Here is a 72,089-nt window from a genome sequence, read left to right as displayed (position 1 = left end):
TGTCTGTTAAAGCGACGCAGTCCCGAATCGCAAAAAGTACTCTGGTCTTTAGGCAGCAATATGTTCCGGGGGGTAAGTGGTTAAAATGACATTTTTTAAAAACGAAGTTTTCGTGTGTACGTGGCATCACACTTTGGCTTGATTCCTGCGCCCCCGTACCTCAGGCCAAATGAAGTACTGCAGGCCAATGTTCGGCTTTTCTCGGCTTTGTAAATTCGGAAATTAGTTATTTTGAAAATGTAAAAATTAGTACATTTGAAAATTCGGAAATTCGTTAATTTGAAAATTCATAAATATTGAAAATTCGTAAATTAAAAAATTTGAAAATCCGAAAATTCGAAAGAATAATTAACTAATAATAACTTACTATTATATTATAGGTATTGGAATTTCCTTTCAAATTTGGCTGTTAGTGAACGTAATAAATACGTATGGCACAGTGGCTGAGTTTGATGTGCACAGTGGCTGAGTTTGATGGGCACAGTGGCTGAGTTTGATGGGCACAGTGGCTAAGTTTAATGGGCACAGTGGCTGCGTTTGATGGCACAGTGGCTGAGTTTGATGGGCACAGTGGCTGAGTTTGATGGGCACAGTGGCTGAGTTTGATGGGCACAGTGGCTGAATTTGATGGGCACAGTGGCTGAGTTTGATGGCACAGTGGCTGAGTTTTATGGCACAGTGGCTGAGTTTGATGGTACAGTGGCTGCGTTTAATGGCACAGTGGCTGAGTTTGATGGGCACAGTGGCTGAGTTTGATGGGCACAGTGGCTGAGTTTGATGGGAACAGTGGCTGAGTTTGATGGCACAGTGGCTGAGTTTGATGGCACAGTGGCTAAGTTTAATGGGCACAGTGGCTGCGTTTGATGGGCACAGTGGCTGCGTTTGATGGGCACAGTGGCTGCGTTTGATGGGCACAGTGGCTGAGTTTGATGGGCACAGTGGCTGAGTTTGATGGGCACAGTGGCTGAGTTTGATGGCACAGTGGCCGCAATTGATGGCACAGTGGCTGAGTTTGATGGGCACAGTGGCCGCGTTTGATGGGCACAGTGGCCGCGTTTGATGGGCACAGTGGCCGCGTTTGATGGGCACAGTGGTGGCATTTGATGGGCACAGTGGCTGAGTTTGATGGGTACAGTGGCTGAGTTTGATGGGCACAGTGGCTGCGTTTGATGGCACAGTGGCTGCATTTGATGGGCACAGTAGCTGCGTTTGATGGGCACTGTGGCTGAGTTTGATGGCACAGTGGCCGCGTTTGATGGGCACAGTGGTGGCATTTGATGGGCACAGTGGCTGAGTTTGATGGGTACAGTGGCTGAGTTTGATGAGCACAGTGGCTGCAATTAATGTTTTTTCTTTCAGTTTGTTTGCGCCCCTCCCAAAAAAAAATGAGCACCAGCCGCCACTGTTTGTACCATTATTGCACATAATTTATTTTTTGCAATTTCTCTCCCCCCCCCCCCAATAAATAATTTACGGGGCCGGAATTGTTTTGCAGACGTCACTATTTGAGGAAAATATCTTCTCGTTTTTTAGGACAGATTGTTCTCATCATGGAATCACAGGAACTCTTCCCTTTCTTGCTCAGACTTGCTGTCATGAGACCTCCGCAGTGATCCGGTCTGCGAGGTGTGACCAGGCGGGGAGGGCGACTTGGACTCCAGACAGTAAATCCAAATAAAAAAAAAAGTTATTTTTCCGGACCTCCCACAGACCCGTGTTTCGTCCTCACAGCCGTTGCCTGAGACGTAATTGCTGTTCAGCCTTCTTCCGCACCGTCGGCTGTGCCGCCCTCAGAACCTGCCTGTAAATCCAAAACTATTTTCACCGATTAGATAATCGGCCGAATGATCAGATAGGGAGAACTTGTAACTTCCTTATGTTACTAGGCTTACAGAAGTAGTGACAGCAACATCACTACTCTTGTCAGTACAGGGCTGGGAGCAGTGAGCGGAGGTATGGGTTACGCTAGAGCTGGGCGACTTTGGCCCCCCAAAAAAATCTGTGATTTAAAAAAAGTTTTTTTTCTGATGGACACTGCGCCGGTCCTAAGGAGCTGCAGGCACTCGCCTAAAACATCCTGCATGCAGCTCGCCGCGATCCTGGGAAAAGGCTGCAGACTAGGCCGAAGCAGCGACCTTGCCTAAAAAAATCCTGCCCGCAGCTCGCCGTGTTCCTGGGAAAAGGCCGCGGACTAGGCCGAAGCCACGGCCTCACCTAAAAAATCCTGCCCGCAGCTCGCCGTATTCCTGGGAAAAGGCCACGAACTAGGCCGAAGCCGCGGCCTCGCCTAAAACATCCTGCCCGCAGCTCGCCGTGATCCTGGGAAAAGGCCGCAGACTAGGCCGAAGCCGCGGCCTTGCCTAAAAAAATCCTGCCTGCAGCTCGCTGTGTTCCTGGAAAAAAGGCCACGGACTAGGCCAAAGCCGCGGTCTCGCCAAAAAAAATCCTGCCCGCAGCTCGCCATGATCCTGGGAAAAGGCCGCGGACTAGGCTGAAGCTGCAGCCTCGTGTAAAAAAATCCTGCCCGCAGCTCACCGTGTTCCTAGGAAAAGGCCACGGACTAGGCCGAAGCCGCGGCCTCGCCTAAAAAAATCCTGCCTGCAGCTCGCCATGTTCTTGAGAAAAGGCCACGGACTAGGCCGAAGCCGCGGCCTCGCCTAAAACATCCAGCCCGCAGCTCGCCACGATCCTGGAAAAAGGCTGCGGCTTCGCCCTAGTCCACGGCGTCCGGCCTCGTGGCCTTTTCCCAGGATCGCGGCGAGCTGTGGGCAGGATTTTTAAGGCGAGGCCACGGCTTCGGCCTAGTCCGTGGAGCGCTGGTCCTATGGTAAAAAAAATCGATTTGGTCAAAATCTGAATCGATTTGACCTCCCAACTCGATTCAAGATTCAAATTGTTTTTTTCCCCAAGCCCTAGGTTCTGCCGGTCTGTAGAGGTGAATTGAGGGTCCGATTGGGTAGGGCCGATCGCGTGAAAAGGGCCTAAGACTGCTTTGACACTGATGTGCTGCGGTCTACCCACACGTGCACCTATGTCTATCCTGCAGGTCAGCTGAACTTTGCCATAGACTCCGCCCACTGTGCATGCACAGACCCCATTTGCTTTCACAACGTGCATGCGCGCCGAAGACAGCCAAAGGTCACTTGGCGGGCTTTGACAAAGAGCAAATGTAATTTATTTTTATTTTTTTACGGGCAGCCGCTGTCCCTAACGGACATTTATGGACAGCCTGTAAATAGCCCTACATTTACAAGCTGTCCGTAAATTTACGACCTCCGTAAGGGCCCTTTATCGGTTGAAGTTGCGGAATTGTTTAGGCGCTGCCCCACCGAGCTTCCAAGTCGTTCCTCTACTAGACCTCCATCTCCCTGAGCAGCGCTTAGCGTCGATGAGCCGGTATAATGGAGTCATTAGCGGCGGCGGCGTCCTCCTCCCCTTGTTGTGCTGGATGTCGCCCCCGTCGCTCGTACGCGCCGATCTAGTCCTGAGAGTTGGGAGCTCAGCACTTCTTCCTCCCGCTGTGACCTTTGTAATTGTCTTCTGCTCTTTTAGACCCTCATCAGTCAATTCTTCCAGCAGATCACTCAATCTACAGAGCTCCTCCGGGAGTGACAAATGACCTTCTGGCTGCTAAATAACGAGACCTTTGCTCGCCTCTAATTATACGCGATCTTTACCGCGCCCTTTGGCTCAGGACCGGACTCTCCTTCCGCACGTTTCTTACTTTCTCTCCCTGGGTGGATCACGGCAGTGCCGGGACAAGGTCATCTAGAGACCAAGGTGAACATACAAAATTATGACCCCCCCCCCCCCCCCCCAAAAAAAATGTGTCGGCGAAAATCCCTCTCCCTCAAAATAAAATCAAGCACTAATCTGCATGCTTACCCCCTAAGAAGCAATCCTCTTCCCCCATCCCCTCCTCCCTTTACTATTTTATTTCTATAGCACAAACCCCCCCCCCCCCCCCGAATCACCCCTCCTAGCATGAATACTCGTCCTCCATCTCCCCCTCCCAACACAAATCCCCCCCAAATCACCCCTCCTAGCATGAACACTCGTCCTCCATATCCCCCTCCCAACACAAATCCCCCCCCCAAATCACCCCTAACAAGATACGACTGAATGGGGGCTAGATCCGACTGACGTACGTCTTAGTACGCCGTCGGATCTTAGGTGCATATTTACGCTGGCCGCTAGGTGGAGGTGGAGTATGCAAATTAGCTAGATACGCCGATTCTCAGAACGTACGTCCAGCCGGCGCATTTTTTCACGCTGTTTACGTAAGGCTTTTTTCGGCGTAACGTTACCCCTGGGTCTATGAGGCGTACGCAATGTTAAGTATGGACGTCGGGCCACCGTAGAATTTTCCGTTGTGTACGTCGTTTTCGTAAAACATTCGCGACTAGGGCTTTGCGTAAATTACGTTCACGTCGAAAGCATTGACTATTTGCGACGTGATTTTGAGCATGCGCACTGGGATACCCCCACGGACGGGGCATGCGCCGTTAAAAAAAACGCAATTTACGTGGGGTCAAGTTGAATTAACATAAAACACGCCCACATCTTTGTCATTTGAATTCCGCGCCCTTACGCCGGCACATTTACGCTACGCCGCCGTAACTTTAGACGCAAGTGCTTTGTGAATACAGAACTTGCCTCTCAAAATAGTGGCGGCGTAGCGTAACTAGATCGGCTTAAAATTACGCCGATCTATGTGGATCTGGCCCTATAAATTTTGGGCAAACCAATCAATAAACGCTTATTGTGATTTTTTTTTAACAAAAATATGTAGAAGAATACGTATAAGCCTAAACTGAGGGGAAAAAAAACGTTTTTTTTATATTTTTTGTGGGATATTTTTTTTTTTATCAGAAAAGAGAAAAGAGGGGGATATTTATTATAGCAAAAAGTAAAAAAATATTGAATTTTGTCGCTCTATTTTTGTTTACAGCGCAAAAAAAAATAAAAACCGCAGAGGTGATCAAATACCACCAAAAGAAAGCTCTATTTGTGGGGGGAAAAGGACGCCAATTTTGTTTGGGAGCCACGTCGCACGACCGCGCAATTGTCAGTGAAAGCGACGTAGTGCCGAATCGCAAAAAGGGGCAAGGTCCTTAACCTGCATAATGGACCGGGGCTGAAGTGGTGTTGGTGCAATGCGGCGCCATTCATTTCAAAAGAACGGCACCACCGCACTTAGTTTGAGCTTTACGGTGCGAATGGGCCCCTTAATAAGTGACATGAAACTTCCCCGCGCCTCCCCCGCTCCCTCATCCTCGGTAATGATCTAGAAGTTGAATCCTGATTTCTATCTATTTCAAGGAATCTTTATTATTTCATAATAGCCGTCATCTCGACAAATCTCGTACCTTGGTAACGCCGCGCGTCGTATCTGGAAACTGACAAGTCATTAAGCGCTCATCACGGAGACAAGTGACACCAACAGACGTTCCAATGACAGAGTACAATCTGCTCTTCCCCGGCTGCAGCGCTACAAAGGAAGTTTCTGAGACTCAAACCTCAAAAAAAATAAAAAAATAAAAGAAAGAAATGGATCTCCAAGAGAAAAAGAACAATAAACACGATTACATCAGTTATTTTATCTTTTATTGTAAGTGAGGAAGAGATAAAAGTTTGATGACTGCCAGATAAAATGATAAAATAAAGAGAGATCCGTTTTACGGTAAGGGCGGAATTTTTCGGAGGCGGCGTCCTCCCAGCCGTCATTACTGTCAGTGCGGAGATTTGCCGCCAATCTCTCTTTGATGCGACTCGCATCAGCAAAATAAATAAATGTAAATTTTATAAAATGAAATGTGAATTCTTTATTGATTTATCCTTGTAAAAGAAAAAGAGATGGAATAATGAAACGAGGGTCAGTGCTTGGCCTTTACATGAAAATTATCGACACGCTCCCCACACTTGTGTCATCCACCCCCCTCCCCCGCGCCCGCCAGTGTTTATCACACTTATGGTAAGTGCGCAACAAAGCAGTACTAACGGATAATGTACAAAATTGCCTGAACTCGCCGAGCTGCAAAGGCACTTCAAGTTTATTTCCAGCCAAAACTATTTTAAAACATTTTGGAACAAGCAGGGAAGGGTTGGAACCGCTGTCAGGGTTTCAGGAGGCCAAAAACAGAGGATGCAACTGTCAAAATAGAATAGAAAGAGATAGAGAGATACAAAGTAACATTGTTTATACATAGAAAGAGATGGAGAGATACAAAGTAACATTGTTTATAAACATTGATCAGATGGAAGATAGAGAGATTCAAAGTAAGATTGTTTATAAACATTGGTCAGACAGGAGATCGAGAGATTCAAAGTAACATTGGGGTAGATTCACATACCTACGCCACCGTAATTTGAATTCCGCGCCCGCGTAGCGTTACGCCGATTCACAAAGGCAGTTACTCTGAAAAAATAGGCTTCCTCCACCGACGTAACTTGATTGCGGCGGCATATAATTGTGTGCAATATAACTTTGGCCGCTAGGGGCGCTTCCGTTGTTGTCGGCGTAGAATATGCTAATTTCCTAGATACGCCGATTCACAAGCGTACGTGCGCCCGGCGTTCGTTTTCTACGTCGTTTGCGTTAAGGCTTTTTCGGCGTAAGGCTGCTCCTGCTATTAGGAGGCGCAGCCAATGTTCAGTATGGACGTCGCTCCCGCGCCGAGTTTTGAAAATGTTACATTGTTTGCGTAAGTCGTACGCGAATAGGGCTGGACGTAAGTTACGTTCACGTCGAAACCAACAAGGCTATGCGGCGTAATTTCGAGCATGCGCACTGGGATTCTTTCACGAACGGCGCATGCGCCGTTCACCAAAAAAACGTAAAATACGCGGGGTCAAGTGAAATTTTAATAAAACACGCCCAATGTATCTGAATCCGGCCCAGTGTTTATAAATAGAAAGAGATAGAGAGATACAAAGTAACATTGTTTATAAACATTGATCAGATGGGAGATAGAGAGAGATAAAGTAAATTTTTTGTTTACATTGATCTGACAGGAGATAGAGAGATACAATGTAACATTGTTTATAAACATTGATATGACGGGACATAGAGAGATACAAAATATATACATTTTTTTTATAAACTTCGATTAGACAAGAGATAGAGAGATGCAAAATCTATATTTTTTTATAATCATTGATCAGACGGGAGATAGAGAGATACAAAGTAACATTGTTTACAAACACAAAATAGCGTAAAAAGTGTCCGAAGTGTCCGCCATAATGTCGTAGTCACGATAAAAATCGCTGATCGCCGCCATTACTAGTAAGAAAAACGTAATAAAAATGCCATAAAACTATCTCCCAGAGGAGGATCTAGGCTTTGTGAGGCCTTAAGCAAAACTTAGCAAAAAAAAAAGACACGGGGGCCCACTCATGCCCATAATGGGTAAAAAAAGCAAATATGGGTAAGCAAATAAAAATGGCGGCAGAAAGTTGCACGGATCTAGCACTCAGTGATTGAGCAGAGGCAAATTAGGCAGCCGCGAGGCCCCTGTGAGTGCGAGGCCTTAGGCGACCTCCTATTTTGCCTAATTAAAGAGCCGCCTCTGCTATCCCCTATTTTGTAGACGCTATACCTTTTGCGCAAACCAATCAACAAGTGCTTCTTGCGATTTTTTTTTTTTTTTTACCAAAAATATGTAGAAAAATAAGTTTCGGTCTAAGTTTTTTTTCATATATATTTTTTGTGGATATTTATTATAGCAAAAAGTAAAAAATATTGCTTTTTTTTTTTTCATAATTGTCGCTCTATTTTTGCTTATAGCACAAAAAATAAAAACCGCAGAGGTGATCAAATACCACCAACAGAAAGCTCTATTTGTTGGGAAAAAAGGACACCAATTTTTTTCCTCGACGCCGACAGCCACCAAAGAGTTAAAACAAAGAGCTTTGAATCCCATTGCAGCCGAACTCCATCTTGTTTTTTTTAGCGGAAGGAGAATGAAGAACGCGTACCTACCTTGCTGCGAGCGACATCTGAATTCACATCTACAAAGAACTCTTGGAAGATGACGCCGCTCTATAATGCGACTTTCCCCTTCTGACGGGGCGTTGTCGCAGCCGTAGAAGCGTTGAGAAGAACGGGATATAAAAAAAAAAAAATCACAAAATCATATTTCTAGAACAAAATCGTCATCTTTTTAACGACAGAGCTCTCCCGACGGCACTTGAAATGGGAAATAAAAGAAATAAAAAAAAAAAAGTCACACCGCCCTGAAAGCCTGGAATAAAAAGGTGAATTTTAAGACGTCTTTTTGTGGTCGGCTTTAAAGTTCGCTCTGTGACAGAAGTTACAAGACAATAAAACCCTCTAGCAAGAAAATGCGTTATTCTATTACATCTGAAGACATTTGGGAGGGACGGCTGCCGCCGCCGCGCCACAAATTCACCTATTTAGGGCTGAATTCACAAAAAAAATTATAATTAAAGTGGAATTCCAGCCAAAAATCTGTTTTAAGTGTATCTAATCATTTGTGAGCCATATGTGTCCCATTGGGAAGAATTACTTGGAGTGGGTATGGTTGTTCTGTGCAGAGTGGGTATGGTTGTTCTGTGCAGAGTGGGTATGGTTGTTCTGTGCAGAGTGGGCGTGGTTGTTCCGTGCAGAGTGGGCGTGGTTGTTCCGTGCAGAGTGGGTATAGTTGTTCCGTGCAGAGTGGGTATGGTTGGTCTGTGCAGAGTGGGTATGGTTTTTCTGTGCAGAGTGGGTATAGTTGTTCCGTGCAGAGTGGGTATGGTTGTTCTGTGCAGAGTGGGTATGTTTGTTCTGTGCAGAGTGGGTTTGGTTGTTCCATGCAGAGTGGGTATGGTTGTTCTGTGCAGAGTGGGTATGGTTGTTCTGTGCAGAGTGGGTATGATCAGAGGCGGCTCTTTAATTAGGCGGTCGCCTAAGGCCTCGCACTCACATGGGGCCTCGCGGCCTCCTAACTTAACCAATACATTACCCCAGCGTTAAGAGCCCTGACTCAGGAGCGGGGCGGCCAGCGAATATCGGTGACACCACCCCTTGTGGCGTCAAGGACCCAGCATGCCCTCAGTCAATGACGTCACAAAGGGGATGGGTTCACCAGGTGACAACACCAGGTGGCCCCCGCCCCTTAGTTATTAAACAGCAGGATTTGGGGGCCGCCTTGTTAAAGGGGGCTTCCAGATTTCGATAAGCCCCCTGCCCGCAGACCCACACAACCACCGGCCAGGGTTGTGGGGAAGAGGCTCTTGTCCTTGAATAATTTTTCCCATCATATGTGTGAGTGGGGCCCCATGTCAAGTTTTGCCTAAGGCCTCACAAAGCCTAGAGCCGCCTCTGGGTATGGTTGTTCTGTGCAGAGTGGGTATGGTTGTTCTGTGCAGAGTGGGTATGGTTGTTCTGTACAGAGTGGGTATGGTTGTTCTGTACAGAGTGGGTATGGTTGTTCTGTACAGAGTGGGTATGGTCGTTCTGTGTAGAGTGGCGACAATGGCATGGCACAGTGGCGACAATTGATGGGCACAGTGGCGACAATGGCATGGCACTGTGGCGACAATTGATGGGCACAGTGGCGACAATGGCATGGCACCGTGGCTGCATTTGGCATGGCACAGTGGTGACAATTGATGGCACAGTGGCTGCGTTTGGCATGGCACAGTGGCAACAATTGATGGGCACAGTGGTGACAATGGCATGGCACAGTGGCGACAATGGCATGGCACAATGGCTGCGTTTGCCATGGCACAGTGGCGACAATTGATGGGCACAGTGGCGACAATGGCATGGCACAGTGGCTATGTTTAGCATGACACAGTGGCTGCATTTGGCATGGCACAGTGGTGACAATTGATGGCACAGTGGCTGCGTTTGGCATGGCACAGTGGCAACAATTGATGGGCACAGTGGTGACAATGGCATGGCACAGTGGCGACAATGGCATGGCACAAAGGCTGCGTTTGGCATGGCACAGTGGCGACAATTGATGGGCACAGTGGCGACAATGGCATGGCACAGTGGCTATGTTTAGCATGACACAGTGGCTGCGTTTAACATGGCACAGTGGCGACAATTGAAAAGACAGTGGCTGCGTTTGGCACGGCACAGTGGCGACAATTGATGGGCACAGTGGCGACAATGGCATGGCACAGTGGCGACAATTAATGGGCACAGTGGCTGCGTTTGATGGCATAGCACAGTGGTGACAATTTTATGGCACAGTGGCTGCATTTGATGGGCACAGTGGCAGCAATTGATGGGCACAGTGAGTCTGCAATTGATGTTTTTTTTTTTTCGTTTGTTTGCGCCCCCCCCAAAAAAAATTTGAGCACCAGCCGCCACTGTGTATCGGTGCCAATATGTATCTCTTTTGATTCGGTGATCTGTCCGCAGGTGTCATACCTGCCTGGTTATTCAGTACCATAACAAATGATTGAAACCTGTAATCCTGCCCCCGGGGTGTACGGCGTATACAAGCTAAGCGCCTCTGACATTTGCTCATTAAATGTCCATCTGCTTGTTCCAGCATCACACAGAAAAGCGCGGTTGCTTGGCGCGGTGTGGACGCGCTGTGAACAATGACACGGACCGGCCATAAATCTTTACAGCAACTGCTGTGTGCCGCCATCTTTTATGTATACAGTGACTCTCACAGACCTCTCCCCGACAGAATTTATCTTCAGCCCATCCATCTGCGGTCCAGTCTGTGAAAACTATGTAAATCACGACTTAACGGAGAACTCCGCCTGAAACAGAACATCCAGTAATTGAAATGTAGAAAGAATGGCGATGTACTGGAGTCTGCGTTCCGAGGCATTGTATGGAAATGAAAGGAGGCGATGTGTCATGTCTCGGACAATGGCTCGCTTTTGGCAGTTCTGGGTACCGGCCAGCCATTGCCTATAATGCAGTTCCCATCCCCATTTATAATGCTTTAAGAAACTGATTCTGGAAACACATAGGCAAGCAACTTGGATGCCCCTCGGTGGCTTAAGAAAGAGGTGGACAGGCCTCGAAACACGTAGGCATGCCCCTTTGATGCCCTTCACTGGCTTGAGAAATAGATGGAGCAGCCTCATAACACATAGGCATGCCCCTAGGTGGCTTAATAAAGAGGCAGAGCGGCCTCGAAACACATGGGCATGCCCCTTTGACACCCTTCGGTGGCTTGACAAAGAAGCAGAGTGGCCTCGAAATACGTAGGCACACCCCATGGTGGCTTGAAAAGGAGGCGGAGTGGCCTGGAAACACGTAGGTAAGAAACGTGAATACCCCTTGGTGGCTTTAGAAAGAGGTGGACAGGCCTCGAAACACATAGGCACACCCCTTTAATGCCCCTAAGTAACTTAAGAAAGAGGCAGATCGGCCTCGAAACATGTATGCATGCCCCTTTGACACCCTTCTGTGGCTTGTGAAAGAAGCAGAGTGTCCTCAAAATACGTAGGCACGCCCCTCGGTGGCTTGAGAAAGAACCGGATCGGCCTCGAAACATGTAGGCACATGCCTTTGACACCCCTCAATGGCTTGACAAAGAAGCAGAGTGGCATCGAAATACGTAGGCACACTCCTTTAATGCCCCTAAGTAACTTAAGAATGAGGCAGATCGGCCTCAAACCATGTAGGCATGCCCCTCGGTGGCTTGAGAAAGAACCGGAGCGGCCTCGAAACATGTAGGCACACGCCTTTGACACCCCTCAATGGCTTGACAAAGAAGCAGAGTGGCCTCGAAATACATGGGCACGCCCCTCGGTGGCTTGAGAAAGAACCGGAGCGGCACACCCCTTTGACGCCCCTCAATCTCTTGACAAAGAAGCAGAGTGGCCTCGAAATACGTAGGCACACCCCTTGGTAGCTTGAAAAGGAGGCGGAGTGGCCTGGAAACACGTAGGTAAGCAACGTGGATACCCCTTGGTGGCTTGAGAAAGAGGTGGACAGGCCTCGAAACACGTAGGCATGCCCCTTTGATGCCCCTCACTGGCTTGAGAAAGAGACGGAGCAGCCTTAAAACACGTAGGCACGACCCTTTGACGCCTCTCGGCATCTGACATCCTATTGGACTGTCTTCCATGCTGTCAGATCGGCTTACCAGGCTTTGAGTCTACCCAGGCTGGTGGAGGTCCTTGATCCTCGGACCGGATTCCTGCTGCACCATCATACACATGGCAGCTTTGGTCCACGTAACAGGTTCATATGTTTTTACTACATGTGACTTGCCATTTTTCCTGTCTACCAATAAGTTCATTCGTTTTGCTGCACTTAGGTAGCGCCCTCCGGTGTTTTTTCTTCTTCTTGATCCAATCAGAATGAATCTTTCAAGGGGATAACAGAATAATATTTGGTTTGCTGCAGATTACAGCACTTTACACACACTCACCCCGCCCCTCGTAGAATAATCTTTTCCCTGGATTATTTTTTTTATTTATTTTTTTCCCTTTCATGTAATAGAATTGTTTCCACCGCTTCCAAAAACTATTAATTACCGCGGGCCGCACGCCCACTCTCCACCGCGGCCTTTTGTACTACACACTGACACATCTCCACATCACCTCCAGACGGGGTTATCAACCACGACAAGTGGAGTTAGCGGTGGCACTCCGCCGATCCGTCAGCCCCCGAAGGCTTGCCGACTCGCGCCAGCATGGAGCTGGCAGGGGAATCATTGGAGCGCGGCCAGCCCCGTTCGGAAAGCTGGCAGCGCCCGCTGCCTTCCTTTTGTTTTTGGTGCCCATGCCGGCGCTGTTCAGAAAAGGCAGCAGAACCGGCAGCGAAGCTTTCATCAGAGGCCGCTGCTCCATTTCCACTCTACATCTGGAACTGCGCACCCCCCCCCCCCCCCGAGCCCCCACCACCTCCACCTTCCACAATCCGTGAGCTTGTCTTTATTATTAATGTGCTACTTCTCATTACCATAACAATGAGGCAGCGAGCCAGGCCCCGGCTGATGAGAGGGCTCTGTCAAGGTCAGGCTCTCCTCCGTCCGTGTGAGGAGAATAGCAGGGTCCTGTGGCGCCAAGACGAGGAATATGCAGGACGCCAACCATCCCGGAGACTCGCTGGATGGTTGGGGGGGTCAGCCGCTGTTGTGCGGTGTGAATGGAGGTGGGTTTTGGTCATGTTGCCGAAAAATCGGAGGCCACCTTACAGGACGAGTACAACGTGGTGACACAATAAGTACCAATGTGTAACAAATAAGCATCAAAACCCAACTGGACCTTCCCTTCAAAGAAGCCAAAAACGCATTCCAGGCGAAAGGCGTGCAAAAGTATTATAGTTTCGCTGCCAGAGGCGTGTTTGCGTTTTTTTGCACACATGTAATAAAATAATTTTAGGCCCAAACCACTTAAGACCCGGACCTTTAGGCAGGTAAAGGACCCGGCCAGTTTTTGCGATTCGGCACTGCGTCGCTTTAACAGACAATTGCGCGGTCGTGCGACGCGGCTCCCAAACAAAATTGGCGTCCATTTTTTCCCCACAAATAGAGCTTTCTTTTGGTGGTATTTGATCACCTCTGCGGTTTTTATTTCTTGCGCTATAAACAAAAATAGAGCGACAACTTTGAAAAAAATTCTATATTTTTTACTTTTTTCTATAATAAATATCCCCGAAAAATATATAAAAAAAATGTTTTCCTCAGTTTAGGCCGATACGTATTCTTCTACCTATTTTTGGTAAAAAAAATCGCAATAAGCGTTTAACGATTGGTTTGCGCAAAATTTATAGCGTTTACAAAATAGGGGATAGTTTTATTGCATTTTTATAATTTTTTTTTTTTTTACTACTAATGGCGGGGATCAGCGATTTTTTTCGTGACTGCGACATTACGGCGGACACTTCGGACAATTTTGACACATTTTTGGGACCATTGTCATTTTCACAGCAAAAAATGCATAAAAAATGCATTGTTTACTGTGAAAATGACAATTGCAGTTTGGGAGTTAACCACTAGGGGGCGCTGAAGGGGTTAAGTGTGACCTCATTTGTGTTTCTAACTGTAGGGGGGTGTGGCTGTAGGTGTGATGTCATTGATTGTGTTTCCCTATAAAAGGGAACAGACGATCGATGACGGCGCCACAGTGAAGAATGGGGAAGCTGTGTTTACACTCACCTCTCCCCGTTCTTCAGCTCCGGGGACCGATCGCGGGACTCCAGCGGCGATCGGGTCCTCACAGAGCTTCGGACCGAGTCGCCAGGCGCGCGCCCGCGAACCAAAGGGGTACTTAAAGAGGACGTACAGGTACGTGCTTGTGCCCAGCCGTGCCATTCTGACGACGTTTATGTGCAGGAGGCGGTCCTTAAGTGGTTAAAGGGGTTGTAAAGGTACAATTTTATTTTTTTTCCTAAATATCTTCCTTTACCTTAGTGCCGTCCTCCTTCACTTACCTCATTCTTCCATTTTTGCTTTTAAATGTCCTTATTTCTTCTGAGAAATCCTCACTTCCTGTTTTTTTGTCCGTAACTCCACACAGTAATGCGAGGCTTTCTCCCTGGTGTGGAGTGTCGTGTTCGTCCCCCTCCCTTGGACTACGGGAGAGTCAGGACACCCACTAACACACAGCTCCTTCCTCTATCTGCAACCTATCGCGCATGCTACGCGAGACGCGCGTACGTTGTACGTCCGGCGTAAAGTTATTCCCCATAAAGGAGGTGCAACCCGGCAACAGACATGCACAGGTCAGCACCAGGGAACACAAGCCGGCGTATTGTTGCGTTGGACGCGTGTCTGAACGTTATGTTCACGGCGTACGCGGTGATCCGGCGTAGCTTAGGCAGTTGTGCCGGCGTGGTTGTGAGCAGGCGCAGGGGGGGTGCTGTGCATGCGTCCACGTCACGGCGCATGCGCAGTTCGTGATACGTACCTGTCTGGCTCTCGGCCCATCATTTGCATGGGTTCAGGCCCACTTCCACCTACGCCGGCGTGTGCCTTCGAAACCCACGCTGGCGCAGTGTTGGGAGCACTGGCTTGCTGAATGCAATGCTTGCCTCTCCGCGCTACGTTGGCGTGGCGTACGGTGTTTGCTCTACGGCGGCGTAATGTGCGCCTTGTTCTCTGTGAATCTGGGCCAGTATCTCTACCTGAGGATCGGAGAAAGCTATTGGCTGATCCTTCTCTCCACCAAAGACCCCGTGGGCCGTGAGCAAATACCAAGGGGAGCCGAGCTGGAGCAGCACTTTCCCCAGGAAAGGTAGGTATATTCCAGCTATTCATCGCAGAGGCGTTGCTAGGGGGGTGCGGGGGGTGCGGTCCGCACCGGGTGACACCCTTTTTTTTTTTAGCTGACATGCCCAGCCTGCCCTGTGCAATCCCAGCCTGCCCTGTACCACCCCAGCCTGCCCTGTACCACCCCAGCCTGCCCTGTATCACCCAGCCTGCCCTGTACCACCCCAGCCTGCCCTGTACCACCCCAAACAGCCCTGTACCACCCCAGCCTGCCCTGTACCCCCCAAACAGCCCTGTACCACCCCAGCCTGCCATGTACCACCCCAGCCTGCCCTGTACCACCCAGCCTGCCCTGTGCCACCACAGCCTGCCATTTACCACCCCAGCCTGCCCTGTACCACACCAAACTTTCCCATGCCACCCCAACTTGCCCTGTGCCACCCTAACTCGCCCTGTACCACCCCAATCTGCCCTATGCCACCATAACTTGCCCTATACCACCCCAACCTGCCCAATGCCACCCTAACTTGCCCTGGACCACCCCAATCTGCCCTATGCCACCATAACTTGCCCTATACCACCCCAACCTGCCCAATGCCACCCTAACTTGCCCTGTACCTCCCCAACCTTTCCCATGCCATCCCAACTTTCCCTATGCCACCCTAACTTGCACTATACCACCCCAACCTGCCCTGTACCACCCTAACTTGCCCTATACCACCCCAACCTGCCCTATGCAACCCTAACTTGCCCTATACCACCCTAAACTACCTTATATCACCCCAACATGCCCTATACCACCTTAAAGCGGTTCTCCACCCTAAAGTGGAGTCCCGCTGATCGGAACCCTCCCCCCCTCCGGTGTCACATTTGACACCTTTCAGGGGGGAGGGGGGTGCAGATACCTGTCTAAAGACAGGTATTTGCACCCACTTCCGGCCACACGCTACGGGCAAAAGACGGGCATTCCGTCACATCCCGTCTGTCGCCCGTTGTGTGCTGGGAACACTCGGCTCCCAGCACACAGCGTGTGAGCCAATCGGCGGGCGCAGCGCGACTCGCGCATGCGCCGTAGGGAACCGGGCAGTGAAGCCGCAGCGCTTCACTTCCTGGTTCCCTCACCGTGGATGGCGGGGGAGCAGCAGAGTGACGAACGATCGCTCGTGCTCTGCTGCGATCGGTGCTGGACTCCAGGACAGGTAAGTGTCCTAATATTAAAAGTCAGCAGCTGCAGTATTTGTAGCTGCTGGCTTTTAATATTTTGTTCCCATGGCACATCCGCTTTAACCTGTCCTATACCACCCCACTACACCAACCTGCCACTATACCACTCTATACTACCCTAACCTGCCACTATACTGCCCTATACTATCATTTACAGGGGCTGGTTTGGGGTGCGCCCCGTGCCCGTGCGCTGCCTGCTTGGTGCTGGGCAGCCTAGACAGAGGGGGGGTGACACCATGTTTTACCGCACCGGGTGACACCAACCCTAGTGACGCCACTGATTCATCGTTTATTCATCCCGGAATGACTACTTACATTGCTTTATGTTACCATTTCAGCGGGAGAGGAGCCATTATTATTTCTGGGGCTCTTTGTATTTGACATTTATCGAATAACAATTGAACATGCAAACTTGCAAAGCAATTAAAATGATAAAAAAAAGAAAAAAAAAAAGTATTTATAGTGCGAAGTGATAGGGAAATGTCATAATTGAGAGGATTGTCATTTGGGCAGCTCTGCTCAGGTCGGAATATGCAGACAGGTTTCCTTGGAAATAATTATAAAGCGGTTATCAAAAAATGAAAGAGCTAAAAAAAATCTAACGATAGAACATTGAGAGGACGGGTCCCCGAAAAAATCCCCCCCCCCGGCGACGGTATAACGCATCCCGCCACTAATTGGAGCGGCAAATAGAAAGAACCGCTAATGGGACTTGTAAGGTTCAGCAAAACCGTCCTACAACTTCATACTAATTACATAACTAAGATGCTATTCGCATGCCCCCCCCCCCCCGGCCCCCCCTATCCCAACCACCCACGTTAGGCCTACAATGTAGCCGGAGGGGGCTGTTAACCACTTAAGACCCAGACTTTTTGGCAGCTAAAGGACCCGGCCAGTTTTTGCGATTCGTTACTGCGTCGCTTTAACTGACAATTGCGCGGTCGAGCGACGTGGCTCCCAAACAAAATTGGCGTCCTTTTTTTCCCACAAATAGAGCTTTCTTTTGGTGGTATTTGATCACCTCTGCCTTTTTTATTTTTTGCGCTATAAACAAAAATAGAGCGACAATTTTGAAAAAAATTCAATATTTTTTACTTTTTGCAATAATAAATATCCCCCAAAAATATAAAAAAAAAATAGTTTTCCTCAGTTTAAGCCGATACGTATTCTTCTACCTATTTTTGGTAAAAAAATCGCAATAAGCGTTTATCGGTTGGTTTGCGCAAAATTTATAGCGTTTACAAAATAGGGGATAGTTTAATTGCATTTTTATTAATTCTTTTTTTTTTACTACTAATGGCGGCGATCAGAGATTTTTTCGTGACTGTGACATTATGGCGGACACATCGGACAATTTTGACACATTTTTGGGACCATTGTCATTTTCACAGCAAAAAATGCATTTAAAATGCATTGTTTACTGTGAAAATGACAATTGCAGTTTGGGAGTTAACCACAAGGGGGCGCTGATGGGGTTATGTGTGACCTCATCTGTGTTTCTAACTGTAGGGGGGTGTGGCTGTAGGTGTGACGTCATTGATTGTGATTCCCTATATAAGGGAACACACGATCGATCACGGCGCCACAGTGAAGAACGGGGAAGCTGTGTTTACCCATAGCTCTCCCCGTTCTTCAGCTCCGGGGACCGATCGCGGGACTTCATCGGCGATGGGGTCTGGGAGTCCCGCGGCCGTGGTCATGGAGCTTCGGACCTGGTCGCGTGCACGCGCCCGCGCGACCCCGACGTAAATCGGCGTGAAGGGGTCCTTAAGTGGTTAAAATGCCGCAACCGTTAAGCAAAAAAAAAAAAAAAAAAAAAGCTTTTCAGGATGGATCCATGGTGGATCACTTTTCAAAGAAAAGTGAATTTAGCCTAAAATATACACTCACCGGCCACTTTATTAGGTACACCTGTTTAGTTGCTTGGTAACACAAACAGCTGCCCGTGTGTCCTCTTTTCTGCCAGCATGGTTTGGGTGGAGGGCAGGTAGGGTGACCACGTGTCCCGGATTGCCCGCATTTTGCAGGTCTGTCCCGGGCACATTCATTCCAGGACAATACAGTGTCCCGGTACCGGAATGAAACTGACACAGCCACCCCCCCCCCCTCCTGTGCCAATCTGATGCCCCCAAAAAAGGCCGCCACATCACCGCTTTACTCACTGACAGTACTTGTCCTGGCCGGGAATGCCTGGAAGAGCACAGTCCCCGCCCCTTGCTTGTCATTGGAGAAATCATAAATCCCGCCTCTTGTGTCCAATCACTGTGCTGTGATTCGTTACAGCACACGCTGATTTTTGGGAGGGGGGGGGGGGTGTCCCTGAATGGTAGTTTGGAAATGTGGTCACCCTAAGGGCAGGAGCTGCTCCACTTTTCTAGTGATTCAGCAGGTGATTGGTTGCAAGTTCCAACTGCGTGGGGCGGTCCTAGCAACCAATCACCCGCTTGTTAATAGGAAAAGTTAATAGGAACCTTCCACCTTTTCTGTCATGCTATAAAAAGTGGGACTGGAAAGTAGGTGGCTGATTACAATCATGTAAAGGAGGGGGGCTGCGATGTAAAAGCAGGCTGTGATTTAAAGGCGGAAGGGGGGCTGTGATGGACTGTAGTGGTAAGGGGGGCTATGCTGTAAAAGGGAGGAATGTGATTTTTAAAGGGGATGGTGTGATGTAAAGAGGTGGCCGCTATGTAAAGGAGGGGGCTGTAGTGTAAAGGGGGGTGCAGTAATGTAAATGGGGGGTGTGTGATGTAATGAAGAGGAGGGAACGTGATGTAAAGGGGGGCTGTGATTTAAAGGGAGGCAGCTATGTAAAGAAGGGGGCTGTGATGTAAAAGGAGGGCAGTAATATAAATGGGGGCTGTGATGTAAAGTGGGGGTCTACGATGTAAAGAAGGGATCTGTGACTTAAATGAGGGAAGTGTGATGCGAAGGGGGGCTGGGATGTAAAGGTGGGCTGTGATGTGAAGGGGGGTTGTAATCTAAAGAGGGGACTGTGATATAAAGGGGGGCTTTAATGTAAAGGGAGGGCTGTGATGTAAAGGTGGGCTGTAATGTAAAGGGGGATTGTGATATAAAGGGGGGCTGTAATGTACAGAGGGGATTGTAATATAAAGGGGGGCTGTAATGTAAAGGGGAGATTGTGATATAAAGGGGGGCTGTAATGTAAAGGGGGACTGTAATGTAAAGGGGGGGCTGTGATATAAAGGGGGGACTGTGATATAAAGGGGGGCTGTAATGTAAAGGGGGGGCTGTGATATAAAGGGGGGACTGTGATATAAAGGGGGGCTGTAATGTAAAGGGGGGCTGTAATGTAAAGGGGGGGCTGTGATATAAAGGGGGGACTGTGATATAAAGGGGGACTGTAATGTAAAGAGGGGATTGTGATATAAAGGGGGACTGTGATATAAAGGGGGGCTGTAATATAAAGGTAGTGGCTGTGATATAAAGGGGGGCTGTGATATAAAGGGATGCTGTAATGTAAAGGTAGTGGCTGTGATATAAAGGGGGGCTGTGATATAAAGGGGGGCTGTAATGTAAAGGGGGGCTGTAATGTAAAGGGGGACTGTAATGTAAAGGGGGGCTGTAATGTAAAGGGGGACTGTAATGTAAGGGGGGACTGTGATATAAAGGGGGGCTGTAATGTAAAGGTAGTGGCTGTGATATAAAGGGGGGCTGTGATATAAAGGGGGGCTGTAATGTAAAGGTAGTGGCTGTGATATAAAGGGGGGCTATAATTTCAATCCAAATCCGGATGTAACGTGATGATGTAAAAGATGGAGTTGTCCTTTAAGCAGTCACTGGGGAGTCGGCTCCCGCTGCCATATGAACTGATAATAGACATGACACACGCACCTCCATTCTATTCTCTTACTTCCCCCTTCCTGTATAAACTGCGTGTCGCCGCGAACGCCGCGAACGCCTTCCACCATCCGAGGAACTTGTTACCGAGAAGTCAGAAATAAACAGATTTTCTCTTTCGGTGATTTTTGTTGAGTTTTTCCAAATACAAGCAAAACCCACGGAGCGCAGGAAAGATACAAGATGGTAGATCTCTTCCTACAACTCGCAGTGCGGCTGATGTAGATACAATGTATTCCGTCCTGATAGAAGACGAGATCCTGGGACTTTGAGAAAATAATAAACACCTTAAATTAACCCTTTGCTTACTGGGCACTTAAACCCCCCTCCTGCCCAGACCAATTATCAGCTTTCAGCGCTCTCGCTCTTTGAATGACAATTGCGCGGTCATACAACGCTGTACCCAAATTAAATTGTTATAATTTTTTCGCCCACAAATAGAGATTTCTTTTGGTGGTATTTGATCACCTCTGCGGATTTATTTTTTTGTTAAAAAAATGTAAAAAGACCAAATTTTTTAAAAGAAAATATTTTGCAAACAGGTAATTTTTCTCCTTCATTGACCTGCACTGATTAGCTGCACTGATGAGGCTGCACTGATGGGCACTAATAGGCTGCACTGATTGGCACCGATAAGGCGGCACTGGTGGGCACTGAGAAGGAGCACTAATAGGTGGCACTGATAGCTGGCAGTGATGGGCACTGATAGGTGGCAGTGATGGGCACTGATGGGTGGCAATGATGGGCACTGGTAGGTGACACTGATAGGCAGCACTGCTAGGTGGCACTGATGAGGCACCACTGGTGGGCATTGATAGGTGGCATTCGTGGGCATTGATAGGTGGCAATGTTATGCACTGGTGGGCACTGATTCATGGCACTGTGGGCATTGGCAGGTGGCTTTGGCAGGCGGTACTGGTGGGCACAGATGAGGTGCCTGTGTCTCTTCCTCCTCCTTGTACAAAGTTACAATGTACAGTCTGATCACTGGGGGAGGGGAGACTGAGGAAATGCTTCCTCCTGCCTGCAGCAGACTGATGACATCATCTCAGCCTAGGCAGAGTCCCTAAACTGGAGCTCAGGGATTTTAATTGATAAATGAAGGAGCCTTTCTGAAGAATGATATTGTTGCTGTATATGTACGGATTGTTGTTCTATGCAGTTTTCTCTGCTCTGTGTGTTTGTAGTATTTGCTCGGTGTGGGTGGTGCAGGTCTGGAACAGCTTCACTATAAGGAACTCTTCTTCTATTGGTCTCTTCCCTTCTATTTCTGGTCAATGAATCCTGCATCGTGTACATGTGGGGGGGGGGGGGACATCACCTACCTCCCCATCTACACCTAAGATCCAATCCCGGGAATAACTAACCTGCTTACAGCAAAGCTTCAAAGAATTCCGTCCAGCCCGCCTCCCGGCCTTCCTGCTGTTCTTCGCCGCGGGCAAACACTGGGATTACTTTATACGTGATCCGTCCAACTGCCCCCCCTCCTCTCTGCGCAACTCCAAGCTTCAAAACAGAACCAGAACTTACCCGGGAGTTCTACAGAAACATACAACTTTAATATTGGCGCAATTCAGCTTTTTTATTTTTTATCTTGTTTTTTTTTTTTTTTAATCAGCCTGTGCGGTCATCATACATTTTTATCATTATTTTTACTATTATTTATTATTATTTTTACTATTATTTATCATTATTTTTACTATTATTTATTATTATTTTTACTATTATTTATCATTATTTTTACTATTATTTTTACTATCATTTATTATTACTATTATTTATTATTATTTTTACTATTATTTATTATTATTTTTTCTATTATTTATTATTTATCATTATTTTTACTATTATGCATTATTATTTTTACTATTATTTATTATTATTTTTACTATTATTTATTATTATTTTTACTACTATTTATTGTAATTTTTACTATTATTTATCATTTTTTTTACTATTATTTATTATTTATCATTATTTTTACTACTATTTATTATAATTTTTAATATTATTTACTATTAATTATTATTTTTACTATTATTTATCATTATTTTTATTATTATTTTTACTATTATTTATTATTATGTTTACTATTATTTACCATTATCTTTACTATTATGCATTATTATTTTTACTATTATTTATTATTATTATTTTTTTTATCAAAATGATCGAACTGATCATTTTGATAGCAGCCAATGAGATTGCTCTTTGCTATTTTTACCCTCCAGGGGGAAAAGTGACGGTTTGGGGTGATGAAGTGTGATTGGTGGATGCGGGGGAGGGGTGGACAAAAATAGTGACACCCTGTTAATTGCACAAATTTGTTTTTTTATTTTTATTTTATCAGCGCAGGTAATGAAACAGTTGCAAAAAGTGTTGAAAGTGATCCAAACCGACACCTTTTCTATCTTTTCATTTATTTTTCACATGAACACATAAAAATGATTTTCTCAGCACTTCCAGCAAAACTCTCTCCCTTCATTTTTTTTAACTATTTGTAATCCTTATGCTGCTCACATTAGTAAATAGATAGGAAGGGAGATTATATTTTCTTGTTTTAAACTTTCTTTTTTTAGATTTCTTCAGTTACTTCCTGGTTTCTGACCTAGGCCACAGTGAAATCTTGACCGGGGGACGGAGGTTCACCTTCCAGCAGGACAGCGACCCCAAACATACAGATAGAGCTACAATAGAATGGTTTCGATCAGGGGTCTCCAAACTGCGGCCCGAGGGCCAGATGTGGCCCTTTGCTAGCCTTTACCTGGCCCTTGGGGCACAATTCCTCCCACTGATATGAGACTCTATTCCTCCCACTGACACCAACAACGGGGCACTATATCATCCACCGATACCAATGATGGGACACTATTCCTCCCACTGACACCAATGGTGGGACACTATTCCTCCCACTGACACAAATGATGGGATACTATTCCTCCCACTGACACCAATGATGGGACACTATTCCTCCCACTGACACAAATGATGGGATACTATTCCTCCCACTGACACCAATGATGGGACACTATTCCTCCCACTGACACCAATGGTGGGACACTATTCCTCCCACTGACACCAATGATGGGGCACTATTCCTCCCACTGACACCAAGGATGGGACACTATTCCTTCCACTGCCACCAATGATGGGACACTATTCCTCCCACTGACACCAATGGTGGGACACTATTCCTCCCACTGACACCAATGATGGGATACTATTCCTCCCACTGACACCAATGATGGGATACTATTCCTCCCACTGACATCAATGATGGGACACTATTCCTCCCACTGACACCAATGATGGGGCACTATTCCTCCCACTGACACCAATGATGGGATACTATTCCTCCCACTGACACCAAGGATGGGACACTATTCCTTCCACTGCCACCAATGATGGGACACTATTCCTCCCACTGACACCAATGGTGGGACACTATTCCTCCCACTGACACCAATGATGGGATACTATTCCTCCCACTGACACCAATGATGGGACACTATTCCTCCCACTGACACCAATGGTGGGACACTATTCCTCCCACTGACACCAATGATGGGGCACTATTCCTCCCACTGACACCAAGGATGGGACACTATTCCTTCCACTGCCACCAATGATGGGACACTATTCCTCCCACTGACACCAATGGTGGGACACTATTCCTCCCACTGACACCAATGATGGGATACTATTCCTCCCACTGACACCAATGATGGGATACTATTCCTCCCACTGACATCAATGATGGGACACTATTCCTCCCACTGACACCAATGATGGGGCACTATTCCTCCCACTGACACCAATGATGGGATACTATTCCTCCCACTGACACCAATGGTGGGACACTATTCCTCCCACTGACACCAATGATGGGACACTATTCCTCCCACTGACACCAATGATGGGACACTATTCCTCCCACTGACACCAATGATGGGGCACTATTCCTCCCACTGACACCAATGATGGGATACTATTCCTCCCACTGACACCAATGGTGGGACACTATTCCTCCCACTGACACCAATGATGGGACACTATTCCTCCCACTGACACCAATGATGGGACACTATTCCTCCCACTGACACCAATGATGGGATAATATTCCTCCTACTAATAGGGGGAAACTCCTCCTCCTATTGACCACCAACCCTGAGGCCATATTTGTTCTCACCGATGCCGGGCCCGTGACCTTTTCTTCCCCTGCTGGCCACAATCCGGCCCTCCTAAAGTCTGAAGGGCAATAAAGTGGCCCTTTGTTTGAAAAGTTTGGAGAGCCCCTGGTTTAGATCAAAGCCTATTCATGTGTTAGAATGGCCCAGTCACAGTCCAGACCTAAATCCCATTGAGAATCTGTGGCGAGACTTGAAAATTGCTGATCACAGACGCTCCCCATCCAATCTGACAGAACTTGAGATATTTTACAAAGAAGAAGAATGGGCAGAAATGTCCCTCTCTAGATGTGCAAAGCTGGTAGAGACACCCCCAAAAAGACTTGTAGAGAAAGGGGGTTCTACAAAGTATTGACTCCGGGGGGCGCCATACAAATGCCCCTCCCCTCCCCCCCACACTTTTCACTGATTTATTAAAAATGTTGAAAAACATTTACCATTTTCCTTCCACCTCACAATTATGTGACACTTTGGGCCAGATACCACGTAGCGGATCGTAATTTTCGGCAGGCGTAGCGTATCGTAGTAACGCTACGCCACCGCAACTTTGAGAGGCAAGTGCTGTACTCACAAAGCACTCGCCTCTAAAGCTACGGCGGCGTAGCGTAAATCTGCCGGCGTAAGGGCGCGGAATTCAAATGTTAAAGATGTGGGCGTGTTTTATGTTAATTTAACTTGACCCGACGTAAATGAAGTTTTTTTTTAACGACGCATGCGCCGTCCGTGGGGGTATCCCAGTGCGCATGCTCGAAATTAACCCACAACAAGCCAATGCTTACGACGGTGACGTCATTCTACGCAAAGCCCTATTCGCGAACGACTTACGCAAAACGATGTACAATTTGCAAAATTTGACGCGGGAACGACGGCCATACTTAACATTGAGTACGCCTCATATAGCAGGGGTAACTATACGCCGGAAAAAGCCGAACGCAAACGTTGTAAAAAAATGCGCCGGCCGGACGTACGTTCGTGGATCGCCGTAACTAGCTAATTTGCATACTCGACGCAGAATTCGACGGAAACGCCACCTAGCGGACCGCGGAAAAATGCATCTACGATCCGATGGCGTACTAAGACGTACGCCTGTCGGATCGATCCGAGATGCAGTCGTATCTTTGTTTTGTAGATACAAAACAAAGATACGACGCGGGAAATTTAAAATTACGCGGCGTATCAATAGATACGCCGGCGTAATTCTTTTGTTGATCTGCCCCTTTGTGTTGGTCTATCACAGGGGTCCTCAAACTGCGGCCCTCCAGTTGTTCGGGAACTACAATTCCCATCATGCCTAGTCATGTAAGAGTTTTACAATGGCCTCATGGGACTTGTAGTTCTGCAACAGCTGGAGGGCCGTAGTTTGAAGCTCCCTGGTCTATCACATAAAATCCCAATAAAATACATTTACGTTTTTCGGTTGTAACATGAGAAAATGTGGAAAGTTTCCAGGGGGTATGAATACTTTTTTCAGGGCACTGTATGTATGGTAATCATTGCAATTATAGGTAATCATGCGCCCAGTGAAAGGACACTATAGCTTTCTGTAATTATTCTGTCACTTTGCTCTTAGCCGAGGCTTTTTCTCATACATTAAGTTCATTTCGGACTTATTAGAGATCTAAAGAATAAATGAAGGTCATTAAGACTTATTTCCCCCATTCAGATGGTAGAACTGATGCCATTTATATCTTGTGGCCCTTTCAGCTTTTTTTTTTAGGAATCTTGTAACATTGTTGCCAAAGAAAGATCCTCATCATTGTTGCCGCTTCTTCTCGCTGGTAAGTTCATGGCGATGGGTTTGGACGTGAGCTGCACACTTCCAGTGTGGCTGATAAGACACTTCCCTGAATGGAGGAGCATGTCCGCCAATATGAGGGCCCGGCACATTCCGCCAGGATCCCGCGTGGGCACGCTTGTTTTTGCGCAAACATGGGAAAAGGTGCATTGGCGCACGCATCTAATTTCAGAACGGGCGCCAACGCTCTATTTGAAGGGGATGGAAACCCTTACAAATACTCGGGAGAAGTGACTGGACTCAGGTGATACACAGAGATGAAAAAAATCCTCCTACCTAAGTTGTACCTGTTTCTCTGCAGTCTTCTCCCCTCTACAGCCATTCAAAATCCCCCCAACCTCTGCCCTACTGACGCCATCCACTGCCCTTCTGACACCGTAGACTGCTCTACTGACACCATTCAATGCCCTACTGACACCATCCACTTCTATATTGACACCAACTTCTACCCAAATGACACCATCCACTGCCCTACTGACACCAGCCTCTGCCCTATTGACAATGTCCACTGCCCTACTGACACCGTCCACTGCCCTACTGACACCGTCCACTGCCCTACTGACACCGTCCACTGCCCTACTGACACCGTCCACTGCCCTACTGACACCGTCCACTGCCCTACTGACACCGTCCACTGCCCTACTGACAACGTTCACTGCCCTACTGACACCGTCTACTGCCCTACTGACACCGTCCACTGATCTACTGACACCGTCCACTGCCCTATTGACAAACGTTCACTGCTCTACTGACACCGTCCACTGCCCTACTGACACCGTCCACTACTCTACTGACACCAACCTCTGCTCTATTGACACCGTCCACTGCCCTACTGACATCATCCACTGCTCTACTGACACCATCCTCTGCTCTACTGACACCATCCTCTGCTCTACTGACACCGTCCTCTGATCTACTGACACCGTCCTCTGCCCTACTGACACCGTAGACTGCTCTACTGACACCATTCAATGCCCTACTGACACCATCCACTTCTATATTGACACCAACTTCTACCCAAATGACACCATCCACTGCCCTACTGACACCAGCCTCTGCCCTATTGACAATGTCCACTGCTCTACTGACATGTCCACTGCCCTACTGACACCGTCCACTGCCCTACTGACACCGTCCACTGATCTACTGACACCGTCCACTGCCCTATTGACAACGTTCACTGCTCTACTGACACCGTCCACTGCCCTACTGACACCGTCCACTACTCTACTGACACCAACCTCTGCCCTATTGACACCGTCCACTGCCCTACTGACACCGTCCACTGATCTACTGACACCGTCCACTGCCCTACTGACACCGTCCACTGCCCTACTGACAACGTTCACTGCCCTACTGACACCGTCTACTGCCCTACTGACACCGTCCACTGATCTACTGACACCGTCCACTGCCCTATTGACAAACGTTCACTGCTCTACTGACACCGTCCACTGCCCTACTGACACCGTCCACTACTCTACTGACACCAACCTCTGCTCTATTGACACCGTCCACTGCCCTACTGACATCATCCACTGCTCTACTGACACCATCCTCTGCTCTACTGACACCATCCTCTGCTCTACTGACACCGTCCTCTGATCTACTGACACCGTCCTCTGCCCTACTGACACCGTAGACTGCTCTACTGACACCATTCAATGCCCTACTGACACCATCCACTTCTATATTGACACCAACTTCTACCCAAATGACACCATCCACTGCCCTACTGACACCAGCCTCTGCCCTATTGACAATGTCCACTGCTCTACTGACATGTCCACTGCCCTACTGACACCGTCCACTGCCCTACTGACACCGTCCACTGATCTACTGACACCGTCCACTGCCCTATTGACAACGTTCACTGCTCTACTGACACCGTCCACTGCCCTACTGACACCGTCCACTACTCTACTGACACCAACCTCTGCCCTATTGACACCGTCCACTGCCCTACTGACACCGTCCACTGCCCTACTGACACCGTCCACTGCCCTACTGACACCGTCCACTGCCCTACTGACACCGTCCACTGCCCTACTGACAACGTTCACTGCCCTACTGACACCGTCCACTGCCCTACTGACACCGTCCACTGATCTACTGACACCGTCCACTGCCCTATTGACAACGTTCACTGCTCTACTGACACCGTCCACTGCCCTACTGACACCGTCCACTACTCTACTGACACCAACCTCTGCTCTATTGACACTGTCCACTGCCCTACTGACACCGTCCACTGCCCTACTGACATCATCCACTGCTCTACTGACACCATCCTCTGCTCTACTGACACCGTCCTCTGCTCTACTGACACCGTCCTCTGCCCTACTGACACCGTCCACTGCCCTACTGACACCGTCCACTACTCTACTGACACCCTCCACTGCCCTACTGACACCGTCCACTACTCTACTGACACCAACCTCTGCCCTATTGACAACATCACTGCTCTACTGACACTATCCACTGCCCTACTGACACCGTCCACTGATCTACTGACACTTTCCACTGCTCTACTAACACCATCCACTGCTCTACTGACACCGTCCGCTGCTCTACTGACACCGTCTACTGCCCTACTGACACCACCCACTGCTCTACTGACACCAACCTCTGCCCTATTGACTGCCGTCTACTGCCCTACTGACACCGTCCGCTGCTCTACTGACACCAACCTCTGCCCTATTGACTGCCGTCTACTGCCCTACTGACACCGTCCACTGCTCTACTGACACTATCCACTGCTCTACTGACACTATCCACTGCCCTACTGACACCATCCTCTGCTCTACTGACACCGTCTACTGCCCTACTGACACCACCCACTGCTCTACTGACACCGTCCACTGCTCTACTGACACCGTCCACTACCCTACTGACACCGTCCACTGATCTACTGATACCGTCCACTGCCCTATTGACAACGTTCACTGCTCTACTGACACTGTCCACTGCTCTACTGACACCGTCCTCTACTCTACTGACACCGTCCTCTGCTCTACTGACACCGTCCTCTGCTCTACTGACACCGTCCTCTGCTCTACTGACACCGTCCTCTGCTCTACTGACACCGTCCTCTGCTCTACTGACACCGTCCTCTGCTCTACTGACACCGTCCACTGCCCTACTGACACCGTCCACTGCTCTACTGACACCGTCCACTGCCCTATTGACAACGTTCACTGCTCTACTGTCATCAACCTCAGCCCTACTTACACCGTCCACTACTCTACTGACACCATTCATGTTTTAATATATTTCAAAAACGTTTGTTTACATTGATTTATAAGAGTGTGTTCAGGTAGGAATGAGTGTAGGGTATTGTAACCCTCAGGATCTGTTTGTACCCTTAAAGAACAGCAAAGACCACCCTAATTTTGCCCTCCCTGATGGCCGTCGGCAATGTATTTTTACCAAAATGCTAACATTTCGAAAGAGTCTTTTAATTTCAGACAAATAAAAACTTCCAGCTCCTCTCATCCTTTACTGTTCTCATTACACAGTGATATCAAAAGCTTCTATTACATTGTTTCTTCCATAAGAGATGTAAATGATACATTTATTGGCACCGCAGGCCGGCAATATACCGAATCATAAACAGCCGATATCGCCCACCGGCTGAGGCCTCCCTGCGACTAGATACGTGTCAAGATGTCCATTTCACTCGCCAAATCCGCCATAAACAACGGCTTGCCGAGAGGAAGACCGAGAGATAAAACAGTCCTGTTTAGCCCGCAGTCCTCCCATTGCCGACATCTGACGGGTATCTCCAGGAATTCAAACTCCAATTGCCGGACTGCCAGAGATTACTGGCACGGTGCAGGGACTGTTGGCAGTGCCCGTTGGCACAACGCTGCACATATGAAATCCACTAATTGGCTGAATGGGATCCCAGACAGTAGTTACACTGCGGCCCAAGGCAGCCTCCTCAATGGAAGAGGAAGAGGAGAGCCCTCTGGGCACAGGATAGCCAATTCTATGGGAGAATGAAACAAAGAGACCCTGTCACCAGACTATTCATTTCAACTAAAAACTTTCCTAGAAGATTATACGTGAATGTAACATACCCTATATTGTCAAAAGTATTGGTACACCTGCCTGAACTTTAATGGCACAGACACACTCCTAAACCTTGTGGACGGCCTTCCCTGAAGAGTTGAAGCTGTTATAGCTGCAAAGGGCCAACTCAATATTGAACCCTACAGAGGAAGACTGGGAGGCCATTAAAGTTCATGTGTAAAGGAAGGTGTCCCAATACTTTTGACAATGTAGAGTATCTTAGGCATGTTATTTGACTGTAAAATCCTCCCTGTGCCCCATGAGACTGTGTTGGGTGTCACATCTTGAATCTCAGGGTGAAGTGCTGCTACTAATGCTGCCCAGCTCTGCCCTATTGTTGTGTACAGATGACTCACCTGCAGACCCTGTGTGTACATGTCAATAACCGACATTCATATGTAAATAAAAGCAGCATTCATATGTATATCATGCTCCCTGCAGTGAGGAGATGATGTGCTGTAACCTCTAGCAACCAATCAGTGAGCAGTATTACTGTACAGTAATCTCTAGCAACCAGTCAGTAAGTGGTAATGATACACTGTAACCTCTAGCAACCAGTCAGTAAGGCCCCATACACACGAGAGGATTTATCCGCGGGTACGGTCCACCGGACTGTTTCCGCGGATAAATCCTCTCGAGGATTTTGATCCGATGGAGTGTACTCACCATCGGATCGAAATCCGCGCCGAAATCCCATCGCGATGACGTGTCGCGCCGTCGCCGCGATGATGACGCGGCGACGTGCGCGACGCTGTCATATAAGGAATTCCACGCATGCGTCGAATCATTACGACGCATGCAGGGGATTGATTCGGACGGATTGATCCGGTGAGTCTGTACAGACCAGCGGATCAATCCGTTGGGATGGATTCAAGCGGATAGATTTGAAAGCATGTCTTCAAAATTTTATCCGCTGGAAATCCATCCCAGGGGATAAAAATCCGCGGAAACAGATCCGCTGGATTGTACACACCAGGGGATCTATCCGCTGGAGCCGGTCCGCGGATCAATTCCAGCGGATGGATCCTCTCGTGTGTATGGGGCCTTAGTGGTAATGATACACTGTAACCTCTAGCAACCAGTCAGTAAGTGGTAATAATACACTGTAACCTCTAGCAACCAGTCAGTAAGCGATATTGATACACTGTAACCTCTAGCAACAAGTCAGTAAGTGATAATGATACACTGCAACCTCTAGCAACCAGTCAGTAAGCAATAATGATACACAGTAACCTCTAGCAACCAGTCAGTACGTGGTAATGATACACTGTAACCTCTAGCAACCAATCAGTGAGCAGTATTACTGTACAGTAATCTCTAGCAACCAGTCAGTAAGTGGTAATGATACACTGTAACCTCTAGCAACCAGTCAGTAAGCGATAATGATACACTATAACCTCTAGCAAGCAGTCAGTAAGCGATAATGATACACTATAACCTCTAGAAACCAGTCAGTTAGTGATAATGATACACTGCAACCTCTAGCAACCAGTCAGTAAGCAATAATGATACCCTGTAACCTCTAGCAACCAGTGAGCAGTATTACTGTACAGTAATCTCTAGCAACCAATCGCAATCACTGCCTGATCTGATACAGTAAACTGATTTTAAGTCTAGCTGATATTTATTGTATGTCCCAGAGCAGGTGGAATGTTTGCCCATTGTCCAATCAATATTAAAGACGGCCCTGCATATTAATGTATGGTTTTGGGATGCGTGTGATGGTTGGGTGTCCTCCAGCGTTCGTCCATGCAGTCTGGTTGAGATCGGCAGAAGATGGAGAGAAGAACTGTCAGAAGGCCGGATATTCATTAGGAAAAGTAACTTCCTTATTGTTCGTCTTTTTGGTGATTTGCTGAGTTTTGCTACAGAATGTCTTTGAGAAAAGAATGTGAGGTTCCTTTCTCTTCCTTTGTATATAAATGATGAGCGTGTCACAAGCCTGGAATAAGTCCCGTAAAAGACTTTATTTCTGCACTGATTGGAGATTCCTTTTAAAGTGCTTGACTGTTACAGAAGGAATTTGGGCTCTGGCAGTCTGCGCACAGCCCGCAGACGATGGATGAGTTACGCGTTTAACAGGCGGAAGACAGAAGAATGACCGCTGTAGTTAAGCGCAGAGCTGACAATTTCTGGATAACAAGCCCACAAAGGAGAAGAGTGTCAGAGTGAGAAACAATATATTCCGACAGATCCATAATGTTCTGCTGTTATCTGTCCAGGAACCATCAATCAGGACCAGCGTGGCCTGATGAGGGGGGATTTGTGATCCGCCTGTTCCATGTGTACCCCAATGTCATATCCTATATCCCCTATACATGATGTGTACCCCGATGTCATATCCTATATCCCCTATACATGATATGCACCCCGATGTCATATCCTATATCCCCTATACCTGATATGTACCCTTGTGTCTTATCCTATATCCCCTATACCTAATATGTACCCTGATATCATATCCTATATCCCCTATACCTGATATGTACCCTTGTGTCTTATCCTATATCCCCTATACCTGATGTGTACCCCGATGTCATATCCTATATCCCCTATACCTGATGTGTACCCCGATGTCATATCCTATATCCCCTATACCTGATGTGTACCCCGATGTCATATCCTATATCCCCTATACCTGATGTGTACCCCGATGTCATATCCTATATCCCCTATACCTGATATGTACCCCGATGTCATATCCTATATCCCCTATACCTGATATGTACCCCGGTGTCATATCCTATATCCCCTATACCTGATGTGTACCCCGATGTCTTATCCTATATCCCTTATACCTGATATGTACCCCGATGTCGTATCCTATATCCCCTATACCTGATGTGTACCCCGATGTCTTATCCTATATCCCTTATACCTGATATGTACCCCGATGTCGTATCCTATATCCCCTATACCTGATATGTACCCCGATGTCATATCCTATATCCCATATACCCGATATATACCCCGGTGTCATATCCTATATCCCCTATACCCGATATGTACCCCGATGTCATATCCTATATCCCCTATACCCGATATGTACCCCGATGTCATATCCTATATCCCCTATACCCGATATGTACCCCGATGTCATATCCTATATCCCATATACCCGATATGTACCCCGGTGTCACATCCTATATCCAATATACCTGATATGTACCCTAGTGTCACATCCTATATCCCCTATACCTGATATGTACCCCGATGTCATATCCTATATCCCCTATACCTGATATGTACCCCGGTGTCATATCCTATATCCCCTATACCTGATATGTACCCCGATGTCATATCCTATATCCCCTATACCTGATATGTACCCCGATGTCATATCCTATATCCCCTATACCTGATATGTACCCCGATGTCATATCCTATATCCCCTATACCTGATATGTATCCCAATGTCATATCATATTTCCCCTATACCTGATATGTATCCCAATGTCTTATCTTATATCCCATATACCCGATATGTACCCCAGTGTCACATCCTATATCCCTGATATGTACCCCGATGTCATATCCTATATCTTATGGATCCACTGTGTACCCCAGTGTCATATCCTATATCCCCTATACCTGATATGTACCCTTGTGTCTTATCCTATATCCCATATACCCGATATGTACCCCAGTGTCACATCCTATATCCCATATACCTGATATGTACCCCATGTCATATCCTATATCTTATGGATCCACTGTGTACCCCAGTGTCATATCCTATATCCCCTATACCTGATATGTACCCGTGTGTCTTATCCTATATCCCATATACCTGATATGTACCCCATGTCATATCCTATATCCCATATACATGATGTGTACCCCGATGTCATATCCTATATCCATAATCCCATATACCTGATATGTACCCTTGTGTCTATCCTATATCCCATATACCTGATATGTACCCCGGTGTCATATCCTATATCCCCTATACCTGATATGTACCCTGATGTAATATCCTATATCTCATATACCTGACATGTACCCTTGTGTCACATCCTATATCCCATATAGAGAGCGCAGGGCTCAGGAGGGGGTAACGCAGAGAGCGCAGGGCTCAGGAGTGGATAACGCAGAGAGCACAGGGCTCAGGAGTGGATAACGCAGAGAGCGCAGGGCTCAGAAGTGGGCAAAGCAGAGAGCGCAGGGCTCAGTAGTGGGTAATGCAGAGAGTGCCGGGCTCAGGAGTGGATAATGCAGATAGCGCAGGGCTCAGAAGTGGGCAACGCAGAGAGCGCAGGGCTCAGTAGTGGGTAATGCAGAGAGCGTGGGGCTCAGAAGTGGGTAACCCAGAGAGTGCAGGGCTCAGGAATGGATAAGAGTGCAGGGCTCCGGAGTGGATAAGAGTGCAGGGCTCAGGAGTATGCAATGCACAGTCCACTCTACAGTGAGTAACCAAAAATGATGCTCTCTTCTCAGTACAAATTTCCTCCCCACTGATCCCCCACAGGACAGCTTCACCCTAACAACCCTAAACCGTCCCTCCCAGACCATCTCCCCTAGTATAAACCGGCAAGCCCCCAGCACAACCCCCCAGCAAAGATCCCTTAGCAGAGACCGACCCCCCTGCATAAACTTCTCAGTATAGATTGCCCTCCAGCACAGACCAACTTCACTGGCACAGACCCCTCAGTACAAGCCTACCCCCCCCCCAGCATAGATTCTTGCTGGATGACCATTTGGCAACCAGTGCGGGCCGCACCCCACTAAGTACACCACTAGCACTGATACCTTTAAATCGTTTTATTTTATTTTTCTGCTTAGACCAAAAAAATAAAGCGATCGGCCAGGCTAGAAAATTTTAGATTGTTTTGGAGAGAATCATAAAGCCCACAGTGGATTCATTGAATTTTTTCTCTTGATCTTTTGTAGTTCGGATCTAATCCGATACATTGTTAAAATAGGATTTTCACCAACATTGATCCGGTACATTGGAGACAACTGGATAAAAGCACGGAGTTAAGCCACAAAAGTAGATATAAACCCAGACTGACTGACACAGTTTGCTAAGACACTGTGTATCATAAAAAATGCCGCGTTGCATCTGGTGTTTTTGCACAGTGCCATGTGACTTTCCATGGAAATACATAGTGCCAATCCAGGGGCAAGCCACATTCAGAGGGGGTAGGGAGTGCACCTCCATTTAGACCTTGCCCGCCTACTGACCACTGCCATGCTGCCACAGCTACCTATGCTTTGCTGAAGATTGGGAGGTGGTGGGACTCCCTTATGAAAAGAAGGGGGGGGGGTTTCACTGGGGACTCTAATGTGAAAGGGAGGGGGGACTGAAAGTTCTAATGTGAAGGGGGAACTGACATCCCTGATGTGAAAGGGGGCAGGGGGGACCTGAGGACACTGATGTGAAGTGGGGGGGGGCTGAGGACTCGGCAAAGGGGGGAACTGAGGACTCTGATGGGAAAGGGGGGGCTGAGGACTCTGATGTGAAAGGGGGGGGGCTCTGGGGACTCTGATGGGAAAGGGAAGGCCTGAGGACTCTGATTGGAAAGAGGGGACTGAGAACTCTGATTGAAAATGGGAGAATTAGGACTCTGATGTGGAAAGGGGGGAACTATGGACTCTGATGGGAAAGGGGGAAACTGAGGACTCTGATGGGAAAGTGGTGGGGGGAGGGCGACTGAGGACTCTGCTTAAAAAGGGGGGATCTGAGGACTCTAATATGAAAGGGGGGACTGAGGACTCTGATGAGAAGAAGGGAGGACTTGAGGATTATGATAGGAAAGAGGGGGGGACTGAGAACTCTAATGTAAAAGCAGGGAACTGAGGACTCTGATGTAAAGGGGAGGACTCTGATATAAAAGGGGGAACTGAGCACTCTGATGTAAAGGGGAGGACTCTAATATAAAAGGGGGGACTTAGGACCTTGATGTGAAAGGTGGAGGACTTGAATATAAAAGGGGGCCCTGAAGACTCTTATGAGAAAAAGGGGGGGTGAGGATTCTGATAGGAAAGAGGAGGGACTGACAACTTTAATGTGAAAGGGGGGAACTGAGGACTGGGGAGGACTGTAATATAAAAGGGGGGATTGAGGACCCTAATGTGAAAGGGGGGACGGAGGACCCTGACGTGAAATGTGGAGGACTTGAATATGAAAGGGGACCCTGAGGACTCTGATGAAAAGAAAGGGGACCTGAGGATTCTGATAGGAAAGAGGGACTGACAACGCTGAGGACTCTGATGTGAAAAGGGAGGTCTCTCTAATTTCAAATGGAGAACTGAGGACTCTGATGTGCAAAAAGGAGAGGACTCTGATTTGAAAGGCGGATTTTTGGTGTTATGGGGGAAGAGTCTCTATTATGAAAGGGGGAAACTGAGGACTCTGATTTGAAAGGGTAGGACTCTAATATGAAAGGGGGGAACTGAGCACTCTGATGTGAAAGGGGAGAACTCTAACATGAAAGGGGAAACTGAGGACTCTGATGTGCAAAAAGGAGAGGACTCTAATATGAAAGGGAGGAAACTGAGGACTCTGATTTGAAAGGAGAGGGCTCTAATATGAAAGAGGGGAACTGAGGACTCAGATTTGAAAGGAGAGGGCTCTAATATGAAAGAGGGGAACTGAGGACTCGGATTTGAAAGGGGAGGGCTCTAATATGAAAGGGGAAACTGAGGACTCTGATGTGCAAAAAAGAGAGGACTCTAAAATGAAAGGGGGGAAACTGAGGACTCTTATTTGAAAGGGGAGGGCTCCTATATGAAAGGGGGGAACTGAGGACTCTGAAGTGACGGGGGACCCCATTGAAGACTGATATTTCCCATAGGGGGCGCTGTGAATATAAGAGGTGAACGAAGCCATGAAATGATGATATTCAGCCTTCGTCTTTCCTGAGTACTTCGCCATCTGCATTGGCTTAGCGGGACCTCAGGCAGTAACGCGGTTAAAGATAAGAACGCGGGAGGGCGTTATCAGGGAGCGAAATGCGCGGACATGTGCGTGTCGGCTTCCCATCTGTCCGGTGATTGAGCGATGCCGGCTCCTGCCAGCTGCCAGTCCCTCCGTCTTCCGTGCCCCTCGATTGCCGTGCCAGCCTTGCGGCGGTGACGTCAATCAATCACCGGCGCTCCTCCGTGGGCCCCCGCCGCGATCGTTGGCGCCAAGGCCCGGGAAAAGAAAAAGAAGAGAGAGAAAAAGGTTTTCATTTTCCTTTGTGCGCGGCGTGACCTTGCAGGGCAATCGCAGCTCCATGCCAACTACCTTCTGCATTCTTCTCCCCCCCGCCCGGGGGTTGCTTTGTACGAACGTCGAACCTGCTGGCTGCCCGTAAGCAGCGACCTTCGCGGTGACAACTCGGGTTTTATGGTGTAATTAAAAGCGCAGGATGCCACTGGAAAAACAGAAGTCACGTGTCGCCGTGGCCTTTCCCGGATCCATTGTTGTTTGACAATTAGATGATAAATTGCAAATAAAATGCGTTTCCGACACTGGAAGGGAGGTGAAGGGTTAAATACAACGCAAGCGAAAAAAACGGATTCCATCGGAATAAATGTTATCTCCGTTTATGATCTCTCCTGCCGGCAGAAATTGCCAGATAAAGTTACTGTACAAGTCTGCATGGAAACATTCCTGACATCACAATGTACAGGATCATCATTTCCAGAAAAGTTCCACTTTTATATATATATAAGAAAAACTTAGTGTTTATGGGGGACTCTGATTTGAAGGGGGACTCTGTGATGTGTTCTGATGTGATGGGAGGACCTCTGATGTGATGGGAGGACCTCTGATGTTATGGGGGATCTGTGATGTGATGGAGGACCTCTGATGTGATAGGGGGGGGGACCTCTGATGTGATGGGAGGACCTCTGATGTGATGGAGGACCTCTGATGTGATAGGGGGGGCTCTGATGTGATGGGGGGACCTCTGGTGTGATGGGAGGACCTCTAATGGGAGGGGGGGGGCTCTGATGTGATAAGAGGACCTCTGATGTGATGGAGGGACCTCTAATGTGATGGGGGGACCTCTGATGTGATGGAGGACCTCTGATTTTATGGGGGACCTCTGACGTGATGGGGGGGCCTCTAAAGTAATGGGGGGGGGCTCTGATGTGATGGGGGACCTCTGGTGTGATGGGAGGACCTCTAATGTGATGGGGGGGCTCTGATGTGATAAGAGGACCTCTGATGTGATTGGGGGACCTCTGATGTGATGGGGGACCTCTGATGTAATGGGGGCCTTTGATGTGATGGGAGGACCTCTGATGTGATGGGGGGGACCTCTGATGTGATAGGGGGACCTCTGATGCGAAGGGGGACCTCTCATGTGAAGAGGATGACCACTGATATGATGGGAGGACCTCTATTGTGATAGGGGGCCCTCTAATGTGAGAGAGGGGCTCTAATGTGATGGAAGGACCTCTGATGTGATGGAGGGAGTGCTCTGATGTCATAGGAGGATCTCTGATGTGATGGGAGGACCTCTGGTGTGATGGGATGACCTCTGATGTGATAGGAGGACCTCTGATGTGATGGGGAGGACCTCTGATGTGATGGGGGGACCTCTGATGTGATGGGGGACCTCTGATGTGATGGGAGGACCTCTGATGTGATGGAAGGACCTCTGAAGTGATGGGGGGACCACTGATGTGATGGGAGGACCTCTGATGTGATGGGGGGGGGGCCTCTAATGTGATGGGGTCATCAATGGACCACAGAAGATGCCAAGGCTTCATTTTCCATCAGAATCTGAGGATTTATTTTGTTTATAATCAGGATTTCGGAAAATGCCCCCCGAAGGATCTTCTCTAACCGCGCTCTTCTTCGCTCTTTTGTACACGCTTCCCTGCGGCACTCAGGAGGTTAACCCCCGGATTGGCCTCCTCTGTAACTTCCAGCGATTTAAGAATGAAAGATCAGGTCTTAAATCTCCGGCCAGGAAAGCCATTCAGCTGTCAGAGGTCTGATGTAAAATAGAAGGCACCCGCCTCAAACTCATCATCTCCTGCGGGCTTTTAGCGGCTACGAGGATGTCACATCTGTCAATGTCTGGGAGGGGCCGGGGCCCAACCACCTCCCACCTTCCATAGTAAATCAGGGCTTTTATTGCGAGAGACAAGACCTGGAATATGGAGGCTGTCATTGGATGGCGAGGTTGATTCATACCTGTGCCACCATCCATGCGTTGCTGGACTAGCGGCACTGAAAATCACATTACAGACTTGTATTACTCTTTCCAGTGCCGTATAAAGAAATGCGTCATTGAGTGCGATACTTCCTAGATCTCCAGCAATCGTTCATCTTTCACAACAAGCTTTCAGGAGATCTGAGCTTCAATGTACTGATACATGGAGGTCAAAGTGCATCTCCATAAATATTTAATAACCTTCCATATAAAATGTATATTTCCTATCCTTTGCATTTCCCTGTTGATCCCGCCAGTTCCCTACTTTATGCATATAATTTCCGGAGCTGGGCCCACAAAACGCTCCATTGGCAACTGGAAGCTCCTCCAGCAAATTATCATTCCCATCATATCAGAGAAGAGACATCTACGGGTTCCTCCAACAAACGCGTACTCATTCTTATGGAATATTTTTCCGCCCATCAGTGGCGGCTGGTGCTCAAAATTTTTGGGGGGCGCAAACAAACTGAAAAAAAAAACATCAATTGCAACCACTGTGCCCAAACACAGCTACTGTGCCCATCAAACGCAGCCACTGTGCCCATCAAATGCAGCTACTGTGCCCATCAAATGCAGCTACTGTGCCGTCAAACGCAGCTACTGTGCCCATCAAACGCAGCTGCAGCCACTGTGCCCATCAAACGCAGCCACTGTGCCCTAAAAGGCAGCCACTGTGCCCATCAAACGCAGCCACTGTGGCCATCAAACACAGCTACTGTGCCATCAAACGCAGCTACTGTGCCCATCAATTGCCGCCACTGTGACCATCAAGCGCAGCCACTGTGCCGTCAAACATAGCAACTGTGCCCATCAAACGCAGCCACTGTGCCCATCAAATGCTGCCAATGTGCCATCAAACGCAGCCAATGTGCCCATCAATCGCAGCCACTGTGCCCATCAAGCGCAGCCACTGTGCCCATCAAGCGCAGCCACTGTGCCACCAAATGCTGCCACTGTTCCATCAAACGCAGCCCCTGTACCCATAAATTGCCTCCACTGTGCCATCAAACTCTGCCCCTGTACCCATAAATTGCCTCCACTGTGACATCAAATGCAGCTACTGTGCCCATCAATTGCTGCCAGTGTGCCCATCAATTGCTGCCAGTGTGCCCATCAATTGCCGCTACTGTGCCCCATCAAATGCTGCCAGCGTGCCCATCAATTGCCGCTACTGTGCCCCATCAAATGCTGCCAGTGTGCATCGGCCGGCACTTACCAGTCTCGCAGCGGGTCAGCGGCGGTGTCCTGCACTTCCTCAATGTCTTCTCCGTCCTCCGTCCTCAGAGCCCGTGGCTCTAATCAGGTGCTTCCAAAAAACACCCCCGCCGCTGTGATTTCAGGTGCCCGGCGCCTGAAAAGGGCCTGTACACCTGAATACGGGGTGGTAGCGGCGACCATGGATAGATTCATGTCTATCTTTGGTGATAGAATAACTTTTGCAGGTTGGTCCATTTTAAGGACATATTTGTAAAAAAACACATCAATTGTTAATGTGCAGCAGAGTGGAGGGGGGGCCACAGTTGGGCCCCATCACCTCCAGAGCCCAGGAGCAGTTGTCCCCTTTGTAATCACCCTGGAGTACTGTATGCCGTGTTACATATATTAATGTTTTCTATTTCTACTACATAGAGATACATAGAGATCTGCAGGTGATGCCTTTCTACTCTGCGCACAGCCGGTGTGTCGGGCCCTCGGGTAATTCTCTATGAAACCTTTCTGTATTATTAAACATTTTCTGCCACAATACCGCCTGCTCTCCGCTCTTACATGTCAGTCTCATACAAGCAGGGCCGGACTTACCATTGGCCTTGACTGGGCTCAAGCCCAGGGGCCCCACCCAATAGGGGGCCCCCTTTAAAAAAAAAAAAAAATAATTTTTTTTTTTTTTTTTTTTTTTTTTTTTACTGGTCCGGAGGTCCCCAGGGGCCCGGAGGCCCCCAGGGCCCCGGACGGCAACCCCCCTTTTTTTTATTTATTTTTTGTAAAAAAATGTTTTTTTTAATATATTTTTTATTTTTATATATATAATATTATATATATATATATATATATTTAATTATTATTATTAAAGGGCCCAGGGGTCTCCAGGGCCCTGGATGGCAACCCCCCTTTTTTTTATTTATTTTTTGTAAAAAAATGTTTTTTTTATATATTTTTTATTTTTATATATATAATATATATATATGTATATATATATATATATATATATTATTATTATTATTATTAAAGGGCCCAGGGGTCTCCAGGGCCCCCGGATGGCAACCCACCTTTTTTATTTTTTTATAAAAAAAAATTACATTTTTTTTTATATATATATATATATATATATATATATTTTTTTTTTTATTAAAGGGCTCAGAGGTCCCCAGGGCCCCATGTGGCAACCCCCCCTTTTTTATTTTTTTTATAAATGTTTATTTTTTTATTTTTGTTTATTTTTTTATTTTTTATTAAAAGGCCCAGAGGTTCCCAGGGCCCCCCGGATGGCAACCTCCCTTTTTTAATGTATTTTTTATAAATGTTTTTTTTTTTTATTATTAAAGGGCCCAGAGGTTTATTTTTTCTTTTTATTAAAAGGCCCAGAGGTCCCCAGGGCCCCGGATGGCTACATATATTTATATATATTTGTTTTCTTCTTTATTTCTTCTTTTTTTTGTAAAGGCCCCCCCGCTTCTCAATTTGCGGCAGCCCCCACGCTTCTCAATTTCAGGCGGCAGCACCCCCACCCCCCCTAGGTTCTCTGCTTCAGGGGGCCCATGCCTTAAGCTGTGCAAGGGGCCCCAAAATTCCTGATCGCGACCCTGCGCATACCTCCCAACACGCACGGATTCTGTGGGACTTTCCCGCACAGACAGCTTCTTCCCGCAGTCCGGCAAAAGGGTTAATTTTCCCACACTGCAAGAGGAGGCAGCACGGAAGCAGGAGGAACCGGAGTGGTGTGTGGAGGACTGTGGCTGCTGAAGGGAAGATAGCCGAGAGCCGGGCTAATGACAGTCTGTGGCCCCGGCTGTTGGCACAGGTGAGAGGCACTCCCCCCCTCAACAACTGCAAAATCCCCCCCCCGCTCAACAACTTTAATGCGCTCCCCCCCGCTCAACAACTTCAATTCGCCCCCCCCGCTCAACAACTTCGATCCCCCCCAATTCTCGGCTCCAGGGGGCCCCTTCAACACTCAAGCCCAGGGGCCCCCACCACCCTAAGTCCTGCCCTGCATACAAGAGCAGCATGCGATTTAATTTCGGAACAGCGGTGTCTGTGTGTAGAACCAGAACACTGCGCAGTGCGCTCACTGACCGATTCCTATCCAATCCTGCATAGCAAAGTCTTTAACCTCTTCCAGTCTAACGAGGACCTCCAAGGCCAAAGATAGCTGACACTGTTCAGGAAAGACATCCTACTCCAAGAAGATAAATGTCAGGAAGGGCATGCCAGTGCCCAAAATGGTGGCCAGCCAGTGACTTCTGTTCCTGTAGGAGCGCCGTTGCATTGCGACGTGCGCGCGCCGCGGTGTGCACCCCCTGAGCGTTTTGGCGCCAGACAGGCTATTTAAACTGGGCCACTTCCCGGACTCAGGTGCTGTCCGTTCTATAGCGTTTAGTGTACCTGATCCTGTTATCCTGATTCCTGTTTCCGTTTATCCGACCCGGCTTGTCTCTGACGCTCCTGCTCTCTGCCTGCACCCGACCCGGCTTGTTTGACCCTGCTTCTGCCTGCCGCTCCTGCTACCTCGCTGCCAGCCCAATACCGACCCGGCCTGCACCTTGACTTCGCTCCTGCCTCCGCTTTGGTTTCTGACGTGCCCGATAGTGTATGACCCGGCCTGCCTACTTCCGCTATCTGCTGACAGCTGTTCCTGGGCCTCTCCTGCACCAGTGTCCACCTGCGGTCCCTTCAGAGACTCCGGCCCAGCGACTCATCAGCGATCCTGCCAGGCACTCGTGCGACTTTGTACTCTTGAGCTTCCTGCCTGCTCTATCAGGAGCTCGGAGTCAGAGCTATGAGAGAGGCCGTCCTCCGCACATCAGGCTCTACCGCCAGGGACGTGACAATAATACATACATAAAAACGATCTCCTTCTTACCTGATCCACACCGCAGGAAAGCTACCAAAAGTTTTTTACAGCTTTCCCCCATCACGGTGGGCAAGTTGTGCCAACCTTCAGGTTTACAAAGGGTTTTATTAGAGAAAACCTCATACCTAGACCTATAGAAGACTCTGACACGTGCCAAGAAGATAATACATAAATAAAAATTATCTCCTTCTTACCTGATCCACACCGCAGGAAAGCTACCAAAAGTTGTTCCAGCTTTCACCCATCACGGCGGGCAAGTTCTGCCAACCTTCAGGTTTACAAAGGGTTTTATTAGAGAACGTTGGTGTACTAATACATCCGTGGCAGAGAAAACCTCATACCTACACCTGTAGAAGACTCTGACACGTGTCAAGAAGATAATACATAAATAAAAATGATCTCCTTCTTACCTGATCCACGCCGCAGAAAAGCTACCAAAAGTTGTTCCAGCTTTCACCCATCACAGCGGGAAAGTTGTGCCAACCTTCAGGTTTGTCAGAGTCTTCTACAGGTCTAGGTATGAGGTTTTCTCTAATAAAACCCTTTGTAAACCTGAAAGTTGGCACAACTTGCCTGCCGTGATGGGTGAAAGCTGGAACAACTTTTGATAGCTTTCCTGCGGCGTGGATGGGGGAGGTCACCTCCCCCAGACAGTCCCCTCCCCCCACAGTTAGAACACACCCAGGGAATACATTTAACCCCTTCCTCACCCCCTAGTGTTAACCCCTTCCCAACCAGTCACATCTATACAGTAATTAGTGCATTTTATAGCACTGATCGCTGTATAAATACGAATGGTCCCAAAATTGTGTCCGATATGTCCGCTGCAATATCGCAGGCCTGACAAAAAAAATCGCAGCGATTACTAGTAAAAAATAATAAATCTATCCCCTATTTTGTAGGCGCTATAACTTTTGCGCAAACCAATCAATATACGGTTATTGCGATTTTTTTAAACAAAAATATGTAGAAGAATACGTATCGGCCTAAACCGAGGAAAAACATTTTCTTTTTGTTTTTAAATTAGGATATTATTATAACAAAAAGTAAAAATTATTGTGTTTTTTTTTTCAAAATGTTCTTTTTTTGTTTATAGCGCAAAAAAAAAAAAAATTGCAGAGATGATCAAATACCACCAAAAGAAAGCTCTATTTGTGGGGAAAAAAATGATAAAAATATAATTTGGGTACAGCGTTGTATGACCGCGCAATTGTCATTCAAAATGCGTCAACGCTGAAAGCTGAAAATTGGTCTGGGCAGGAAGGCGGTATAAGTGCCCAGTAATGAAGTGGTTAAATATATTCCGACCTCTTCAACAATCCGCCGCTGGTTCCATTGTAGCATTTAAGAATAAAAAAAAAAATAATAAGAAACCGGCCAATGTGCAACCCTGTCAAACAAAATAAAGTCTCTCATTTATTTGAATCTGGGCAGTTTTGTGTTTTCGGCGATTTTCTTGTATACGCTGCAAGGACGTTCCCTCATTGGAGTTGTAAATCGAGGAAAAAAAAAAAAAGAATAAAAAAAAAAACAAGGTTCCTGTGGCTTTCTGATTTCATATTATTATTAATTCCATTCTGCTGCTTGTAAGGCAGTGAGGAACAATGCAGAGTCAGTGACAACGTAATGAACGATGAATGCAAATTCCTCCCCCCCCCCCCCCGTAAAATATACATAAATGCGGTCCGGCTATTAAGAATAAAACGAATACAGCAGAGAAAAAAGCCCTTTAATGAGATGCCACCCGGAAACCCTGAAAGCATTCCGCGTGTATATAATTACTTAGTATAAGACGATCAAATTACCCTATCCAAGTGGTTTTTTTTTGTTTTTTTTATTAAAGAATAATTTTATGGTTATAACATTTTCTAGGTATTTTCAGAATTATATCTAATCGCCGTCCCATCGCTTTACTTCATTCTTCCGGCCCTGTTGACTTTTTTTCCCCCCAAATTTTATTCTGTAAACCGTCAAGATGGAAAGTTTTCTTAAAGCGGAGTTCCACCCTAAAAATGAACTTTCTATTAACAGCTTGCCTTTAATGCAGTGGTGGGTGGCAGTGCCGGCCCAAGACATTGTGCTGCCAGGGACCAAGAATGAAATTCTGCCCCCCCCCCCAGAAAAAAAATCACGCCAACCAAAAGGCCCCCACATTCATTATTTTATATCATGATAACTAAAGGGGACCTGTCATGGCTCTATACATGTATAAAGGATTATAAAGGGGACCTGTCATTGCTCTATACATTATAGAGGACCTGTCATTACTCTTTACATGTAAAGGGATATCAAGAGGACCTGTCATGGCTCTATAAATGTATATAGGAGTATAAAGAGGACCTGTCATGGCTCTATACATGTATAAAGGAGTATAATGAGGGCCTGTCATGGCTCTATACATGTATAAAGAGGGCCTGTCATGGCTCTGTACATGCATATAGGCGTATAAAAGGACCTGCCATGGCTCTATACATGTATCCAGGAGTATAAAGGGATCTGTGAATTGCCGGCGGCCACAATGTCTTTTGCGCAAACTAATCAATGTACGCTAATTGTGTTTTTTTTTTTGGTACCAAAAATATGTAGAAGAAAACATTTTGGCCTAAACTGAAGAAAATTGTTTATTTTTCTAAATTTGGGGGATATTTACTATAGCAACAAGTTAAAAAATATATATATTTATAGCACAAAAAATAAAAACCGCAGAGGTGATCAAATATCACCAAAAGAAAGCTCTATTTGTGGGGAAAAAAAGGACATCAATTTTATTTGGGTAGCGGAGCTGGCGGAACGGGCTGGCGGGCATCAGTATGCTGCCCCCCTAAAAGTGCTGCCTGGTACCCATGGTACCACCCGGTCCCATCATAGGGCCGGCCCTGGTGGGTGGGATCGGAGCTCATTCTCTGTGTCCCGAGCCCACCCTATTTTGAAGCCTATTAGAGCCTATTAACCACTTACCCCCCGGACCATATTGCTGCCCAAAGACCAGAGTACTTTTTGCGATTCGGGACTGCGTCGCTTTAACAGACAATTGCGCGGTCGTGCGACGTGGCTCCCAAACAAAATTGGCGTCCTTTTTTTCCCACAAATAGAGCTTTCTTTTGGTGGTATTTGATCACCTCTGCGGTTTTTATTTTTTGCGCTATAAACAAAAATAGAACGACAATTTTGAAAAAAATGAATATTTTTTACTTTTTGCTGTAATAAATATCCCCCAAAAATATATAAAAAAACATTTTTTTTCCTCAGTTTAGGCCGATACGTATTCTTCTACATATTTTTCGTAAAAAAAAATCGCAATAAGCGTTTATTGATTGGTTTGCGCAAAAGTTATAGCGTTTACAAAATAGGGGGTATTTTTATGGCATTTTTATTAATATTTTTTTTACTAGTAATGGCGGCGATCAGCGATTTTTTTTTTTTGGTATTGCGACATTATGGCGGACACTTCGGACATTTTTGACACATTTTTGGGACCATTGGCATTTTTATAGCGATCAGTGCTATAAAAATGCATTAGATTACTATAAAAATGCCACTGGCAGTGAAGGGGTTAACACTAGGGGGCGGGGAAGGGGTTAAGTATGCCTGGGTGTGTTCTTACTGTGGGGGGGGGGGGGGGGCCTCACTAGGGGAAACACTGATCCTCGGTTCATACAGTGTATGAACCGAAGAAAAGCATTTTCCCTGCTGACAGGAACGAGAGCTGTGTGTTTACACACACAGCTCCCGTTCCCCGCTCTGTACCGAGCGATCGCGTGTGCCCGGCGGCGATCGCGCCCGCCGGGCACACGCACGGGAGTCGGGGGCGAGCGGGGGGCGCGTGCGCGCGCCTCCGGCGGCGCGCGTGCGCCCCTAGTGGCGGCTAAAGGGTAGGACGTCATAATACGTGATCTCGCCTAGGAGAGCCACCTTGTGGACGTATTATGACGGTGCGGCGACGGCAAGTAGTTAAGCCTTCAAAAGAGTCACCCGATTTCCTCTGAAACAACAGCGAGCACGAGCAAGTCACTCAAGATACACTCGTGGACTGTTTTTTTTTTCAAAATAATTTATATGAACTTTATTTTTTATTTTCACTTATAGTACAGATCACTCCTCAGTTCATAGGTAGCGCACTTTCCCCAATTCATATACACATTTTGTACATATCGGAGCCCATCTTTGTGGAATTCCTTAGGGGAGGCTGCAGCCGAGCCCATACCTAAGCGTGGAATCCTTAATACCTAAATTTACCTGTTTTCTGTGAAGATCAATATTTGGGGTATTACTCACAGTTTCCCATCGCTTTAGCAAGAGGATGTAATCTCAACGTTTAATACACGATGAAGGATTCTCAGAGCACTGCGGGTTGACTAAGGAAACAGCACAGCAGATGCCTGCTGCCCATGTCTGGATGAAACCTCCCTCTGAGCTCTCTGATAAAGGATGAGTCACTGGCTGCTATGAGAAATCATTGGTCCTGATAAAAACATGATGAAGGATTCTTAGAGCACAGGGGGTTGGCTAAGGAAAGAGCACAGCAGATGCCTCCTGCTTTGCACCACCCCCTGTCTCGATGAAACCTCCCTCTGAGCTCTCTGATAAAGGATAAGTCACTGCTATGAGAAATCATTGGTCCTGATAAAAACGTGATAAAGGATTCTTAGAGCACTAGGAGTTGGCTAAGGAAAGAGCACAGAATATCCCTCCTGCTTTGCACCTCTCCCTGTCTGGATGAAACCTCCCTCTCAGGTCTCTGATAAAGGATGAGTCACTGCTGTGAGAAATCATTGGTCCTGATTAATACATGATGGAGGATTCTCAAAAGACTGGGGGTTGGCTAAGGAAAAAGCACAGCAGATGCCTCCTGCTTTGCATCTCAACTTGTCTGACTGAAATCTCCCTCTCAGCTCTCTGATAAAGGATGAGTCACTGCAATGATAAATCATTAGCCTTCATTAATACGCGATAGAGGATTTTTAGAGCAGTAGGGTTTGGCTAAGAAAAAACTCACAGCAGATGCCTCCTGCTTTGCACCTCCCCTTGTCTGATTGAAAGTTCCATCTTAGCTGTCTGATAAAGAAAGCGCCACTAATGTGATAAATCATTGGGCTTCATTAATTAATAATGGAGGATTCTTAGAGCACTAGGAGTTGGCTAACAAAAAACACAACAGATGCCTCTTGCTTTGCACCTCCCCTTGTCTGATAGAAACCTCCCTTTGAGCTGTCTGATAAAGGATGAGTCACTGCTATATTAGCTCCTTGGCCCAGATTCATTAAGCTGCAATGTTTTATGTACTTCATTGTGTGCTGGTACTTCAAAAGTCCAAACCTGTTTTCTGTAAAGATCAATATTTGGGGTATTACTCATAGTTTCCAATCGCTTTAGCAAGAGGAGGTAATCTCAAAATGTAATACATGATGAAGAATTCTCAGAGCACTGGGGGTTGGCTAAGGAAAGAGCACAGCAGATGCCTCCTATTTTGCATCTCCCCTTGTCTGATTGCAACCTCCCTCTGAGCTGTCTGACAAAGGAGGAGTCGCTGCAATGATAAATCATTAGCCTTTATTCATACATGATAGAGGATTCTTAGAGCAGTAGGGTTTGGCTAAGAAAAAACTCACAGCAGATGCCTCCTGCTTTGCACCTCCCCTTGTCTGATTGAAAGTTCCATCTTAGTTGTCTGATAAAGGATGAATCACTGCCGTGATAAATCATTGGCTTTCATTAATAAATGATAGAGGATTCTTAGAGCACTAGGGGTTGGCTAAGAAAAAACTCACAGCAGATGCCTCCTGCTTTGCACCTCCCCTTGTCTGATTGAAAGTTCCATCTTAGTTGTCTGATAAAGGATGAGTCCCTAATGTGATAAATCATTGGCTTTCATTAATACATGATAGAGGATTCTTAGAGCACTAGGGGTTGGCTAAGAAAAAAACTCACAGCAGATGCCTTCCTGCTTTGCACCTCCCCTTGTCTGATTGAAACCTCCCTCTGAGCTCTCTGATAAAGGATGAGTCCCTAATGTGATAAATCATTGATTCTCATTAATACATGATATAGGGTTCTTAGAGCACTAGGAGCTGGCTAAGAAAAAATAACACAGCAGATGCCTCCTGCTTTGCACCTCCCCTTGTCTGATTGAAACCTCCCTCTGAGCTCTCTGATAAAGGATGAGTCACTGCTATGAGAGATCATTGGTCCTGATAAAAACGTGATGAAGGATTCTCAGAGCACTGGGAGTTGGGCTATGCAAAGAGGACAGCCGATGACTCAAAAGTCCAAACCTGTGAAGATTCTTGTACAACTGCAGATATGGTCCCTTGGGATACCACTCTTCTTCTATAATTATGCCCCGAATATGGCTCAGCAGGCATGCGTCAAGCCCGAAATTAGGATTTCAGACAGGAATGCAATTATACGGGCCTTTAATTTTCTTGGCCTAACACCAGCATGTCTACAAAGCTAGCAATCTTCTCCAGAAAGAGACCTCACGATAAAGCCTGATGTCTCTCTTCCGTGGAGGCTGCGGCGGGATAATGGATGAGGAATTCTCAGGATATTAACACTTACAAATGATGGTAGCATCTTCCTAAATGTCATTCGTTCTCCCGCGCCATTGTCTGTATACAATGAGCGTGTTTATGCCCGCGCCTCTCTCACCGCTCATACAAAACAGCCTCATTTCTCCAACCTGCCAAGATGACGCCTCCCTTTGTGTGTCGCCCTCATAAAGAGAGGCGCAGAGAGAGAGAGCGGGGAGACCGGGGGGGAGAGAAATAAGGACAGACGGCACAATGCAGAGAATAAGTACGAGAAAGTCAGAAGAAAGACACAAAGCAGAGACTTCGAAGACCCCGACCGCACAACGCAAATGGGTGAAAGGAGGTAGCGGGCGACAATGGCGGGAAGGAGGGCGAGGCGCCAGAATTCTGTTTAATAGATTTTCTGACAAAAAGTTTTCTAGGTGCGCTGGCAAAGAAAAGCGCAATATAATAGGATCAGCACTAGAAGAGCACTGCGGTACCGCAAACGTTTCCCAGAGTTCGCAACAAGGTAGCGAATGGCTAAAATCTCACATAAAATGTAACATTACAGTCAATTTAAAAGTAACTTATTTTATATCTTTTAACCACTTCAACACCGGGCACTTTTCAGCCAATTTTCAGCTTTCAGGGCTGTCACACTTTGAATGACCATTGCGCGGTCATGCAATGTGAAATTTTTATAAATTTTTTATCACACAAATAGAGCATTCTTTTGGTGGTATTTAACCACTTAAGGACCAAGCCTATTTCTGACACTTGGGGCCAGATCCACAGACGAAGTACGCCGGCGTATCTACTGATACGCCGGCGTACTTTCAAATTTCCCGCGTCGGATCGTTGTTTTGAATCCTCAAAACAAGATACGGCGGCATCTGGGTTAGATCCGACAGGTGTACGTCTTCGTACGCCTTCGGATCTAAGATGCAATACTTCGGCGTCCGCTGGGTGGCGTTTTCCGCGTCGGGTATGCAAATTAGCGATTTAATTAGCGATCTGGTTCCAGGTTGGAGCATCTCTCTCTCTGCATGCTGGGAGTTTTTGTAGAGGATCGTAACGAGCCCACCTAATTCCGCTGGGCTCATCAAGTCCTCCCAGCACTCCCCCTAGAGGTATAAACTGGCATAAAGCCTGAACCTAGGTGATATATACATTGCATCCTGGATGCAACCAGGGAATTTAACCTGCCTGCTGCCACAATATATATATATATATATTTGTTATATTTTATTTTTATATATAAATATATATATATATATATATACACACACACACACACACACATATACATATATATATATATGCGTTTGTAAGATCGCTGCGCAAATAAGGTGTGACGTAAAGTATTGCAACGATCTCCATTTTATACTCTAGGGCAGGGGTCCTGAATTAAAATTCAAGGAGGTCCGGTCACTAAAATTTTCTTTGGGCCGAAGGTCCGAATCTCAAGTCCCCATCACAGTGCCCCCCTTTACATCAGGTGTCCCATCACAGCGCCCCTTTACATCAGGTGTCCCATCACAGTGCCCCTTTACATCAGGTGTCCCCATCACAGCGCCCCTTTACATCAGGTGTCCCATCACAGTGCCCCTTTACATCAGGTGTCCCAGCACAGTGCCCCTTTACATCAGGTGTCCCAGCACAGTGTCCCTTTACATCAGGTGTCCCATCACAGTGCCCCTTTACATCAGGTGTCCTCATCATAGTCACCCTTTACATCAGGTGTCCCCATCACAGTGCCCCTTTACATCAGGTGTCCTCATCATAGTCACCCTTTACATCAGGTGTCCCCATCACAGTGCCCCTTTACATCAGGTGTCCCATTACAGCACTCCATTACATCAGGTGTCCCCATCACAGCACGCCTTGACATCAGGTGTCCCCATCACAGTTCCCCTTTACATCAGGTGTCCCATCACAGTGCCCCTTTACATCAGGTGTCCCATCACAGCACCCCTTTACATCAGGTGTCCCATCACAGTGCCCCTTTACATCAGGTGTCCCATCACAGCGCCCCTTTACATCAGGTGTCCCATCACAGTGCCCCTTTACATCAGGTGTCCCCATCACAGCGCCCCTTTACATCAGGTGTCCCATCACAGTGCCCCTTTACATCAGGTGTCCCATCACAGTGCCCCTTTACATCAGGTGTCCCATCACAGCACCCCTTTACATCAGGTGTCCCATCACAGTGCCCCTTTACATCAGGTGTCCCATCACAGCACTCCATTACATCAGGTGTCCCCAGCACAGCACGCCTTGACATCAGGTGTCCCATCACAGTACCCCTTTACATCAGGTGTCCCATCACAGTGCCCCATTACATCATGTGTCCCCATCACAGCACTCCATTACATCAGGTGTCCCATCACAGTGCCCCTTTACATCAGGTGTCCCATCACAGTGCCCCTTTACATCAGGTGTCCCATCACAGTGCCCCTTTACATCAGGTGTCCCATCACAGTGCCCCTTTACATTATGTTTCCCTATCACAGTGCCCCTTTACAACAGGGGTCCCCATCACAGCGCTCTTTCAGGCATTGCCGTCAGAGTGCCTCCTTACATCAGATGTCCCCATCAGAGTCCCCCTTAACATAAAATGTGCCCATCAGCGTGCCCCTTAACATTAAATAAGGGTCACGCTGATGGGAACATTTTATGTTAAGGGACACTCTGAAATCACAGCACTCCATTACATCAGGTGTCCCCAGCACAGCACGCCTTGACATCAGGTGTCCCATCACAGTGCCCCTTTACATCAGGTGTCCCATCACAGTGCCCCTTTACATCAGGTGTCCCATCACAGTGCCCCTTTACATCAGGTGTCCCATTACAGCACTCCATTACATCAGGTGTCCCATCACAGCACGCCTTGACATCAGGTGTCCCCATCACAGTGCCCCTTTACATCAGGTGTCCCATCACAGTGCCCCTTTACATCAGGTGTCCCATCACAGTGCCCCTTTACATCAGGTGTCCCATTACAGCACTCCATTACATCAGGTGTCCCATCACAGTGCCTCTTTACATAAGGTGTCCCCATCACAGTGCCCCTTTACATCAGGTGTCCGATCACAGTGCCCCTTTACATCAGGTGTCCCCATCACAGTGCCCCTTTACATCAGGTGTCCCCATCACAGTGCCCCTTTACATCAGGTGTATCATCACAGTGCCCCTTTACATCAGGTGTCCCATTACAGCACTCCATTACATCAGGTGTCCCCATCACAGCACGCCTTGACATCAGGTGTCCCCATTACAGCACCCCTTTACATCAGGTGTCCCATCACAGTGCCCCTTTACATCAGGTGTCCCATCACAGTGCCCCTTTACATCAGGTGTCCCATTACAGCACTCCATTACATCAGGTGTCCCCATCACAGTGCCCCTTTACATCAGGTGTCCCCATCACAGTGCCCCTTTACATCAGGTGTCCCCATCACAGTGCCCCTTTACATCAGGTGTCCCATTACAGCACTCCATTACATCAGGTGTCCCCATCACAGCACGCCTTGACATCAGGTGTCCCCATCACAGCGCCCCTTTACATCAGGTGTCCCCATCACAGCACTCCATTACATCAGGTGTCCCCATCACAGCACTCCATTACATCAGGTGTCCCATCACAGCACTCCATTACATCAGGTGTCCCCATCACAGTGCCCCTTTACATCAGGTGTCCCCATCACAGTGCCCCTTTACATCAGGTGTCCCATCACAGTGCCCCTTTACATCAGGTGTCCCATCACAGCACTCCATTACATCAGGTGTCCCCATCACAGCACTCCATTACATCAGGTGTCCCATCACAGCACTCCATTACATCAGGTGTCCCCATCACAGTGCCCCTTTACATCAGGTGTCCCCATCACAGTGCCCCTTTACATCAAGTGTCCCCATCACAGTGCCCCTTTACATCAAGTGTCCCATCACAGTGCCCCTTTACATCAGGTTTCCTCATCACAGTGCCCCTTTACATCAGGTGTCCCATTACAGCACTCCATTACATCAGGTGTCCCCATCACAGCACGCCTTGACATCAGGTGTCCCCATCACAGCACCCCTTTACATCAGGTGTCCCCATCACAGCACCCCTTTACATCAGGTGTCCCATCACAGTGCCCCTTTACATCAGGTGTCCCATCACAGCACTCCATTACATCAGGTGTCCCCAGCACAGCACGCCTTGACATCAGGTGTCCCATCACAGTGCCCCTTTACATCAGGTGTCCCATCACAGTGCCCCTTTACATCAGGTGTCCCATCACAGTGCCCCTTTACATCAGGTCTCCCATCACAGCACCCCTTTACATCAGGTGTCCCCTATTCAGCACCCCTTTACATTAGATGTCCCTATCACAGCACTCCTTTAAATAAGGGGTCCCCATCACAGTGCCCCTTTACAACAGGGGTCCCCATCACAGCGCTCATTTACATCAGGCATTCCCGTCAGAGTGCCTCCTTACATCAGATGTCCCCATCAGATTCCCCCTTAACATAAAATGTGCCCATCAGCGTGCCCCTTAGCAAGCGTCCAGAGGTGATTTAGTTTGCATGTGCTGCGCTATATAAGTTTTTCATTCATTCAAATAAGGGTCACGCTGATGGGAACATTTTATGTTAAGGGGGACTCTAATGGGCAAGTTTTATGTTAAAGGACACCCTGATGGGCACATTTTATATTAAGGGGCACTCTGATGGGCACAACAAAACGTGTCCCTTAACATAAAATTTGCCCATCAGAGTGCCCCATAACATAAAATATGTCCAACAGTGTGCCCCATAACATAAAATTTGCCCATCAGAGTGTCCCTTAACATAAAATGTGCCCAATAAAAAATAAGAAAAGACAGTAAAGTTAGCCCAATTTTCTTTCTGTTTCTTTCTTTCATCTTTCTGATGTGAAAGATAATGTTACGCCAAGTAAATTGATACCTATCAGGCATCCTCTAGGATGTAGGTGAGTCTTGTGATTGATGCCAGAACAAATTGGCGCTGTTATAGGAAAGAAAAGCGGATGAATAAATACAGTAACTGGAAGTTTTACATATTTGGCTGCAGTAAAATGAAATCTGATTGGCTGCCAGCACTCAAACACCTTTACTGCCTCCCGCTGGGCCTCATTGAATAAGTCTGAGAAATGGAACAAGTCGGACGGAGGGATCTCTGCGCCGAGTCATTTTTATTATCTGCAGAAATGGAGCCGCCGCGGAGGAGCTGCACTAATCTGAGCTCCCGAGCCGTGTGACAAATTGACATTCAGACGGATGGCGCCCCGGAACAATCCTGCTCACCCTTCTGTAAAATGACATAGTGGCTGTGTCAATAGCCGTCTGCGAGAGCCAATCGAAATCAATCTTCCGGCCCGCGGCAAATCAGCCGAGCGGAGCCTCCGATCCATTCCTCAAGGTGGAGGCTGAAAAGAGAGTCCGATCTATTCCCCCGGTGTCCCTATAGATTCTATTATTAAAGGAGGGCCCCGCCTACAGAATAACCATCACACTGCAGAAGAGGAGGCCTTAAAGGGGGTCTCCACTTTTGTAGTCAGATTCCGGAACCCCCCCCCCCCCTTATGTGTTCCCAATCACACAGCATATCCACATTTTTCTTTGCGGCGGGGTTATACATACACTGTATTGTCAAAAGTATTGGGACGCCTGCCTTCACACGCACATGAACTTTAATGGCACCCCAGTCTTGGTCCGTAGGGATCAATATTGAGTTGGCCCCGCCCTTTGCAGCTATGACAGCTTCAACTCTTCTGGGAAGGCCGTCCACAAGGTTAAGGAGGGTGTCTATGGGGATGTTTGACCATTCTTCCAGAAGAGCATTTGTGAGGTCAGGCTCTGATGTTGGAGCAGAAGGCCTGGCTCGCAGTCTCCGCTCTAATTCATCCCAAAGGTGTTGAGGTCAGGACTCTGTGCAGGTCAGTCAAGTTCCTCCACCCCAAACTCGCTCATCCGTGTCTTTATGGGCCTTGCTTTGTGCACAGGTGGGCAGTCATGTGGGGCCATCCCCAAACTGTTCCCACAAAGTTGGGAGCATGAAATTGTCCAAAATGTCTTGGTATGCTGACGCCTTAAGAGTTCCCTTCACTGGAACTAAGGGGCCAAGCCCAACCCCTGAAAAACAACCCCCCATCATAATCCCCCCTCCCCCCACACAATAAACCCCCCTCCACCAAATAATTTGGACCCCAGGGTGGGTGGTAATTAGCACCCAACAGGGGACAGAAGTCCACTGGTAAGCTGCCTATGTGGTAACATTGGACAGGTGACAGGTTCTCTTCAAGGAGAGCTTAAGGCCTAGATTCACGTAGGGCAGCGCAAGTGTGAGCGGGCGTAGCGTATCGTATTTACGCTACGCCGCCGCAACTTAGAGAGGAAAGTGCTGTATTCACAAAGCACTTGCATCCTAAGTTACGGCGGCGTAGCGTAAATCTGCCGGCGTAAGCGCGCCTAATTCAAATTGTGAAGAGGTGGGCGTGTTTTATGCTAATGAATTGTGACCCGACGTGGTTGACGTTTTAAACGAACGACGCATGCGCCGTCCGTGGACGTATCCCAGTGCGCATGCGTCGGATAGAATGCCTAAGATACGTCGAACACTGCCTACGACGTGAACGTAACTTACGCACAGCCCTATTCGCGTACGACTTACGCAAACAACGTAAAAAGATACGCCTGTTCCAACGTAGTAGATTATTATTATTATTATTATTATTGTTGTTGTTAATAATTTAAATAATATTATTATTATTAATTTTTGGATGTTATTATTATTATTGTTATTATTATTTTTTGTATATTACTACTAGTATTATTTTATTTTTATTTTTATTTCTTACTTTCAGGTACTTATATAGCGCTGTCAACTTACACAGCGCTTTACTTATAATTATTTGTAATTTATTATTATTATTATTTATTTTTGTATGTCATTATTATTAATAATAACAATAATAATAATTGATTAATAATAGTATTATTAATAATATAAATAATATTATTAGTATATTATTATTGTTGTTATTTGTATTATTATTATTATTATTTTGTATATTATTAATATTTTTTTGTAGATTACTATTATTATTAGTTTATTATTGTTGTTGTTAATAATATTAATAATAATATTATTATTCATTTTTGTATGTTATTATTAATATTATTATTATTATTATTTTTTGGTTATTATTATTTTTTGTACTTTACCACTATTATTATTTTATTTTTTATTTATTTATTTCAGGTACTTATATGGCACTGATAATATACACAGCGCTTTACATATAATTATTTTTATATTAATATTATTATTATTTATTTTGTATGTTATTATTATAATTATTTGTATATTATTATTATTATTATTATTTATTTTGTATGTTATTTTTATTATTATTATTATTATTATTATTATTATTAATAATTATAAAAATTGATTAATAATAGTATTTTTATTATTATAAATAATACTATTAGTACATTATTATTGTTATTTTTATTATTTGTATATTATTATTATTATTATTATTACAGGAATACTGTATATATAGCACTGACAATGCATGCGGCTCTTTACAGTCACATCAGTCCCTGCCCCCAAGGAGCTTACACTCTAAGGTCCGTATCACACACATATGGGGCCAATTTTGCACAGCAGCCAATGAACCTCCAGCATATGAATGTGAAGAACCCCCCGAGCACCCGGAGGAAGCCCACCCTGGCACAAGAAGAACATACAAACTCCATGCAGATAATGTCCTGACTCCTGACCGAACCGGCAGAGGTGAAATCTTTACAAACGGCGCCGAGGATGAACCCGGACACGGCGGCTCCCGGGCTTGCTGCTCTCGGCATCCTGGCGTGACAGCGGTGATCAATCTTTTCCGGATGCGCATGCATGGCTCCCCTCCCCCCGGAGGCCCGGGAATGGCCCCGGCAATAAACCTGTGCTCTTTTTATTGATATTGATGCAGTAAAGGTGTCTCGGGCCGGCGCGGAAGGCGAGTCCGGCCGGCAGACGCCGGTGATAAAGTACACGAGTCGCTTTTTTTATCTCCCGCGCCGAGAGCTCGGAGCTTTTCATTTTTTACGGCGCCTGACAAGCTAAATGGGGTTATCGGGGAGGTGGAGCGTTCGGTAATTGCTCAAATATCCGCCGGTTTCCGATCGGAGTTTCCGATCGCTGGGCTTGTTTGGCCGGCTATGCAAACACGCCGCCGCGATCGCCATCTGTTCAAGAAAAACGCTTATTTCTGATGCCGGCGTTTTTTTTTGTTTTGTTTTTCGAGTGCAGTCAATCAGCGAGCGACAGACGCTACGCCAGATTCACAAAAGGGATACGACGGCGTTTCTCCTGATACGCCGTCGTATCTCTGTTTCTATCTATGCGGCTGGTTCATAGAATCAGTTACGCATAGATATCCCTAAGATCCGACAGGTGTAATAGTTTTACACTGTCGGATCTTAGGATGCAGTACCGCGGCCGCCACTGGGGGGAGTTTGCGTCGTAAACCAGCGTCGGGTATGCAAATTAGGAGTTACGGCGGATCCCCGACGGATTTTCGAGTTCGCTACGTCGCCGCTAGTCTAGTTTCCCGTCGCAAAGTTAGTCGTCGTTTTAGGTGCCCTAACTTTAGTCAGCAAACCTATTGCTGTCTAAAGTATGGCCGTCGTTCCCGCGTCGAAATGTAAAATTTAACGTCGTTTGCGTAACACGTCCGGGAAAACGGAAGTACGCTACGCGCGTCGCCGTTCGAAAAAAATGACGTCACGGCGCGCAAAGCACGGCGGGAGTTAGGAAACGGAGCATGCGCAGTAGGTCCGGCGCGGGAGCGCGCCTAATTTAAATGGCACACGCCCATTTGAATTGGCCCGCCTTGCGCCGGAGGCCGCGGGCGTAGTTTTCATCGCAAGTGCTTTGTGAATCAGGCATCTACGATACGTTACGCCGCCGCGATTCTACGTGAATCTGGCCCAATGTAACTGCAGTACCGGCTTCACACCAGTGCGGCTCTGATGGCGCTCTTCTTCAACGCCGATCATCAGTGCGACTTCCTGACAATTCCATTTGTAACATTATTACTATTATAGAGATTACATTTCCACTAGATTTATCCAATAAGGCTAAACTGAAGTTACAATGTACAGCCTGAACCCTGGGGGGAGGGGAGACTGAGGAAATGCCTCCTCCTGCCTGCAGCAGACTGGCATTTCTCCAGTTGGATGGTCTCTTTGCAGAGGGTGTTGGCGGTGAGGATGATCGGTGTATTATTTGTCTATCATAGTGCCGGACTCTCCATAACGGCACAGAAGAGTTCCCCCCCCCCCCCCCCCCGGATATGTTGCGTCACATTGAAGTGGATTGGAAGTGACTCCTCTGTAGTCAGGAACATGTTATCTGTGTCAGAGGCCGGAGATCGATATCTGCAGGAAGGAGGGCTCTATAGGAGGTAATGGGGGCGACGGGGAAATGTTCCCCCCCCCCCCCCGGTCTATTATATAAAGCCAACAAAAGAGGAATGAGGAGCGCGAGGAATTCTCAGGTCTCGGGAAAGAAAAGGATGACCCAATTCTCCGTCTCCTTCTCCGTCTCTTGTTTATTTTCATTACTATTTCCTGATTTCTATTACAAAGGGATTTATGAAGATAACAATGAAGGTGGTCACATCGGGTAAAGAAAACGGCGACTGGTGCTCAGAAGATTTGGGGGGGGCGCAAACTGAAAAATTCGGGGAAAAAAACATCAATTGCAGCCACTGTGCCCATCAAACGCAGCCACTGTGCCCCATGTGCTGCCACTGTGCCCCGTGTGCTGCCACTGTGCCCCGTGTGCTGCCACTGTGCCCCGTGTGCTGCCACTGTGCTGCCACTGTACCCCATGTGCTGCCACTGTGCCCCAAGTGCTGCCATTGTGCCCCAAATGCTGCTACTGTTCCCCAAATGTTGGCACTGTGCACCAAGTGCTGCCACTGTTATCCAAATGCTGCCACTGTTCTCCAAATGCTGCCACTGTGCCCCAAGTGCTGCCACTGTTCTCAATTTTTTTAATTTTTTTTTAATTTTCTGATTTGTAAAATTTTCTAACTTTTTACATTTTCTAATTTTTGAAACTTTTTTTTTTTTTTTCCTTTATAAATTTTCTTTATTAATTTTCATTTCATCGTTATTACAGAATACATTTCATCTTCTTTCCTATACATAAAATATTTAACATACATTCCCCATTCTACCCGGCATCTCTATCCCACTAATCTTTTTTTATCAAGCCTAGGACCTCTTTCCAAAATATCTGTATCCGAGAGCACTGCCACCAAATGTGGGCGTGAGTTCCCTCCTGCCCACATCCCCGCCAGCATAAGGGTGACGTTTCTCTGTCTATTTTGTGAAGTCTCGGTGGGACAAAGTACCATCTGGTCAGAAGCTTGTAGTTCATCTCTTTTGTTTTAGTGTCTATAGAAGAAGAGTGAACATACCGTATTTATCGGCGTATACCACGCACTATTTTGCCCTGAAAATCAGGGCAAAATCGTGGGTGCGCGATATACGCCGATACCCGCTTTCCCGCCACGAGTTTTGAATACTGCGCCGGCATAAACCGAGCGCAGTACACTCGTGTAACTTCGGGCAGTCTTGGCGCCTCTCGCACTGACGTCCTGAGTGTACAGGACGTCAGCGCGACAGTTGCCGAGCCTGCCCGACGTTACACGAGTGTACTGCGCTCGGTATATGCCGGCGCAGTATTCAAAACTCGTGGCGGGAAACGAGCGGGGAGGACGCGAGGACGCCGGACACGCCGAAGAGGACACCGGACCCGCCGAAGAGGACACCGGACCCGCCGAAGAGGACACCGGACCCGCCGAAGACGGACGCCCGACCCGCCGAAGAGGACACTCGAAGCCGCAGAAAGACGCCGGACCCGACGAGGCCGCCGATGAACGCCGCGCAAGACACCAAAACTGTAAGTACAAAAAAACAAAAAAACTTTTTTTCCACAGGGCCACTTTGGGGGTGCGCGGTATACGCGGGAGCGCGTTATACCGCGATAAATACGGTAATCCAAAACCTGTCTCATCTTGTCCTCCGGTAAGTTTATTTTTATTTCTGCCTCCCAAGCGCTTGAAACTTTTGAATTTATGAGATTTTAAATTTACGAATTCCCAAAATTTCAAATTTTCACGTTTTCAAATCCGAAAATCCAGAAATTGAAAAAAATTCAGAGATTTCGGAATGAACTAATTTATCAAAATTCGTTATAAAAACGAATTTGGAACTAAACTAATTGCACATGGTGTCATTAGCCGAAAATGATGCGGGAGGCGACACATCCATCTTCAGGCCATCATTTTCGAGACTGATGACATCACATCCGCCCCCATCGTGCGTTCCGCCACCAACAGGAAGTAGTACACACACCGGTGCTCTAAGGATTCCCTAGAACAGTGATGGCGAACCTTGGCACCCCAGATGTTTTGGAACTACATTTCCCATGATGCTCATGCACTCAGCAGTGTAGTAGAGCATCATGGGAAATGCAGTTCCAAAACATCTGGGGTGCCAAGGCTCGCCATCACTGCCCTAGAACATTTATTAGCACTCTATAAGAAAACTCCTATACTCAGCGTCTTTCTGATAAAAGCTCCTTCCCATAATTGTGCATGGCGAGCAGGTACATGATAAAAAAACAAACAAAATAAAAAGTGATGAAAAGCGCGCTCTTCCCCTTCATTCCGGCAGATAAACCTCTGGCTATTTTTGGCCTCTCTCTCATTCAAGATGTATTCAAGTTCCAGCGAAGTTCATTATGAACATCTTGGGATTTCCCGGCCGCGTTTCCTCGCAGCGGCAAAAGCTAAAAAGCGAGCCGTGAGCGGAAAAGAAAAATGGATCTGACGTTTTTATATTGCAAAAAAAAAAATAAAAAAACTTGTAGTTTCGGGGCAAAGCTTAAATAAAGGCGGAAGGGAACCCCCAGCGCGGTGTAGATCTAAATACGCAATAAAAAGTAAAATCTCGCTGAATCTTTAACATGTTTGCGTCCAATCAAAAATCATTTAACAGCTTTCATTAAAATAACACCTCCCGTGATCCCGCTATGAAGGTTGTTCAGCCACCTCCTGTTATAGACTGCGGATCTCTCCGTAAAGAGGACCTGTCATCCCTTTATCTCTATTACAAGGGATGTTTAAATTCCTTCTAATAGGAATAAAAGCGATAAAAAAAATAAGAAAATTAATTTTCCTGACGCATTCATGGCAGCACACACTGGGTTGTGACTCCGCCCCCACAACCTGACAGGATTGGTTAGCTATAAATTCGAAGAGGAGACACCCGGCATCATTCTCTTTTTTTATCCTCACCTGACAAGGACGTGGACGTACAGCTTGCCTCCTACCGCTATCGCCCCAGCAGGTTCAGCCTCTCCTGTTTGGAAGTCCCCCCTGTACAGTCTCTAATAGAGCTATATGGGGGGATCCCCGCTCTGGTGGTCTCAGGGGCTAAATCCCGGCAAAATTCCTGGCATCACACAAGCTCTAAATGAGTTTAAAAGTCTGGCAGTGGGTCTCCCTATTTTTCAGGTATTTGTGCCTAGCCTTCTTCCTGTATGCCTTTTCATTGTCTATATGCCTGTATATGTGCCTTCTATGCATTGTATGGATGCTTACAGATCGTTTTAAACATTTTTCTACCTTTTTTCCTCTGAGGCTTGCTGGGCTGTGTTGTCCCATGCTTCCCCTCCGTTCTCAGCGCTTCCTGTCTGCTCTGTGCATGAGCGCAGCGCTCTGATGATGCGACAGTCTCCAACTCGCCCTCATCCAAGATGGCGACGGGACGCGCGCGGCGCTACTGCGCATGCGCGATGACGTCATCAGCGCCGCGACGGCGGCGCCAAATTTGAAAGTGACCTTTTTTGTTTTTTTCCCTTTCCCAAGCTGCTGCTCTGCCATTTTTCCTGAAAATTTCTCCTCAAGGTACCTAGCTCTTCTCCTCTGCCAGGCTCACCTCATCTTATCCTTTCTACCCTTTTTAACCATTCTTTTGCCTTTCCAGCTGCCCATATCTGCTGCTGTTTTCTCCATGGAGCCCACTGCCCTAGCAGACCACTACCAGCAAACGAGGTATGGAGGCCATCATTTGACGGGTAAGTACTGAAGAGAAAAAAGAGAGCCGGCCACTGAACACTGCTTTGTTTTGCAGTCCCACCAGGCCTAGAGACGCAAGCCCACGGCGCAGGGAGAGATCCAGGCATGTATCGAGCAGGAGGTCTCGCAAGAGTCGGTCAAGATCATCCTCCCGTTACCACCGATCAAGGCATAGCCGATCACGCCACAGCCGTTCCCGTCGTAGCCGGTCCCACCGCAGACGGTCTCCATCATCGCACCGTGAACGTTATCATGCCCGTCCTGCAGCAAACGCCTGCTGGGTATGCGGTGCTACTGCAATGCCAGGGAAGCTAGCCTGTCACTCTTGCTTTAATGAAGCAACGAAGGAAAGGGAGATGGATGTTAGAGTCGCTTCTGACCGTCCAAGAGAGCCGGCACAGGAAGCAGCCCGGGCCGTGGCCCCGCTAGTCTGCGATGACCCCACTCCGGGCACCTCTTCGGCCTTTAGTCCGTATTCCCAGCTAACAGGAGCCCTTCCCGATCTTGAGGAACAGGAGATGATATCAGGGTTCGATTTTAGCCTGGTCGAACCCTTTGCACGCTCTGTCAAGGATGCCATTGGCTGGGAAGAACCTGTAGCGGATCCCCCGAGGGTGGGGAAATACTTTCCAGAATTAAGGAGGGACCCCGAGCTGTTCCCCTTCATCGAGGAATTAGAGGACCTCATCAAAGACGAGTGGGAAAAACCAGACAAGCGGCCTGGTCTGTCCAATAAACTAGCTAAGTTATACCCTCTAAGGGAGTCTAAAGTTTCCTCCCTCATCAACGCTCCCATCGTTGATTCATCTCTAATGCGACTTGCTAGGCATGTCACGCTGCCCATAGAAGACGCGGTCTCGTTCCGAGATGTCCTCGATCGCAAGATTGATTTGGAGCTAAAGAAGGCATACTCTACGGCAGGAGGAGCATGCAGACCAGCCATTACCACGGCGGCTGTCGCCAGAGCCATTTCCACATGGGCAACCAATGCTGAGAAGGCCATCCTGGAAGGTACCGATCAGGCGGAGGTGATATCCACTTTACAGGAAATCAGACTGGCTGGCGACTTTGTGGCAGGGGCTTCGGTAGACGCCATTCGCTCTTCGGCTAGATCCATGTTAGCCTCAGTAATGGCCCGCAGAGCCTTATGGCTGAAGCCCTGGGTCGCCGATACAGCATCGAAGTCAAATTGGTGCAAAATACCATACGATGGCACAAACCTGTTCGGCGCTAAATTGGACTCAGCGATCTCCAAGGTCACTGGAGGAAAATGGGGGCTCATTCCCTCGGACAGAAGGCCCAAGCCTCAGAGGAATCCTACCTTCAGGCGTAATCTGCCTGAGAGATACAGGGAGGCCAGAACCTATCGCCCCGGCAGGGAGTTTAGGAGAGATTGGAGAACTACTCGCCCTCCCTTTACAAAGGCCCAGAAGACCAAGGCCATTTCCGCGGGGGACCAACCAAAGTCTTTTTGAAGCTTCGCCTGCCCACCCAGCTCAGGTGGGCGCCAGGCTCTGGGCTTTTGCGCAAGTTTGGTCAGAGCACATAAAGGACCCATGGACTCTTTCCACGATCGATCAGGGTCACAAGTGGAATTTTATGGGGGCATTGCCTCACACGGTCTTCCAACCCACCAAGATTCCATCTTCTCCGGACAAAAGGAAGCTTCTCTTCCAATATGTTTCAGAGCTGATTCTAAAGGGAGCAGTCATAGAAGTTCCTTCACACCAAAGAGGCAGGGGATTTTATTCCCCTCTATTTCTGGTCCGAAAAAAGTCAGGGGACCTTCGGCCCGTTCTGGACCTCAAGCGACTCAACAGGAGTATCCAGATAGAAGCTTTCAAGATGGAAAGTCTTCAGTCTATCCTTCTGGCAGTGAATCTAGGGGATTGGATGCTGTCGGTGGATCTTTCCGACGCCTACCTCCATGTGCCAATTCATCCTGCGTTCCAGAAGTTTCTACGCTTCTCCATCAGCCAACAGCACTTCCAATTCCGATGCCTACCGTTCGGCATCTCTTCGGCACCCAGGACATTCACAAAGGTCCTCCTACCTCTCATAGCCCTCCTCAGGGAAAAGGGACTTCGCGTGCATCACTACCTGGACGACATTCTGCTTTTAGCAGCGAGCCAGGAGACTCTGCTCCTCCAGCGGGAGATCCTGATCTCTGCCCTTCAGGGTTTCGGCTGGCTGATCAATTGGCGGAAGAGCAGCCTTCAACCTTCACAAGTGATGACATTCCTGGGGGCAGAATTGGACACAAAACGGAACAGGGTACAGCTTCCCCTAGAGAAGGTGGAACCTCTAGTTCAGAAGGTACGGAACCTACTGTCCTCCAAGCTCGTGTCAGCCAGAACCTGCCTCAGCATACTGGGCTCGATGTCTTCAACCATTCCCATGATACAGTGGTCCCAATGGAACATGAGAGCCTTCCAGAATATCTTTTTGAGACAATGGAACGGAGCTTCAATGCACCAACGCATCAGGATTCCCAGCCGAGTGAAACACGCTCTTCTGTGGTGGACTTATCCTTCCAACCTCAGGAGATACAGACCTATAGCTCCTCCGAGCCCGGAGATCGTGACATCAGATGCCAGCGAGAAGGGCTGGGGGGCCCACTACCAGAACCAGACAGCCCAGGGACCGTGGCTCTTCCCTGCTCGGGGCACAGTTTCAAACATACTGGAACTCCGAGCTGCGTTCCAGGCCCTCTTAGCCTTTGCGCCTCTGCTACAGGGGAAGTCCGTTTTAATCCGGATGGACAACAGAGTAGCGGTAGCATATGTCCAGAGACAGGGCGGTACCCGAAGCCACACTCTGCTAGAAGTGGTTCACCCCATAATGGAATGGGCACAGGCTCACCTATTAGACCTGAGAGCAGTTTACGTTCCAGCGGCACAGAATACGCTAGCCGACTTCTTGAGCAGGGAACTTCGTTCAAACAACGAGTGGTCCCTAAACCTACGGGAGTTTTCCATTCTGACGAAGGCATGGGGGACCCCAGAGATCGACCTTGCGGCAACACCAGTAAATGCCAAATGTCCAAGGTTTCTTGCCAGAGTACCCTTTCCAACAGCAGAAGGGACAGATTGCCTTCTTCATCCATGGGACTTCAATCTGGGGTACATCTTTCCCCCAACTCCCTTGATAGCAAGGTTCCTATCCCGGCTCCGAAGGTCATCGGCCACAGTGATCGCAATAATACCATTCTGGCCAAGGAGACCGTGGTTCACGACTCTCCTGCAGCTCAATACCCGACCTCCAATCCACCTACCGGTCTCAGCAGACCTCCTTCACCAAGGTCAGCTCCTCCATCCGGCTCCGGACAGACTCCACTTGACAGCCTGGAGGTTGAGAGGGCTAGGCTTAGAGAACAAGGATGTTCCCAGGCAGTTATAGCAACCTTAATGCAGGCCAGGAAGATCACCACAAACACGGTCTACACCAGAGTTTGGGAAAGATTCGCCCACTTGGCACAACTCAAAGGTTGGAATCACGCCTCTCCGGATCCTTACCAAATCCTAGAATTCCTGCAAACGGGAATTGACAAAGGCCTGAGCTCAAGCACCCTGAAAGTACAAATCTCCGCTCTGTCGGCTAAAACGGGCACTAGATGGGCCCTACACCCGTTGATAATACAGTTCATGAAGGCATGTATTAAGATTAGGCCGCCCAGAAAACCATCTTTTCCGGCTTGGGATCTTTCAGTAGTTCTGGAGGCGCTGTCCAATCCTCCCTTCTTCCCACTCAACTCAATCTCCTTATGGGACCTGACCCTGAAATTGACCTTCCTCATTGCCATTGCTTCGGCTAGGAGAGTGTCGGAGTTGCAAGCTCTCATGTCGAAAGAGCCATACTTAGTTTTCCTGCCCGACAGGGTGATACTAAGGCCTTCGGATCGCTTCCTTCCCAAGGTTACTTCGGCCTTCCATTACGGCCAGGACATCATCTTGCCGTGTCTTTCTAACGAAGATGGTGAACCGCATGCCTTGGACATTAAGTCTGCAATTTCTAACTACCTGTCGGCCACTATCCACCTTCGGTCAACGGACGCCCTCCTGATTATACCTCACGGAGCCAGACGAGGTCAGGCAGCCTCCTCTCGAACCATCGCCTCTTGGCTAGTTAAAGCGATCGGGAAAGCATATTCCACTCAACAGCTGGAGATCCCAGAGGGCATCAAAGCGCATTCAACCAGGGCAGTGGCTACCTCTTGGGCAGCATATTGTGGAGTTTCTTCAGAGACCATCTGCAGAGCAGCAACCTGGTCCTCCAGGCATACCTTCATCACCCACTATAGGGTGGACGCCGCTCTGTTGGCGACTTCTGAGTTTGGCAGATCTATCTTCAGGGCCAATTCTTCGGCTCTATAAGAAAATAAAAAACTTTTTGCATTGAACCCGCCCGACTAGCGAGTTATTTCCCAGTGTGTGCTGCCATGAATGCGTCAGGAAAACGGAAAATTGTATACTCACCTTTCCGTAATTTTCCTTTCCTGACGCATCTTCATGGCAGCACACAGCTGCCCACCCTGTTGTTCAATGATGATGATATTTACGGAGAATGATGCCGGGTGTCTCCTCTTCGAATTTATAGCTAACCAATCCTGTCAGGTTGTGGGGGCGGAGTCACAACCCAGTGTGTGCTGCCATGAAGATGCGTCAGGAAAGGAAAATTACGGAAAGGTGAGTATACAATTTTCCGTTTTTTTAACCACTTAGCCCCAGACCAAACAGATTCCCCCCCCCCCCCCCCCCACAATAGAGCTTTCTATTGGTGGTATTTGATCACCTCTGCGATTATTATTTTTTGCGCTATAAACAAAAATAAGAGCGACAATTTTTTTTTAAAAAAAAGCAATATTTTTTACTATAATAAATATCCCCAAAAAACATACAAAAAAAAGCATTTTTTTCCCCTCAGTTTAGGCCGATACGTATTCTTCTACATATTTTTGGTAAAAAAAAAAAAAAAAATCGCAATAAGCGTATATTGATTGGTTTGCGCAAAAGTTATAGGGCCAGATTCACAGAAAATTTGCCGCGTCATATCTTTATTTGTAATTCACAAACAAAGATACAACGGCTTTTGGCTAAGATCCGACAGGCGTACGGCTTCGTACGCCTTCGAATCGTAGGTGTAATTTTCCGGCGGCCGCTGGGTGGAGTTTGCGTCGTTTTCCTGCGTCGGGTATGCAAATTAGATGTTTACGGCGATCCACGAAGATACGCGCGTTCGTCGCAATCGCTTACGTTGTCGCTCGTCGGCTTTTCCCGTCGCAATGTTACGAGTCCTCTTTAGGTGGTGTCAAATTACACCATCCATGTTAAAGTATGGCCGTCGTTCCCGCGTCAAATTTTACATTTTTTTTTTTGTGTAAGACGTCTGGGAAGACGAAACGACGTAACGCACGTCGCCGTTCAAAAAATACGTTGGGGCGCCGTAATTTCGCGCAAAGCACAGCGGGAAATTTCCTAACGGAGCATCCGCAGAACGTTCGGCGCGTGAGCGCGCCTAATTTAAATGGTACACGCCACATTTGAATTAGGCGGGCTTGCGCTGGACGGCTTTACGCTACGCCGCAAGTTTACACGCAAGTGCTTTGTGAATCAAGTACTTACGCGGAAAACTTGCGGCGGTGTAACGTAAAGGGGATACGTTACGCCGCCGTAAATTTTCGTGAATCTGGCCCATAGTGTCTACAAAATAAGATCTGTTGGAAGGAAAAACGTTCGATCGTCTTTGAATTTGTAGTAAAAAATAAAAAATCTGGAGGTGAGACGCCCTTCGGGTCTTGGGGAACGGGAGCAACAAATGTAAAAAAATAAAAAATCGGTAATTGAGAATTTAACTTTAAACTGCGATCGGTTTGCAAAACAAATTAGAAGACTTTAGTAGAAGTTCATTATTAATGCCGACAAGCCCTTCGGTGACATCCCCGGCTGACGTCCGCGGCTCGCCCGCTGCTGAAGATTTATCGTCTTGTCGCTCACGCGAGCGTTCGCCTCTCAATCACGCCAAACGCGGAGTGAGGAGAAGACTTTCATTTCCTACCTAATTAAACATCACCCTCTGGCTGTATACACTTAACCCGCCGCTGACTCTTCATTACTTATCAGGCAAAGAGGACGCAAAATCTGAGCGCCGGACCGCCGTGCGGAGCTGGGAGGGAAGACACTGGGGGCGCGATCGTCTGAGGGATATTATCCGTCTTTATACAGGTGGGAAAAGAATCAGGCCGACTTTATGTCCAAAGTCTTCCCACCAGCAGCAAACTGGGAACGCCTGATCCTGAAGTCCAGGCGTTCCCAACTCCGCCCCCTCTGCTTTAAAGAAACTCCGCCCCTCTGCTTTACAGAAAAGTGAAGATTTAGCTGCAGGGGATAATGGGAAAATCATATAAACCATAATATAAAAAATTGCATAGCCATTCATCCAGAGAATCTCTTCTGATCGGTTTTCAGGATCAGATTGCCAGTTTCCTTTCCCAGTAGGGGGCGCCGGTTGGTAACTCCTGATGTCATAAAGTGGGTATGGTAGGGGGGATCCCTTTGCTTCCGGGTTTATTCTGATCTGGTGTACCAAGCTTGTCCCTAAATGAAGGCGGAGCTCTCCCGGCCTGGTTCGCACCACAGCCATGCGATTTCAGGGGCAATTATGAGTTGTTTGCAATTTAGACACGATTTTACTCCTGTGTGTTTTTGATGCGATTTTATGCCTTGGGTGCTTCTGATTTTGACTACTACTGCTGATAACTACTACTGACTACTACTACTACTGCTGACTACAACTGTTGATAACTACTACTGCTGCTACTACTACTACTACTGCTGACTACTTCTTTTGAGGGACCAAGGACCTGGGAAGTGGGTTGAGGGTTAAAATCCACTGACACCAATGCTGGGGGTTATTGTTGTCTCTAGTAACACCAATGCTGGGGGTTATTATTGTCTCTAGTAACACCAATGCTGAGGGTTTTTATTGTCTCTAGTAACACCAATGCTGGGGGTTATTATTGCCTCCACTGACATCAATGCTGGGGGTTATTATTGCCTCCACTGACATCAATGCTGGGGGTTATTATTGCCTCCACTGACAATAGGGCTGGGTTTTTTATTTCCACCACTGAAACCAATGCTGGGGTAAATATTGCCTCCACTGACACCAATGCTGGGGGTTATTATTGCCTCCACTGACGCCAATGCTGGGGGTTATTATTGCCTCCACTGACACCAATGCTGGGGGTTATTATTGCCTCCAATGACATCAATGCTGGGGGTTATTATTGCCTCCAATGACATCAATGCTGGGGGTTATTATTGCCTCCACTGACATCAATGCTGAGGGTTATTATTGTCTCCACTGACACCAATCTTATCGCCTTCAGGGCTCAGGAAGGGCTTTTTCCTGATTGGATAACACTTCGTTTTATTTTTTTGCCTTCCTCTGGATTCTTGGCAGTTCGGTGTTCTGATGGTACTTGTGTCTTTTTCCGATCTAACCGTGTAACTAACCAGATCTGTGTTTGCAAGATTCTCTGTCGCTCCCCGAAGGGTTAAACTCTTTCCTCGGCGTCTCCTATGGTTTGGCTTCATCCCTACGAGGGTCCTTCTCAGATATTCCCTATAAATCAGCCCGGTCTCAGCGGGACGAAGCCGTGACGTCTCTCCCAGGCGCTGCAGGCCGCAATTTTCAATCAGACACGTCAGAATCAGAGTGAAAAATAAAACAGCTCAGCCCCCCCGGGGGAGCCCGGCTCTCCGTTTTGGGGGTCCATCGGAGGAGATTGATGCCTCATTTCATTCTCTGCTGAGTGGCGCCGCTTTCATCTTGCGATGAACATGAGTACTCAAAGAGCGCGATGAAACACATGAATCACCTGTATGAGGAGTGACAGTGAATCTGGAATTAAGAACAGGAAGCACGACCTCCACATTCCCATTACCTGCAACCGGGTCTGAGTCTCACCAAAACCTTCACTCGCCGCGTCTTGGCGTTCCATGCGACATCTTTAAAGGCGGTTGGCAGGACCGGTAGCCATTGGTTTAAATAAGTCTGCATGGTTTTAGCTGGCTAAGCGTGCATGTTTATGTGGTGAGTATGGATGAGCCAACGGTTGGGTCTGAACCTCGGTTTGCATTGAACTTTAGCTGTTTAGGCATTCGGGCAAACACCGGAACTTTTGTCTGTTCAGCAGGAAGAAAGCATCTCATACACAACTGTAGAAGTAGCATTTCTACAGCTTCTATATATGACAGCTTCCCACTATCAATGGTTCATAAAGAAGCAGCAGGTGTTAGCACCCCACTGCATCCCTAGCAACCGCTGACTTTACCACCCTGGCACAATGCTAGCACCGGCTTCATACCTAGCAACTGCTGACATCAGCAGGACACAGTGCTAGCATCCGCTGCATCCCTAGCAACCGCTGACATCCCATCACAGGGCTAGCACCCGCTTCATCCCTAGCAACCGCTGACATCACCAGCACAGTGCTAGCACCTGATGCATCCCTAGCAACCACTGACATCCCATTACAGTGCTACCACTGGCTTTATCCCTAGCAACCTCTGACATCACCAACACAGTGCTAGCACCCGCTGCATCCCTAGCAACCACTGAAATCCCATCACAGTGCTATAGGCCGCTGCATCCCTAGCAACCGCTGACATTACCAGTCCGGCACAATGCTAGCACCAGCTTCATACCTAGCAACAGCAGCACAGTGCTAGCATTTGGTGCATCCCTAGCAATTACTGACATCTCATCACAGTGCTACCACCAGCTTTATCCCTAGCAACCGCTGACATCACCAACACAGTGCTAGCACCCGCTGAATCCCTAGCAAATGCTGACATCACCGACACATTCTTAGCACTGGCTTCATCCCTAGCAACCAGT

Source organism: Rana temporaria, chromosome 12 (genome assembly GCF_905171775.1).
Source record: "Rana temporaria chromosome 12, aRanTem1.1, whole genome shotgun sequence".
Taxonomy (NCBI): domain Eukaryota; kingdom Metazoa; phylum Chordata; class Amphibia; order Anura; family Ranidae; genus Rana; species Rana temporaria.
Note: the sequence above shows the minus strand (reverse complement) of the source record.